Source organism: Phascolarctos cinereus, unplaced genomic scaffold (genome assembly GCF_003287225.1).
Source record: "Phascolarctos cinereus isolate Bilbo 61053 unplaced genomic scaffold, phaCin_HiC Scaffold_1;HRSCAF=81, whole genome shotgun sequence".
NCBI lineage: Eukaryota > Metazoa > Chordata > Mammalia > Diprotodontia > Phascolarctidae > Phascolarctos > Phascolarctos cinereus.
Genome location: NW_027555514.1, coordinates 23,580,674 through 23,652,762, shown reverse-complemented (window position 1 = coordinate 23,652,762; position 72,089 = coordinate 23,580,674). Strand labels below are relative to the sequence as shown.

At 41.7% G+C, this 72,089-nt stretch overlaps 1 long non-coding RNA gene across 1 annotated transcript; it reads right to left on the bottom strand.

Moving 5' to 3' along the window:
* Positions 1–13,092: 13,092 nt before the first annotated feature.
* LOC144457486 (uncharacterized) lies at positions 13,093–68,135 on the bottom strand. The gene is made up of 2 exons (XR_013486826.1): positions 67,796–68,135; positions 13,093–13,678 (listed from the first exon to the last, which is right to left on the bottom strand). It is a non-coding gene; the product is annotated as an uncharacterized LOC144457486 (long non-coding RNA).
* Between the last annotated feature and the right edge of the window lie 3,954 nt (positions 68,136–72,089).

Here is a 72,089-nt window from a genome sequence, read left to right as displayed (position 1 = left end):
GGAGTCAAAGTCTGTTGTTAACATCTTCTGGACACATCAGCTATCACTCTACCCAGCACCCAGTGATTGCATGTTGATCTCTGGCTTCTCAGAGACCCTTCCAGATCTCCCTGAGATAGTGCCCCACATGCCCAAAGCACCACTCTCTTCTCCACACCCCCTTATGACTCTTATCCCTCACCCACTATTTAAAATGAAAATGATCAATCTCATTCACACTAAAAATGTATAGGACTTATGGTAGGCACAATGCATTTGTTCCTGGGATGTATTGCCTTTTTTTTTTTTTTAGCAGACCTTATTAATCCAAAGGAATAAATCTCTAATGGCAGGCTCTCAAGCAACACAGACAGGCTGGTGAAAAATAGGATGGTGGCGGTGGTGGCGGGTAGTGATAAAAATCATTAATTATATTTATATACTCTTTGAAGTTGGAAAAGCAAACCCTCCCAGCATTCCTATGAGGTGGATGCTATAAATACCACGAATGAGTAAACTGAGGCTCGGAGAGGGAAGTGAGTGGCATAAGATGACATAACTAGTCAGTGTCAGAGATGACTGCTCCTTCTAGTGGAAAGGACGCTGGGCTGGAGCCGTGGGACTGTGAGCTCCTGGAGAGGAGAGACTGTGTTTTGGCCTTTCTTTGTCTTCCTAGTGCATAGCGCAGTGCCTGGCACATAGTAGGCACTTAATTAATGATTGTTATTATTGTTGATGATGATAATGGAGATGATGGAGTCAGAACATTTAGGTTTAGACCTTGATACTCCCTCTTTAAGTCATTTGAAATCTCTGACCTTCAGTTTCCTAATCTATAAAATACAGAAGGTCCTTTCCAGCTCTAAATCTACTGACTCTCCTTTGCTCTTTCCCAGAATCCTTTCAATAAAGCCACTTACGTGTCTGCCTGATCCATGAGCTGTCCCACAGAGCCAAGAATTCACATATATGGGTCCCCCACTGGTGTACACAAAGCACCCCCCCCTCCCCTGGCCTCACCAGGCAGCCCTCCATGGGAGGCAGAGGGGGAGGAACTAAAGGAAATTAGTTAATGTTGCCAAAATGCTTTTAAAGAGTCGATTTACTGCACAATGGTAATAGTAACCATCATCATAATGATACTCTGTACTTAATAACATGCTGGAGTCAATGACAATAACAATTATGCTCTGCTGTACTTAGCAAGCAAAGGGATTAGCTGGGATCCTGGTACAGAGACTCATTTTCATTAGTCCTTGGTTTTCTTTGTCTCTCTGAAGGAATCTCCACAAGGATTTGCCCAAGGACTGTTTTCCATGAGATAGTCAGGAGGGCCACAAACGTATTTCTGTTAAAATTGGCATGTCATTTGCATGTTCCTTCCTAAGGTAGCAACTTCTCTGCCAGATTTCAAGTTAAAATGTCATTGGCTGGGGATGGGGGGGGGGGGGGAGGGAAGGGAGTTGGGCACCATCAGATTCTCACCAATTATACCTCATATTTAGATAGCTTAACACCTGGCACTTTCCAAAGCACGTTCATAAATATCAGTGATTAGGATTATGGAGACAGAATCTGTATCAAATCTGAAAACTTGAAAGCACAGTGAACACAGAGAGACAGTAGGACATAGTGGCCAGGAAGCCAAGAAGATCCGTGTTTCAGTCTGATTTCTGACACATACTGGTTATGTGACCCTGGGCAAATCTTCTAGCTTCTCAGGGAATCTTCCAGAAAACTCTTAAGTTGCAGAGATGATGCCACACAGTGATTTTCCTCAGATGGGAGCTCCCTAAACTAATAATAGTAGGCAGTAGCAGAAGCAGCAATAGAAGCAGTAGCAGTAGTAGCAGTAGCAGCAGCAGCAATAATAGTAGTAGTAGTAGTAGTGGTAGTAGTAGTGGTAGCAGTAGGAGTAATGTAGTGTAGTAGTGGTGGTATTAGTAGTACTATTAATAGTAGTAGTAGCAGCAGTAGCAGTAGCAGTAATAATAATACTAGTAGTAGCTAGTGCTTTAACATTTGCAAAATACTACAAATGTTCTCTAATTTTATTCTTACAGCAACCATTCGAGGTAGAGGCTATTATTATCCCCATTTTACAAATGGAGAAAGTGAGGCAGGCAGGGAAGTGACTTGCCCAGGGTCACACAGCTAGTAAGTGTCTGAGGCAAGATCAGAACCCTGGTCTCCATGACTCCAGGCACAGCACTCTATTCACTGGACCACCTAACTGCCAATGAAACAACAGTTCCAGTACCTGTGTCTGCCTTTTTCTTACCACGGGAGGCAAACCTGATCAAATTGAGTGATGAAGGCTTTCTGATGGCTCACCTCCTCTAGCCACTTAGTGCTTCCCTCCCCAGATCACTGCTGCTGAGCTGTGCTTTGATTTTTACGTAGACAATTCACTTGGCCAACACTTTCTCTACCCACTGAATATTCACTTAAAGTGACTCTTTATCCTTTGGAGTAGGTTGGCGATGGCAGGCATTCTGCAGTTAGTACAGGCCAGCCTAGGATCAATGGAGTAAGAGCTGGAGGGGACCTTAAGTAACTCCCCTTATCTTACAGATGAGGGAGCTGAGGCCCAGAGAGGGAAAGAAGCTTGATCTAAGAGGCAGATTCAGTATTCAAACCCATCTCCATCTCCAAATCCTGTGACCTCATAGCTTCATCTGTCAGGATGTACAGCCAGCTCACAAGCCAGGACTGTGGGGACAGAGCTGCATTTGTGTATATAGCCTGCCTTGATATTGTCAGGCATCCAAACCCCCAGTTATATGAACTGCTCGGAGCTTTAGCCGCAATGGATTGTTCCCCTAGAAAGTTCCTGGTTTTGCTTCCGCCAATGGGCTTGACTAGGCTCCATTACCTGGTTTCCCTTGTGCATGGGACTGGCCACCCATCCCTGGGAGAGCTCGAGTTTCCACACGTGACACTTCTCAGGAGCCACTACCCTTGTCTTCCTGCTTGTGAGAGACACTGCCACCACCAACAAAGGGAAGAGCAGTGGTCAGCAGCTTGATCTGGCATGTCTGAGAAAGGCCATTGGCTGAAGAGGAAAGACCCTTGATCTGAGATGCTGGAGACCTGCTCTGAGTCCTGGTTTGGCCACAAATGAGCCTGAGCAAATCTCTTTCCATCCCTGTGCCTCAGTTTCCTCTTCTGTAAAATACAGGACCTGACTAGATGACTTTATCATAGGAGGATTGAGCTAGAACTGGGAGGTCATCTAGTCAACCCCCTCATTTTACAGCTAAAGCCTGGAGGGGATCAGTGACTTGCCGAAGGTCACAAGTAGTAAGTGGAAGAGCTGAGATTTGAACTCAGACCCTGTGATTACTCTTTCCCCTACACCATACTTCCATCTCTAACATTCCATGATCTTCTGAAGTGTAGCTGACTGTTAGACTAAACTCATGTATAAGTGTTCCCCTCCTAAAAGATCATAGTGTTATTTCATCATAGATTTAGAGCTGGAAAGGACATTAAAGGTCATCTAGTCCTATCTCATTCCCATTTTACAGATGAGGAAACTAAGGGATTTGTCTAACATCCTAAAGCAGGTAAAGGTTTCTTCTCACTTCCCTCTCATCCACCTGATCTTCCTCAAGGACCCCACCATGGACCCCGACCCAAGCCTTACTGTCTTAGTCAGTACCCCATTCTCCAGTTTAGACCTTTTTTGTGCCCTGGTCCCCTCCATCAATATGTATCTACCCAGGGACCTGTTTCCTCAAGGTCTTGCTAGGAGAACATCTGGGCCGATAAAAAAAAAATAGCACATAAAAAAGTAATGGGTTACCTCTCCCAGATTTGCATATTACTCCCCAGGAAAGATGGAACCATAGGCACATTGTTGATAGTTGGGCTCCATAGCAAACCTGTTTGGGGACAGAGGTACCTTTTGGAACTGTTCTTAGAGATCAAACCATTTCTTTCTTTTTTAAAAAAACTTAATTATTTTTTCCAGTTAATAGTATTTTTTCAATTACATGTAAAGATAGTTTTCAACATTCACTCCTATAAGATTTTGAGATCCAAATTATTCTCTCTCCCTCCTTTCCCTTCTTCCCAAGAGAGTAAACAATCTGATATAGGCTACACATATATAATCATATTAAACATATTTCTCCATTAGTCATGTTGTGAAAGAGGAATCAGAACAAAACGGAAACACCATGAAAAAGGGAAAAAAAGTGAAAATAATATGCTTTGATCTGCATTCAGACTCCATAGTTCTTTATCTGGAGGTGAATAGCATTTTCCATCACGAGTCCCTTGGAACTGTCAAATCATTGCATGCTGAGAAGTGCTAAGTCTATCAAAGTTGACCATTGCACAGTGTGGTTGTTACTGTGTACAATGTTCTCCTGATTCTGTTCACTTCATTCAGCATCAGACCATACAAGTCTTTCCAGGATTTTCTGAAGTCTGCCTGCTCATCATTTCTTATAGCACAGTAGTATTCCATTACATTCATATACCACAGCTTGTTCAGCCATTCCCCAATTGATGGGCATCCTCTCAATTTCCAATTCTTGGCCACCACAAAAAGAGCTGCTATGAATATTTTTGTGCGTGTAGGTCCTTTTACCTTTTTTATGGAGATTAAACCATTTCAAGGAATGTGCGACCCCCCTGATTTGGTTATTCTTTCCAATGAGACAGGTAGATCCCAATTCACCCACTTCCACCTACCCTGCACTGCTCTTGTCCATGCCTTCCCATAAGAGTTCCTCCCCTTCTCTGGACACTTGTAAAGTGCCAGTGTAACACTGGCTGTAACCTTGCCATTCCTCTCCCTAGCCAGGTAACCATCCCTTCTTTTACTGGCATACAATTCCTTGATGGCATCTTTTGCTCCTGTTTTTCTTTGAAGTTCCTCATTAGCAATGTGTTTCCAGCTACTCTCACCCACCCTGCATCTCTCCATCACCCTCTGTGTGATATTCATTTCCAATTTTTCAGACTTCATTTTCCATGGCTCCTTAATGACTCTCTGACAACTAGGTGTCTCCCATCCATCTGTTAGTCATTAGATGGGGCCTCCCAGGGTCCATAATGCTTCTTGGGCTGACTTACTACAGCCTGTGACCCAACATTCCTGGAAAGAGAGAACAAGAGAAATGAACCTGTGCAGTGACCCTCCAATCACAGATACCAGGTAAGGCAGCAAATAAGATGACATATGTTCACCAGAAAGGTTTGCTCCTATAACAGAGGACATTTGGTGTCGAGTCCAAGCTAAAGAGGGATTCCAGTACAGAGTGAGGTCCTAGGCTAGAGCCATGTTTTTGTGAATGGCATTGCATTGGTTTCATCAAGACTCAGGACAAAACAGGACAGGACAGGACAGGACAGAGCCTCCTGGAACACATTTGTTGTCGCTCAAAAGAGTTTGGGCTGAACAGCCACCCAGGGAAGAGAATGTGAGTGAATCCTGTCTATGGCCCACATTATGACATAAAACTGGATGGACAACCATAGAGCTGGTGCCAGAAACTGAACAATGTTTGCTCCCACAAGATTCCTCCAGCCCCAATCACTTCATCAGATGCAAATTTCTCTCTCATTAGGTTAAGAAGGAAGCTTGATTGGCTAAAAGGATCTGTCATACCCCTTGGGTCAATGTATTTGTTCTTCAATCTATTCAGTCATGTCTGACTCTTCATGACCCCTTTTGAGGTTTTTCTTGGCAAAGATACTGGAATGATTGGCCATTTCCTTCTCAAAACCATTTTACAGATAAGGAACTGAGGTAAACAGGGTTAAATGACTTGTCTAGGGTCCCACCGCTAGTAGGTATCTGAGGCCCAATTTAAACTCAGGAAGATGAGCCTTTCTGACTTCAGGCCCAGCACTCTATCCACTGTGCCACCTTGTTGCCCCAAGGTCAATATATAAAAAACAACCATTCATATTTAGGACAGATGTGAATAATAAATTGGGATCAGAGTCGAACAGAGATGGAGAGCAAGCCGGATTGCCTTCATTAAATTGCATTCATTAAATGCCTTTAGTGACCCCAAGCAATCCTCAGAAACAAAGATACATCTTTAATACCAACATTCTGCTGGTATTGCTGGAGGAGAGCAAGGCGTGGAGTACAATAGTGTCCTTAGAGATTATTCGGCAATAATAACTAGACATCTAAGTAGCATCCTTCATGTGTTGTCCTATCCTGTCCCCATAATAGCCCAGCCATGTAGCTACAACAGGTTTTATTATCCCCATTATAAAGAAAGATAAGGAAACTGAGGCCCAGAGCCATCAAGCAGCCTGCCTGTAGTAAGGGCAGGGGAATTCAAAGCCAAGTCTCTCCTGGTTCTAAGACCAGCCCTCTCTCCCTTTTTTGCACTCTATCACATTGACTCTTTAGCATAATATTCTTCTAGAGAGGAGGAAAGTGAGACACGGGGTAGAGAAGGGCCATGTTTGAGGTTCCATAGCTGGTTAGGGGCCAATCTAAGATTGGAGCCCAAGTCTTCTGCCTCCCAGGCTAACGCACCTGCTTTTCTGATGGGTCGCTCTCTCACAGAATACAATTTGAATTCTGGCTCTTCTATTTTACTTTGCATATAAACTTGGGCAAATCACATCTAGGCCTCGGTCTTCTCATCTGTGAAATGACAGAGTTGGACCATATGACTGTTCCAGCTCTAAATTAAAGGTAGTGTAAGGGAAGGTGTCTCACTCCCCACTACTGCCAGTTAATGTAATCACAGGAGGCTCAGAATGGAATCACAAAGCATAAAAGAGGTGTTGAAGAATTTTCCTACAATCCCACAATAGTTCAGTCACACATGATTAAGCTGTAATGTGTAAATACGATTTCTCTAGCCCTGATCGCTTTATCAGATGCAAACTCTTCTCTAATTAGGGTAAGAAGGTAACTTTATTGGTTAAAAAGATTGGTCATACCCTTTGGGCCAATATATAAAAGACAGTAATTCATTCAGCAGTTCAGGAACCCCCTAATTCTACAGTTGGCACAGGAGATGAAGGAAGAGCCAGCCCCAGAAGAAATAAATCTTGGAGGGATGGAAAAGCAGGGACCTTCTCTCTCCTCCACACCCCCTCCATTTATCATGTTATTGGAGACATTTGACCAGTAGAATATAATATATCTAGCTGAGAGAGTAGAGACACACACCCAGAATAGACAAGGATTTAGAAAGCTAGTCACTTGAGGGAGGATACAGCTTCACAGACTGTAAACAATCTTCTCCCACTTTCTATTGGACAAGAGTGCCCCACTCAAGAAAGAAAGAAACCTTGTGGGGTGTCTGGCATAGAACTTGATCCGCAGAGATCTCTGTGAGGTCTTTCAGTACCCAGAGTTAGGAGTTATTTTCTTTTACTATAAATATGCACATATGTGCGTATGTATGTGTGTGTGTGTGTGTATATAAGCACATTCATATGTATACATATGTGTGTCTATATATGCATTTTTTTTTCTATATGCGTGCCCCACTGTCATGGTCATCTAAGATTGCACCCAATCTTCTCATGGTTGCTGAGTATGTTTATAAGCAACTATGCCCTAGGATTTTGGAGGAAAATGTTTATACCAATTGCTCTTACTATACCATCATAGTAATGCCTTTGCTATTAAGTCCAGTCTAATGGCAGTTTTTTAGAATTGGAAGCATGCCACTTGAGGTTCATGAGTTGTTGTAGTAGTAAGAATGAAGTTCTACAGGATTGCCCTTAGAACCCGGGAGAAGCAGTCACCTGCCCGGGGACTCAACCTGGGACAGGAATTGCAGGTCGTGGATGTAGCCCAGAGGAAATCCTGGAATTTTGTGATCTTATATGAGGTTTTCTGCTTGGGAGAATTTCCTGAAACCTCAGCTGTTCAGAGCCTGTGGGCTTAGGTACTTACATTGCCTTCTCCTTGCAGACATGTTAGGCTTGCTAGCCTAACTTACGGCTGCCTCTGACTCAACGTTCCCTGGAGACATCTAGGCTCCTAAGTTGTGGCAGGAAGCTTGTCCTCAAAGTCCTCCCAGATGCTCGTGGTAAAGTGCCTACAATTTTTTCACCATCATCATCCCATACTCTGGTTTCCTTCTTGGCCTCTGGTTGTACTCAGGACTTAGAGCAGGAGGAGGGGTGGCAGGAGGAAGGAAGGAAATCCAGTGGTATGTGGATTCGAACCAGTGCCAGGGACCAGCCAACTGCCAAGGGAGGATGATGCTAACTGGAGATGAATGGAATAGTGAGCAGTTGGACCCTTGCCTGGCTTACTGACCTCATTAGGGAATGACCCTCCTGGACAGACCACGGTGCTACGGGGAATTTATCCTCTCTTCTGCTTCCTGCTCATCCTCTCCCTCCCCACTGCCCAACACATTGGCATCACTCTTACATCACGCTTTACTTGCTCTTTGCGCTTTTATGAAGGATTTTGTCTCCATATAAAGATAAACTGATGTTTATTGTATTCTAAGCAAATATTTACTATAAATGAGTGGACCGCATTAGAAAGAAAAACAATGTGGAGCCTCTACACAAATTGCCTTGGACTTAGTTAGCCCTGAGCCTAGTCTAAGGCATATTTTCTCTCCTTCCCCCCTTCTCTCTTCCCCTATCTTTCTCTTTTTCCCTCTCCCTATCCCTTTATCTCTCCCTCCCCCACGTCTTTCTTTTTCTTTCCCTTTCTTTTCCTCCCTCCTTCCTTTTCTCTCCCTCCTGACTCCTCCCTCTCTTCCTCCCTCCCTTTCCCTCCTTCCCTCTCCTCTTTCTTTTCTCCTCACTTTCCCTTTCTCAACATACCCATATTCCTCTGGGTCCTTCTGCATATTAATCAATCAATCAGTGAACATTTATTAAGTTCCCATTATGTTCCAAGTACTGAGCCAGGCCCTAGGGATACAAAGTTGAAATGAGTCCCTGACCACAAGGAGATTACATTCTATCCAAGAAAACAACATGGATATACAAAAGTAGATAAAAAAAAATACAAAGTGGGGGGCAGCTAGATGGTGCAGTGGATAGAGCACCAGCCCTGGAGTCAGGAGGACCTAAGTTCAAATTCAGCTTCAGACAGACACATGATACTTACTAGCTATGTGACCCGGGGCAAATCACTTAACCCCACTGCCTAGCCAAAAAAAAAAAAAATACAAAGTAAATGTGGAGTGTCCCAAAAGCCCCAAAAGCCAAAGGGCGGTTTCAAGGTCTATTCACTTTAATTTTAGTTTTAAATTTTAATAGCTTAAAACTGCCCTAAGTCTTTTGGGACACTAAGGTGGGGGATGCACTAACAGGTCAGATAAGATCTTTTGACTTAAACCTTGAAAGAAGGGAAGAATTTGTACAAATGCAGTCAGAGAATCATAGAACATTAAAGTTGGCAGGGACTTCAGAGATGCTTCCACCCTGTGGCCCTCCTTTCACATTGGTGGGTCCTGGCCCAGACCCCCATTTTATGAGGCCCCCAGGCTTTGTTCATTTCATTCTTCACTGTCCAGCCTTCTCCACCTTCTGGCCGGCAGCTTTGTCCTTCACAGGTATCCTGAGATCCTCTCTTGAACTGAACTGCCAAACATTCAAATTCTACTGCAGAGAGCACAGCTCTGATGGGCTGGCCACGGTGTTCAAATGCCAAAGGTACATTTGCCTAGAAGACTATTTTAGAGAACTCACACGAGGCAAGTGTTCATAGGGAGGTCAGAAGAAAGGATACAAGGACGTTCTCAAGGTTTCTTTGAAGAACTTTGGTATTGATTTGTGACTTGGGAGAAGCTGACACAGGACCACCCAGCATGGCATGGCATGCCTGCATCAAAGAAGGTTCTGTGATCTATGAGCAAAGCAGAATAGCAGTAATTCACAAGAAATGTGAGATGCACAAATTTACGAACATCTCCATCCCAAATGTTCATATGAATTATTTGGGCCAGACCTGTGGTAGAGCCTTCAAGCTCATATTGGCCTGACCAGCTACAATCAGACACACTGTACCTTGACCCCAACACAGTGATGTCATTTTGGTCCTCTTCAAGTATGAAGGACAATGACTACTACCCACCCCCAGCTTTCCAGCTCTGCTTTATGGGTTTTCTTCCCCCATTAGAATATAACTTCCTTGTGGGGAAGGACTGTCTTTCACATGTGTATCTCTATTACTTGTAATATAGTAAGTACTCAATACATTAGCTAGCTAGCTAGCTAGCTCATCTATATCTACAAACCTATCATCTATCTATCCACCTACCTATCATCTATCTCTATTTTTTTATTTATCTTATCTGACTTTCTATGTGTCATCTATCTACTTACTTTTTGTGTGTGTTTAATCATTTCCAGGAGTGTCTGACTCTTCACGACCCCTTTTGTGGTTTTCTTGGCAAAGATACTGGAGTGCTTTGCCATTTCCTTCTCTAGCTCATTTTACAGATGAGGAAACTGAGGCAAATAAGGTGAAGTGAATTGCCCAGAGTCACATAGCTAGTAAGGCTCTGAGGCCAGATTTAAACTCATGTCTTTCTGACTCCAGGCCTATCACCCTATCCACTGCACCACCTAGCTGTCCCACCTACTTACCTGTCATCTATCTATATGTCTGTCTATCTTTCTTTCTATCATCTATCTACTTACCTATCATCTATCTCTATTTTCTATCATCTATCTACCTAACATTCTATCATCTATCCATCTCTCCACCTCTCCATCTATCTATCTATCTATCTATCTATCTATCTATCTATCTATCTATCTATCCCCATCTGTAGACTGGAGGATCCCCATCTCCATCACATCCAGCAAGTGGTCATTCAGCCCTTACTTGAAGACCTCCAATAAGTCAAAAACCCACTGTCTACAGAGGTTATTCTTTTTGCCTAAAAAAAACCCCCTTACATATATTACTTTTTGCCCTCTGTTTTATGTATTAGTTTAGGAAATAAAATTCTGACTTACCTTAGAGGTAACTACATAGGAGCCTAAGGAGCATAGATATAGAAATGGAAAGGACCTCAGAAATCATTGAGTCAAATCTCTTCATTTTACAGATGAGGAAGTGGAGGCCCAAAGCAATGAAATGACTCACCAAGGGTCACACAGCTTGTAAGTATTTGAAAGGGGGACACAAACCAGGTCTTCCTGACTCAGTGTCCAATGTTTTATCTTCTCCATTAACTGTTCAAGTTGATGAAAAGGATCTCATTAATAACAGTCTTTTAGTCACCCAACAGATGGCTACTGGAGAACCCTGGCTCTTCTGTATATACTGTATTATACCTCTCTTCTCACAGAGGTGATTATGGTTAATTCTTATTATAATTAATATTGATCATAATGATGATAAATTATTGCCTCCTTTGTAGGTACATTTAAAAAAGATTCCCTGGAACATAAATAGAAGATGGATTTGGCCCAAGGGTAATTAGTATTTAAATAGCTCTTCATCCTCAGAACTTGTCCTGAGTTAGTTCTCTCAGTCTTACACTGGAACTCAAACATAACTTGGGGGAAATGAGGTAAATATCATCCATCCCATACTCTTCTTTCCTATTCCAGGATCTATTGGTCCAGAATGAGGGACATGGGACTGAGCCAGAATGGATTCTAAAGAGGAATCTGAGATTTTCTAAGAGCAAAACTGAAATTTGTTCCAAGGGCACAGAGGAGGGTGACAAAGGCAGAGAGGCCAATTACACATTGGGACCATTCTAGGATTTTGCTAGAGGACCAACTTTGTGCATTATGTGTGCCCCTAGAGGACAGGAATTGTTTCACTTTTGTCTCTGAATCCCCACTAGTGGGCACATAGTAGGTGCTTAATGAATGCTTTCATGCCTGATCTTCTCGAAAAGGCCCTGGAGAGGCCAGGTCAGTTTCATGGCTCACCTTGGGGCAAATCTAGACTGGCTTCAAGGATGAACAGACAAAATTCAGTTTTGAGTCTGTCACAATGCAGATATGGGCATAGGTTTAATCTAGAATAAAACTAGTGTCTTGCTGGGTCAGAGCATGAGGACAAAAGGCAATTCCTCTTTATCTTCTTGCTCCTCTTTTCCTCCATCGTCTAGCCTCCCTGGTGGCATTGCCACTACCATCTTGTTGAATCAATTCAACCAATTGAAATTTACAAATCATCTTCTAATGTATGAGTAGGATACAAAGATACCTGCTCTCAAGGAGCTTCTATTCTATGGGAAAACAAGGTTCAGAGGTTTCATCTATAACAGTTACTAACTCTTCACAGCCTAGACACTGAGGATGTAGACCTAAAGATTTTTTTTTCAAAGTGCCTTATGACTAACAGATATGAGTTGTAGTAAGTAGTGTGAGTTAAGGGTACATCAATACAGTCAATGAGTGCCCCAACACCAAGAGACCGATATTCATCCTAGTCATTAAACCAGTGTAACAAGGGTAATGAGGCTAATGAGGCTGAGTGTGTTCCCTAACCAAAGGAGAGAAATCTCACCCCTCTCCTTGTTGGAAATACAATGAAGAGCTGGCCTGGATGAGTCCCCAAAAAGCATCAGCCCACCAAAAGGGCAAGAAATGTCTCTCTTCCCTCCTTAGAGCCCACAAAGTGAGAGGCTATTTCCAGTTCACAACTCACCAATTCACTTTGGCATGTCCCCTAGTCACAAGGGCATGGGAAGGGCAACCAGTAGTCAATGGAAGTACGTGTCTTTCATCAAGGGACCAGAACAAGAGGCCAACCAGAAAGGGCCCAAATGTGGGATAAGTCTCATTACCCCTGTCCCATCAGCTACCAATATAAATTGGGGAAATTTTTTGAAAGGGGGAGGGAAAAGAAGGGATAGAAGAAGAAAGTGAATAGAAAGAATACTAAATTGGGAATCAAAGACCTCGGCATAATAGATCTAGTCTCTGCAACTTGCTACCTCTGTGACTTCAAGCAAATTATTTAACCTCTTTGGGCCTCATTAAGAAGGTTGAACTAGGCAGCTTTGGTATCCCTTACAGATTTCAGTGTTGCAGCAAGGTCTAGAGCCCAGGCTTTGTGGGCACTACCTTAGAGATTCTAGGGCACCCAAAAGACAGCGGGTAGAGGCAGAAGGGGAAAAGAAAGGGAGAGACAGCCCTTAGGGCACAAATAAGAGAGGAGAATCTGGGGACTCAGAGAAATAACTCACATTTATTTAGCTTTTTAGAATTGGTAAAGTACTTTACACAAATTATCTCTTCTGATCTTCACAAGTCAGCAGAATCAGTACTAGCAGCATGATTATTCCCATTTTACAGATGAGAAAATAAAGGCTCAGAAAGGATCATAGATTTACAACTGGAAAGGGTCTCAGAGCCCATCTCATTTGAAGATGAGGAAACTGAATGTCAGGAAGGTTAAGTGACTTGCTTCTGGACTAACAATTAGTAAGTATGAGAGACAAGATTTGAAACCGGGTCTTCCATCACTCCACCCAACAAAGACTCTTTTGGACAACTCAGTAATTTTGCCCGGGGCTGATCCTGCTGAGGTCTTGGAAGCAACACGGCGAATGTTGATGATGAAACTGGAGTTCACAACCCTTCTCTCAGAGAGGCTTAAATTCTAAAACAAAACATGATGAACAAGCATCAGGGACCTCGTCCAGTGGCAGGAGTCGAGGAGGCAAATGGTTCAACCAACAACCGCCTTTCGATCCATTTTTTGCATCTTTGGACATGAGCAGATGGGAAGCGGTCGTCGGAATCCATCATCCTGCTAGAATTTAGGGGCAGAAGGAGAAAGAAGGATGATGAGAGCAGGTGCATGGTTGAGACATAACTAGTCATTCCAGCACTTGGCCCAAAGGACACAAAACGTGTCTGCCTGGGGCGAGACCTTGAATGAATTCTGTTTTAGGGAGGACAGGAGGAGGCCTCAGAGATCTTGCTTCCCAAAATGTCAGCCCAATGGAAAGAGACCCTGAGACACTCCAAAGATGCTACTGGGGAGGCTTAGGATGGGGAAGAGCTTATCCACAGTGTCACAAGGGGAAAGGGAGATGAGGAAACTTGTCATCTGTTAGCTTCCTGTTTTAACTAATTGTCCTTGCTAACTAGGGGCCAAATTTAGTTGTTTCCTACTGCTAGAAGAATACAAGGGCTGTCAGTGCCCTCTTAATGCCAACACTCTGGGGCAGAGCCCAGATTGCCTTGCCCTAGTTCCAATTTCATATCCATCTGTTTAATTGATAGCACTTCCCTGGGATAGAGAAGTTGCTGCCCAGCAATGGCACTGGGTCACGTAGGGCAGACCCTCACCAAGAGGGAAACAGCCATAATTTGAAGTCAGAGGGCTGGGGTCAGGAGGGGGAGGGAAGAGAAGACAAGTCATTTTCTCACTGTTGACATTGTTTCCTCATCAGTAAAATGAGGGCATTGGCCTCTGAAGCCTCTTCCAGCTCTAGACCCATAAAAGTCTTTGTGACCTTATCCATATGTTTTAAATCCTCTGGGCCTCAGTTTCCTTATCTGTCAAAATGAGGTAGTGGGGCCAGCTGACCCTGAGGCCCCTTCCAACTCTGAATCCTGTGGGCCTGCCCAGCCAAAACTTTCTTCTGAGGTCACTTCTATGTCTTGTTTTAATAGTCAGCATCTGTCATCATCTGACTTCTCCGGAGGGACCCACCTTGCCGTTACTGCCCTGATCTTCTGCCCCCGGATTCTTCTTGGCAGTTTAGAAAGCAGAGGCAGAGAGCCAGCAAATGGGCAAGGAGGCTGGAGGACGCAGACCCAGTAGTGTGGTTTCCTGGGTCTTTACTGGGGCAGACCAGCCCCAGCACCGGTTCACCTGCTGAAGAAACTGAGAGCTTTCAATCAGACACCATCCTTAGCGCCTTCATGGCCTTCCTTTCGCCAGCTACCTCTTCAGGAAGCCAGAACTGAAATCCACTTGTGCTTGATGAAGGAGGGGCTGCTACCCACATCCTGCTTGCCTGCCGCCTTAGCCTCAGCTTGCCCACGTTTGCATTTCCATAGCGACCTGAGTTGGCCTCGGGATTTGCACATTCCTGCTTGCTCTAAGCAAGCTTTCCAAGGCCTTGGAAGGATTCCCAGGGCATCGCTTTCCCTTTCCCTCTGGTGACTTTCTTTGCTCTGTATTAATGGAGAGCCTCAAAAAACCCCACATTTTTGGCAGCTTTCTGGCAAAGGCTTCAGCCTTGCCCCTCCCCCACCTCACTGTCTTTTATTTACTATGTACCCATACGGTGCTTTCTTCTGGTAGAATATAAGCCCCTCGAGAGCAGAGGTTTCTTCATTTTATCTTTGTAGTCACGTCTTGCATGTAATAGATAGTGGAGGCCACTAGGTGGCACAGACGATAGAGTCTGACCTGGAGTCAGGAAGACCTAAGAACAAATCCGGCCTCAGACGCTGGCTGTGTGCCCTGGACAAATCAATTAAACTCTGACTGTTTGAGTTCCCTCATCTGTAAAATGGGAATAATAATAGTCCTTATTCTTGGGGGCAGCGAGGTGGCACAGTGGATAGATCACCAGCCTTGAAGTCAGGAGGACCTGAGTCCAAATCCGGCCTCAGATCAAACACTTGACACGTACTAGCTGTATGACCCTGGGCAAGTCACTTAACCCCAGTTGCCTGAAAAAAAGAATAGTTGCTATCCTCTAGGATTTTTGTAAGGATAAAATGAGAAAATGCTGGTGAAGCACTTTGCAAACCTTAAAGCACTATGTGAGTGCTAGCGTATTGTTATAGTAGACATTTCATAGATATTTGTTAAACTGAACTGAATGGAATGAAACAGGCATCATCCAAACTGGTGGCAGTAGAGGGGACACCGTCAGGCCCTCTCATTTGACCAGCACATAATGGGATTTTATCACCCCATTAATAATAAGTAATATGATGAAATTCAGAAGAATAGAGAGATTTGTATGAACCGATGGTGCCGAGTGAAGTCAGCAGAACCAGGGGAAACATTGGTGAGAAAAACAATTCTGAAAGACCTTAGCTTTCTGTTCTAAGCAGTGACCAATTATGATCAAAAAAGCTCACGATATAAACAGCTCTCTATTCCCCATCTTGGCAGAGAGGTGATGGGAAAAGGAAGAAGGGAACAGGTGTTTATTAAGCACCTACTGTGTTCGAGGCACCAAGCTAAGCACTTTGCAAATATTATCTCATTTGATCCCGGCTGATGGAGTAGGGCAGGGGCTCTGGGCCTTGTTTGTGTCATGGACCCTTTTGGCAGTCAGGTGATCCCTTGGACCCCTTCTCAGAAAAAAAAAATGTTTTTATATGAATAAAATGATAATGCATAAGATTTCAAAGGAAACCAATTATATTGAAATGTAGATATCAGGTTTTTTCTTTGTGAATTAAAAAAAATCAGAGATGCCAAAGTAAGAACCCTGCGGGCCAGAGGCACAGAACCATTGTTTTGCTTGACGATATATCCTAGGTATCTACCTATCAAACCCATGGACCATTTGAACAAGATGGAGACTAATTCAGGCTCTCTCCCTGAAACTTGTAAGAATGAAAGCCATAATAGCCTCATTTCCTTTTTTGACAGGAATTCTACAGTAGCAGATCAAGAAATTACCTGAATTTCAATAAAGTGTTTGATAACGCCTCTCGTGACCTCCTCGTGCCCAAGATGGAGAGATACAGACTGGATGATAACCATTAAGTGGATTCCAAATTGTCTCAATGGCCAAACTTAGAGAGATGGCATCCTGGGAATTACAGATACTGGGAGGAATTGATAAAGAGAAACATTGAGGTCAAAGGATCATAGATTTAGAAGTGGAAAGGACCTTTGGGATCATCTAGTCTACCTCCTCATCAAAAAGATGAGGAACCTAAGGTACAGAGAGGTCAAGTCAGCTAAGTGATTTGTTCAGGGTCAAACAGCCAGCAAGCATAAGGGGCAAAGTCTGAGCCTAGGTCTTCCTGGCTCTAAGTCTAGCACCCTCTCCAGCATTAATTAAATGATCGGATTTCTGATTGTGGAATAAGCTCAATTTGCTTCTGCTTATGTCAGGGCATGGCAGGAATGTGTTAAAAGGCAATTAAAGAAGCTGAGTACATAGGATAACCATTAAACCTCCTGTCAGGAGCACCCGATGACATGGCAGAAATACAATAGTCAAACACCAGGGAGCCTCAAAGGGAAAAGACAAAGGACGGACGATATCCCTCCAAACAAGGATGGAGGACAAAAGGAAGCCTACTGGGAGTAGAAGAGTCAGAAGAGTAGAAGCCGGCAGCTCCTGCAGCCCTCCGGACTCAGAGTAGCTGGAGGAACACATCTGTGTTCTCCAGGTCATCAAGAATGAAACATTCCTGGAAAGAAAGGAAGTTGGAAATCAAGAAGACAAGGGATTTGAAGAGACAGTGAGGGAATCTGAGCAGTGTGAAGAGACAAGAGGATGCCAGAATAAGCCAACTTCTGAAGAAGTCTCCCAGCATCTGGCCCTCCCTTGACTCAACTCTACCACTGTCATAGTAATGAACAGGAATTTAGGGTTCAATCTTCAGATAATGAAAGCCAAGAGAAGAAGCTCTGTGACCTTGGATATTAGTATAAGTAACAGGTACAAAGCACTGACAATGTGAGGTAATGATGATGGAGCTGAACTCGGAAAAAAGTGACTTCTAGTACTCCAATGGATGACTGTGAGATCCACAGGTTCCACTTGGCAAAATTCTTGGTCAGGAAAAAACCCAACAAACAAGAGGATAGAAGTGATGGTTGGTGATGCCTTGCTGAGAGAAACTGAGGCAGCTGTCAACACCAGACAATAATAGAAAAGCATGCTCGATAACTAGAACTTTGTGTCAGGGTGCCCACATTGGAAGGGGCATACTTCCATTGTAGGAAGGTGCATCTGCACACTTGCAAACCTCGGCAACCACCATCCCTATATCATCTACCAACCACGAAGAGCTTTAAAGGTTGGTGCTAGCACATAGCAAGTATTCAATAAGAATCTGTTGAATTGAATTGAGTTGTTGAGTGCCATATGTGGAGAAAACAAATCCTCACTGACCAGGTGCCATTTCCTAGAAGTTCAACTGGATTCAATTAAATCCAATCCAAGGAGGATTCATTATGTACCTCCTGTGCCCCAGATACTGGTGGGTACAAAGACAAAAACAAACCAGTCCCTGGGTGCTGGGAATATAAAGACAGAATGAAACTAACCCTGCCCCCAAGGAGCTTCCGTTCTATGAAGGGGAAACCTCATGTACACAGACAAGCATGTACAAAATAAAAAGTAATTTCTGGAGTGGGAACATTGGCAAACAGCCTGAGATCCTATGGCATCCTGTGGCTAACCAGGTTAAGCCATTTTCTTCTGATTTTTAATAGATAACCTATTCAGGATATAAAATAACATTTATAAAGTGCTTAGGACAGGGCCAGGTTCATAGAACGCACTTAAATTCTTGTTGCCTCCTTTCCTATTGCCATATTTTTTATTTTTTAAGTAATTTTTTATTATGAACTTTATGGTCAATAGCAAACATAAGAATTTCCATATATGAAGGACAGAAGACGATGCTGACATTTGAAAACGTGAATCAGCCATGTCTCCAGCTTGTTTATTTTTAAGTGTACAAAAATCTGAAGCAGTTGTACCCAAACTGTTGTTCACTGTACTTTTATAAGAAGAATAGGCTGGAAAAAGATATCCAGAGTATGACACCATTTGGAGACCAACAGTGTGAAATATTTGCCTCTTCTTCCCTCCAATGAGCTTCTGAAGCCAGAGCTGACACCCACATTGCCATTTACTGAGATAGCACCAAAAGCATCGTGAGTCCAAGGCTGGCTTATGGGATGCCAAGGACATCTGCTCCCATTCTACTGAATGTATTGTCTATTCCCAGTCTGCGTTAGCATGCAGTCTCTCACCTTCCAATGACTCGTAGCTAATTTGGGCAGTAAACAGGATGGCTTCAGTAATTGGGTTCCATAATGCTTCACCAAGGGGTCATTACCAATAAGCCAAATGATTCAGAAACACATTCTTTTGTGTATCATCTGCTGGGCCAACCAGCTCCACTCTGTGATGTCATTAATCCAAAGCTAGAACCCAGAGCGTTAATTACTCTTTCCAGTACACACCAGCTCCATGCTTAGTTTTCAATTTGAGCCTGCCATGCTTCACCAGAGGGACTGCAATGGATTTCAGTGCCGTAAACACAACAGGCCAAAGAAAGAAGCCATAGTTTCTAGTCGGCAGTCAATCAGAGGATGGCTCAGCTCTCTCTTGCTGGAATGGGAATGGAGTTTTACGAGATGAATCCAGACCACTTCCAAGGGACCAAACACCTGGGAACTCTTGGTGGGCTTGAACATGGAATTGACATGTGCGGGCAGGTTTTTCCGCTACCAGATGGTTGCTTCTGGGGCTACAACGCTGTGGGAAAGGACTGACATCTTGTAGACAACTGGGAGAGGAACATATTACTTATGCCCCTAGGAGTGGGTGTGAATAATGTCAAAATTAGTTGTGTCTAGTAATAGGGCTCTCATCATGTAAAATTGCTTCCAGCATTCCATATAACAAACACCCATGATTTTGTCCCATGGAACGTAGCAGACAGGCTACGGCTGAAAATTTGATCTTTCTGCAGCCAACCTGAAGAGGGCCTCTCTGAACTTGGATAAACCATTCTTCAAACACCAGCATCTATTGACTCTATCACTAGGCCTGGTAGCCAAGGCTTTCCAGATCAGTAGCACTGGCCCAAACTTGTCCTCAAGCCTACCACCAACGAAACATTAGAAGAAGATATTTGTGAAAGATTTTAATGTAAAATTTAAAGTATAAAGACAGCTTTACATAACTGAAACATAACATTTAATTTGTATTGAAGTAAATTAGTATTATGGTTTGGTCTTCTATTTGACTCTCCTTCTACCTCTTCTCACATATCCAGTGGGTTGCCTAGCCCTAGCAAGCACCGGATTTGGAGTTAGATGGCCTGGGCCCAACCCCATCTCTAATATTTACTCTTACTTTGAGTACTTTGAACTTCTCTGGACCCAGGATTTCTCATTTGTAAAATATGAGAATTAGGCTAGATGGCCTGTGAGGGCACACTCAGTTCCTATGCATATGATTCTAGCTCTAAGATACACTTGCATTCATCCTCTTCTCTCTATCCCCATTCCTGCCCCCCTTTTTGCCACATTTCTAGACTATTGATCTTCCTACCTCTATTCTCTCCCCCTTCCAATCCATCCTTCACACTGCTACCAAATATCATCTTCTTTAGGGTTATAGATCTAATTATATCACTGCTCTACTCCAAAGTGGGTGGGTAGATAGATGATAGGAATGATAGATAGATGGATGGATGGATGGGTGGATAGATGGATGGATGGATGGATGGATGGATGGATGGATGGATGGATGGACAGATGGATGGATAGAAGATTTAGTAAGCACTTAATATTTGCCAGATACTGTTCTAAGTGCTGAGTATACAAATAAAAGCAAAAAAAAAGACACTCTCTTGCCCCTCAAAGGGCTTACAGATTAACAGGAAGAGACAAGATGTAAGAGGGAGTGGGAAAGCAAGGGAGGAAGGGAATTGGGGGGAGGTATCTTCATGTATCCAAAGAGTCAGGAAGGACTAGAAGCTAGAAGGGAAGAGAAGTGACTATGGGTGGCCTGAGCTCTTCTTGAAACGGCAGCACCAAGAAGTAACTCAAGAATCAGAGGAGGGACCACAGGGAAGAAGGCATCTTCAGGGTTTTTCAGGTAGTTGTCACAAAGGTAGAAAGGTCCTATGAGTCAGGAGTAGAGCTAAATGAAATTCAGGTTTATTCGAGCCTTCTACAGTCTAGTACCACCCTCCCTTTCCAACCTTATCTCATTCATGTGAATTCTTCTCCTGCCCTGAAAGGTGGTCCGTGTTCTGGTCAAACTGGACTATTCTTTGCCTCCTACACATGACTTGTTGCTCTCTTACTTCTCGTCCTTTGATACTGTTCCCTGTGCTTAGATTGCCATCTTTCCTTGTCTTTGTCCATTGAATTCCTATCCACTCTTCAATGTTTGACTCAAATACCACCTTCTCAGTGAAAAGTACCCCGATCCATCCCATCAGTAACAACCTTTTTTCCTTACTGACTTCATTTAGAGGTCAATAGGCTCTCTAATAGACTTATATAATATTTTGTGCTCTAGTTATTATTGTATATTCACATCCTCTAGGGAGACTATGAGCTCTGTGATGGCGGAGACCATATATTTTCCAAGATTTGTATCTCTCATAGCTTCTGCTGAATTTAACTGTGTTTCTTGACACGGTACCTAGTACCGTGTTTTGAACCATGTAGTCATATAATACATGTTGGTTGAATTGAATCAACATTTTGCCTTGTTTCTCTAAAGAGAGTATAAAGCAACAATTTCCTCCAATATATTGACAAATCCTAGTTCATAGTTAGAAAATGGTGAAGTCAACCAGAGAATTGGTGTTGCATGATAATAAAAGCATATATTGCATAGTACTTGGGGCAGAGGGGAAACCCAGACCTATGTTTTCTCTGGTATTTTCTTTTATCCCATACTCCAATGAGGAAACTCCTTTACCAATGTAGATCTGTACGTGCTCTTCAATTTACATCCTTATTTCCTGGGGCACTGAGGAGTTAAATGAGTTGTCCAAGGTGACACAGCCAATGTGTGTCAGAGGTTGGATTTGAATCCAGGCCTTCCTGACCAGGCCAGCTCCTTATCTGCCCTACCCTGCCTGTCAATAGTCCTTCAAGATTCACAAAACATTTCCTCATAGAAATTCCATGAAGGGAATAGAAGAAAAGCATCTGTATAGAGAAAGTAATGCAATAAGTGAAAAAATACTTGGGTTTCATATCCCAAAAGAAATACCCTCTTTTTTTCCTTTACTATGATGTCTTCCAACATTTTCTTCTATCAAGGCCCCTTTTCAAAGTCAAAAAACTGTTGGCACCCCCACATGATAAGAGTGTTTGTTGATTAGTAAAATGCACAATGACAAAGGGCTCCTATGAATTTAGCACCATTTTCACTTAGACTTGTATTTTATTCATTACAGTCTATATACATTTAAGGAATGGTCAATATGCTACATACATTTTCTCGGTAGGCTGTGCACTTATTTAGGTTCTTTATATTGGATCAGTTTAGGAGATTCCCTGGGGCTATTCTGCAGGCTTCCTGGAGAGGAGGTCCAGTGGAAGTGCTGGAAGTCTCCTTTCTAGATCTGTCTCCATATCAGTTGTTTGAATTTCCATGCAACAAATGCAGAGAATCCACTTTCACAAACTGCTGTTGTGGGGCACTCTCATGGGTGTTTGACTCACATGGGTTCCAAAACACTGATTTCCAGCATTTACCTCTCTCAGGGTTTTCCTTTTAAGCAAAGTTTCAATGCGGCTTGAATCCTCAATGGGTCCACCTTTGCTCCAATTCCTGGCCAGTCCCATTATGGAACGCTACTCCATCCAGTAACAAAGTCAGACTTAATGGACAAGAGTCTTCACTGAGTATGTCAAGTTTCCCTTTCTTCCAATGGGGAGGGCTCTGTAACCACTATCTCTCATAGAACAGCAGGAGAAATATGCTTTGCAAATCTTCAAATGCTACAGAAATGTGAGTTAATAATAACACCAATAATAATAATAATAATAATATCATCATCATCTTCTTACAAAGCTAATTCTCTGGTAGGCATCTCAGCATTATTCTGAGAACTAATGTTTTGTGACATAATGGAAGAAATTGTTGCTATGAACTCTTCTTAGTAGAAAATGGGAAAATGTCAGTTCAATTCAACAACACGCATTGAATACCTATAGGGTGCACATTACAGATGAAGAATTGCACAGGAGAAGCTGAATAAAAGATGTCATTAGAGAAACAGATGACAGGAGAGATAAAGAGATAGATGCATAGATAAGATAGATAGATAAACTGATAGACTAGCTAGCTTAGCTAGCCAGACAACAAACAGAGCATTTGTCAAGTGCCTACCATGCACTAGTAATACGCAAAGTTCTGGAGATACAAAACAAGCAAGCAATAAAGTTCCTGTTCTCAAAGATCTTTAATTCTAATAGGGGAAGAGAACTCACTAGGAGGAACTGGGAGAAGGGGAATTGGTACATGCACAGTGGGCATGGTATAAATATGGCCAAGAAATGGTGTGGAGACCTGGTTCTGGGCAAGATAAGGTGAAAGCTCATCTGTCATCTGGGGGCTTCAGTGGTGGAGTCCAAGGAGGGGAGGAGAAGGAGGAAAAATGATGATCTGAGTATAATCAATATGGTAAAGAGATGTCAGGGGAGGGACAAGGCCAAAGAAAAATAGCCTGGTCATAGACCAAAAACAAGAAATGATGGACGGATAGCCCACATGAGCCCATGTGAGCCATTGGAAGCCATACAACAGCAAGAGATCTGAAGGGAGACTCCAAGGATATTGTTGTATTCCTAAGAAAGAAGTGGGACAAGACATGGAAAAATCACAGAGGCTGGGCAGGCATGGACAAGTTGAAATTTGCATCACTGGAATGAGGACCTACTTCAATGTGGTCACAAGCCACTGGAGCATTAAAATAATCATGACAGCTGGGTATTGTCAAGAAAACAAAAGGAGATCCCCAGAATATTGGAGGGACTCCCCCCGCCCAGAGGATTTATGAGAGGAAAAGAGTCACATAGAATAGGAAGGCATGGATGGATTACAATCCATCGTGTTGGAGAGGAGTACCCACTTCAAGGGATGGACAATTCACCATATCACTGTAAAACTTGAATTGGAATATTTCCATATTTTATATTCATAAAGACAATCTATTTAAGTATGTTAATATATATATATATATAATGGTATGTATGTATGTATGCGTGTATGTATAGACTGGACTTATGATTTCTTTGGTATAAAGAACTCCTGGATGAAAAACCTCTCTCTACCAATACCACTTTCTCTGCAAATTTTCATCTTAGAGGGTTTCCTGGGGTATCAAGAGCTTCAGTAACCTGCCCAGAGTCACTCAGTATATATCGGAGGCAATGTTTAACCCAGGTCTTTCTAAATAGCATATTGTGAACTGCACTCTGCTGCCTCTCTGTTAGATGTATACATAGGATATAGTATAATCCAAGTGAGTATACACATATGTATAATTCAAAGTTCAATCCAATGGACTTGAATCACAAAAACAATCCAACGTGACATTTAACTAGATTGTTTTTATGACTAAACCTGACAAAAACTTCAGATTTCACTTATATGCATAATTCATAAGCCAAATCTGAAGTTTTATTACTTGATGTCACAGATAATCATGACTTAGTAGATAAGTCTTAGAGAGTACCTCGAGGTCAAGTGACTTACTCAAGGTCACACACATCACCTTGGAGATGGAATTCAAACCCCTGTTTTCCTGACTCAAAGAAGTTCAACATGCTATCTTCTTGAGGTGTCAGACTCATGCAAGGGCTTGCAGTACTCCTAAGTGGGCCAGAACCAGATTAAAATGTACTTGGTAAATGTTTAACAAAAGAAATAAAAATTGCAATATAGATAATGTTGATTTGTGGTTCACTAAGTCAATAAACAGCCCATAGGGATGCATTTCTACTTGAGTTTGAAATCATTGCTCTATACCAGTGCAGGATGAGATACATATTTCCTATATATGAGAGATGCTGATTAAGCATGGTGTCATGGACTGTGTTGTTGGCTAGGAGTCAGGCAATTCCCTAGGAAATAGCTATGGATATGATTTCAACATATGTTTTAAATTATGTATGTATACCATGTAAAATATTTTTTCATATCTATATACTTGTAGATGGATACATATGTGTATTTATAATGTCACAAGTAACAACTTAAAATTTAGCATATTTTTCCAAAGGTTCTTAGTATTACGACATTGTTTATTTTTATAGAATCTCTATGATTTGGGGCATGTCGGTAAAGGTGGGAGAAATACGTCGTTGCTCTCATTCTATACATTGGGCAATGAGGCATGGGGAAGCTAAGAGACCCATCCAAGAAACAGACAATGAAATTGATGATAAAGAATTCAGAACCACACGATTGTTTCAAAAGATGCAGAAAAAGCCTTTGACAAAACATAACATATAGTTATGCTCAAAATTGAAAGTCTGTAAGATGTAGGCATAAACACCATGCCATAGAGGAATCTCTTTTTAAAAAATATGACTGATAAGAATCTACCTAAAATCCAAATCAAACATTATATGCAATGAGAGGAAACTAGCTGTTTTGCTAATAAATATAGGAGTAAAATAAGAATGCCTCCTTTCTCATGCGTTATTTGCTCAATTTCTAGAACTGCTAGTGATAGCAATTTTTATAAAAAGAGAAAAAATAAAAGCATAAATATAAAGAAACAAAATTATCCCTATTTTCTGATGACGTGATGGTTTACTTTGACAATGCAGTGAAATCAGCAAAGAAACTAATTAGAACAATGAATAGCTTCAGCAAAGTTGCAGGCTAAAACATAAACTGATAAAAACAGCATTTCTATGTATAAAAACCAAATCCAAGAGACCATGGTACAAAGGCACATCCCATTTGAGGTAAATATAAAATGTATAAAATTGTTGGGAGTCCACCCAACAAAGCCCTTTTGTTACCTGTGCAGATTTAATTACAAAACACTCCTTAGAGATATAAAGAACAGCTTAAATAGCTAAAATAGGATTCAGTGCTCATGGTTAGACTGTGCCAGTGTAATAAAAATGCCAATGCTACCAAAGTTAGTTTATAGGTTTAGTGCAATCCCAACCAAACTACCAAAGGGATATTTTATGGAACCTGACAAAATGATAATATTTCATTTGGAAGACCAAAAGATCTACAATTTTCTGAGAAATATTGGGGCAAAAGGAGGTAGGAATGAAGGGGAAATAGCACTTCTGTAACTTCAACTATGTTATAAAGTAGATATCATCAAAACCATTTAGTACTGATAAAAAATTAGAAAAATGTAGCATAATAACAATAGCTAACATTATGCTGCACTTATGATGTGTCAGGCACTGTGCTAAATGCTTTATAATTATTATTTCACTTGATCCTCACAACAACCCTGGGAAGTAGGTGCAATTATTTTCCCCCATTTTATAGATGAGGAAACCAAAGCAGATAGAGGTTAGGTGACTTCCCCAGGGTCACAGGGCTAGTAAGTATCTGAGTCCAGATTTGAGCTCAGGTCTTCCTGACTCCAAGTCTGGTGCTCTATCCAGCGAACCACCCATCTGCCTAAACCAACGGAGCAGACTAGGAAAGGAAGAATCAAAAAATGATAGAACTCAATAACCCAGGGTTTGATCAACTGGAAAATATAAATTACTGAGGAAATTTTAGAAGATCTGCTGGATAAAGCAGTTGGACATAAACTAGGCTTAGATCAACATCTTCCACCATATTCTGCAATAAAATCAAAGGGATATAGAATGTGGATATTACAGATAATACTATAAAAATTTAGAAAAGACAGAGATCATGTACCTTTCACAGCTATAAGTAAGGAGTAATTTCTTAAGCACACAAGGGATAGAGGTAAATACATAAGTTAAAACAGATAATTTGATTACATGAAATTGAAAAGTCTTTATACAAACAAAATAAATGGATAAGAAAGAAAGTGGTTGACTGGGGAAAAACTCTTTGTATCAAATAACTGATAAGGGTTTGATATTGAAGATAAATAGACAACTAACAAATGTATGTGACTAAAAGCCATTCTCCAGTAGATAAAAGGTTAAGGGAGAGGAGCAAACATTTCTCAAAAGAATTGCAAACCGTTAACAACCATAAGAAAAAGGGCTTCAAATTGCCAGTAATAATAGAAATACAAAGCAAAACAACCTTGAAATTTTATCTCACACCCAAAAAATTGACAAAGATGATAAAAGATGGTGACGGTCAATGTTGGAGGACTTGTGGGAAAACAGGCATATTCATGAATTTTTGGTGGAGCTGTGAACTGTGAACTGGTACAAGCATTCTGGAAAGCTTCTTTGGATTTACACAAAGTAGCTAAAATACCCATACTCTTTAATCCAGAAATTCCACTGTGAGGTATTTACACCAAGGAAGTCACTGACAAAAAGAGAGGTACCCAAACAGGTAGCAGCACTTTTCATGGCCGCAAAGAAGTGGAAACAAAGTAGATGTCCTTCCATCAGGGAGTGGCTACACACATTGTGGCACATAAATATAAATGGAATATTATTGTGCTGGAAAAATGATGAACGTGATCAATGAGGAGAAGTAGGACAAGATTTATATGAATTCATGCAAAGTAATGTCAGCAGAGCCAAGAAAACAATACATACAATGACTTCAATGATATGGTTTTAGATAGATTCTTATTAAGCATATATGCATTTTTAAAAGATTGCTCTGTGGCATAGCAGAAAAGAGATGCAAAAAAATCGAAGTGAAAGTTACAAAATTAGAATGCCCAAGTTTGCCCCCCCAGAAGAGCCATGAGAATTCTGACACCTTCCCCTCCACCTGCCCCTTTACAGAGTTAGGTGTGGAATATTGCAAAAACTTCAGACTTTTTTGATGTGTTGATTGGTTTTGCTATTTTTTCTCTCCAAAAAGAAAAAAGAAAGAAAGAAAGAAAATCTGAAACCCTCTAGCACATGCCTTGCACTCTAGGGGTGATCAATAAATGTCTGGTGGTGATGATAAGAGTCCTATTTCCTCTGGCACATAGCTTCTTCTATTATTATCCTGTCTTCCTAGAAGAAGATACAATTTGTCTCACTCTTTCATTAGCTCCCTCCCTGAATGATGAAATGTAGATGTATAGAGATATACAAAATGATCTCATTTCAGTTCTTTGGCTGGCTTTATGGAGAAAATCTTTACAAGTCTTTTCTTTTTATTTTGGAATAAATGTTAAATACATTACTAATCTTGAAATGCATATAGTCATGCTTTGTTAATTTTGTTCTGGAACACTACTGCTTTACAAAATTATGCTCATATGCCACTCGAAGCGATGAATGTAGCCAGTTTAATGGAATAGAGTAAACACTTCCATTGTAGCATTGCAGTGCATATAGAATTCATCATTGATAAGAACAGCCTATACACACACATGTACACATACATATGTATACACACACATATATACAGAGAGAGAGAGAGAGAGAGAGAGAGAGAGAGAGAGAGAGAGAGAGAGAGAGAGAGAGGGAGAAGACAGGGAGGGAGGGAGAGAAAGAAGGAGGGAGGGAGAGGGAGAGAGAGAGGGAGGAGGGGAGAGAGAGAGAGAGAGAGAGAGAGAGAGAGAGAGAGAGAGAGAGAGTGAGTTGTTTTTTCAGTCATATCTAATTCCTCATGATGCCATCTGGGGTTTTCTTGGTAAAGATACTGGAGCGGTTTGCCATTTCCTTCTCCAGCTTATTTTACAGATGAGGAAACTGAGACCAACAGGGTGAAGTAACTTGCCTAGCATCACAAAGCTGATAAGTGTCTGAGGCTAAATTTGAATTCAGGTCTTCCTGACGCTCTATATGGAAGGCGCATTGGACACAGGGTCCACATACACACTGGCTATGTGACTCCTACTGAGTCATTTAACCTCTGTGTCCCCAAGCAGCTCTCTTGGTCAGCAAGTATTCATTAAGTACTTGGCACTATGCATAGGGATGCAAAGATTCCTTGCCCTCAAGGAGCTTTCATGCTATTGGTACATGTTTGTGCATGAATATGTATGTGTACACATGTGTATGTCTATACACATCTATATATACGCACGTATGTGTATATTGAATAAATATAAAGATAACAAATATAAAGAAGTGTCATTAAGACAACAGGGCACTAGCTATTGGGAGAAACAGGAAAGGCTTGAGCTGGGGCTTAAAGGAAGTGGGGGATTCCATGAAGCAGAGGTGAGGAAGTAGCATGTTCCAGCCAAGGGGGTGGCCATAGGAAAGACACCGAGACTGGAGATGGGGTACAGTGTGTGAGGAATAGAGAGAAAGCCAATTTGGTATGAGGGAAGGGGAAATAACATAATGGAATTGGAAACACAGGCAAAGGCTACACTGTGAAGGTCTTTAAAACACCAACAGAGAGGTTTATATTTATACTAGAGACAATTGGAGGTTGTTAAGTATCTGAAGACCAAATGGACCATCTTTGGGTTAGAGAGAGTTTCCTGTACCATAGAATTCCTATCTGGATGAAATCAGTTTCAGACAAAAAATAAAACACCCAAAGAGAAACACCTTTTTCTCCCACTGTTTCACCTTCCTCCTCTTTCTCCTCCAACCACATGATCTGACCCCCTTCAAGACCCTTCACAGTTCTCTAACTCTGGGCTGTGGAAAGGGATGGACACTTAGAAGAAAAGAAAATAAATCTTGCAGTTCCAGACCCTGGACTGTTGGTCCTCTCCATAAATCATGGCGCTCTGCAAAGCATTTTAAGTCTCATAGAGGACAGACTTCATGCAAATTCCAGGCACTTCCCTGGTGACACTGGGCATGCAAAGCATATTCACTGTTTCTTTGTCTGAAGCCCTGAATACTCTACAAGGAAAATTGGTGCTTGAAACTATGAACACTCCTCCTGAAGCAAAAGCAGAAAGAGAAGTCACATATTATCATATAGGCTAAATGGGACAATTGGGGACAAGTAATTTCATCTCCCTAAGCCTCAGTTTCCTCATTTGTGAAATGGGGATAATAATACCAGCACTATTTGCCCTTCTAGACTTATGTCAAAGGAAGTGTTATGTAAATGATAAAGCATTAAATAAATGTGAGTGTCATGTTTATAATTATGTTCAACTCTGTTATCTTCTTTTTAGTACAGTGGGCTCTGACTTGTCCTCCTGGGCACATGGGAGACACAACTGTCCACTCCAACCCTCCCACTTGGGAATCTTCTTTTACACCCAGGACTCCTTCAATACCAAGATGGAGTGGAATCAGTTAAAGGTAACAGGATTTACCTCACAGAAATAACCAAAGAATGGTCCAGAGTATTATTGAGGATCTCAGTAGAAAAAAGGAAGTATCAGGGTTAAGCTCTGCTTCTAGAATGAATGAATGAATTTGTGAATGAATAGATGGATGGATGATAAAAACGTGCTTATTAAGTGCTTACTATATGCCAAGTGCTGGAATTCAGGAGACATGAAGTCACATCTTAGATGTCTCATTTATGCATGACATATAATTGTGCTATTCCCACAAACTTAAACTCAGAAGGTCTTCACTCTGATCACAGATAGATAGATAATAGACAGATAGATAGATGAGTAGATAGATGATATTGATAGGTAGATAGATGGATGATAGATTGGTAGATATATGGATAAATGATAGATAGATGGATGGATGATAGGTGATAGATTGATAGGTAGATAGATGGATAAATGATAGACATATAGATGGATGGATGATAGATGATAGGTAAATGGGTAGATAGATTGCTAGATGATAGACAGATTGATAGGTAAATAGAGAGATGAATGGATGGATGGACGATAGATCGATAGGTGGTTGGATAGGTTGGTGGAACATTTCTTTTTTTTCAAGTATAAAGTTGATCTTTAATGACTTATCCATTCCAAACACACTGTTCATTTGGCAGTAGGAGTAGGGAACTTATGAGATGAATTTGGTTATTTCTGAAATTTCACATAACATTCCCAGAAAGCTGGGAATAACATGGATATTCCTTGACTTAACAAACACATACACTGCTCTGTACTCCTGAGACTCCTTTCTGGCACAATGAAAAATCTCCACACTTTCCAGAAAAACATCGGATTGAGAAACTGAAGGGAAGATCCTTGGGAAAGCAGTATTAAATAAATTTATTTTGGGAGCAGCATCCAAAGCAAGGTGGCCCACTTAAATGTCAATAACAATGTTCCTAGTGAAATAGGTTTCTCTGACTCTTCCACAAGAAATTAGATACATTTGGAAGACAAGATTCCATGTAATAGTAAAAAACACTTTGGGGAAGGTTGACTCAGTTGGCCACCTGTACACTACTCACAATAGTTAGACTTTTCCTTATGACATATAGCTAATAGATCACCTTCATTGGTCTAACAAGGTGTTTCAACTGTAGATATAGGAATTGTATTTACTTTGGAGAAGAGATCTAGGCTTTGTTGGCATCCTACTGTATAGACAGAGTAATGGAAGAGGGTTACTAGGAATTAAAAGAAGAATGTAGAAATAAGGGGAGAGTATCAAACAAACAGTATTTCAAGATTTTACCTGGGCTAGTCTTCTGCCAAGAAAAGGAGATCAAAACTTTCTTCCTATTCCACATCTCTCCTGCATCCTATGTCCCACTGTACCAGGAGTTAAAAAATAAATACACTTTTGTGGGATAGCCAGAGAACCTCATCACAATTTATAATATTGTTTTCATAGGCAAATGTTTCAAGTGTTAAATAATCAATTTACAAAATTAATTCCAATACTATGTAATCAAAATGTAAACGACTTCCTAAACATGTTTGGAATGTGCAAAAGGAGTAGTAGTCCAGTATAGACTGATCTGGTCATTATTTACTGCAGGTGACTAAACCACTTGCATCAGGGTTAATAGGCTTTAATTTGGCTCACCTTAAAAAAAATTAGTAGTTTGACCTAGTTTTCCAATCAGCGTAAGTTCCATCAAGTACAAACGCCAACCGGACAAAAATTTCAATTATGAAATCTGTCAAGTTCCCCCAACAACAACAAAAATCTACTTTAGGACAGTCAGCTGTCATTTTAAACTTTTGTTGTGTTAACAGAGAGACTGAGTGAAGCCACTGAAGACATGGTCTTAACAGGTAGAAAATAACATCATACTTTTCCCAAATTTTTAATCTTTCATGTAAAAATCCACAACATTCAATGAGTTCTGTAACAAGTAGGAAATGGACTACCTGGTTTTTCTTGGTCAAACCCGTCCTAATACTCAAGTCCCTGATTTTAACACAGTAGATTCTAGGACATTGGCAGAACATTTCTTAAGAGCTTACTATGTTCCAAGCACTGTGCTAAGCACAGGGAATTACAAATACAAGCAAAAAATGATAGTGTCTATTCTCAAGTAGCTTTGTGACTCTCACCATTCTGAATTTCTCTTGCATCATGGTGCCTGTGTCTATATTATACTCCTAACCCTACTCCTGCCAATAGAATGAAATCACTTTGAGGGAAGAAACTTTAGCTTTTGTCTTTGTATCACCAGCACGTCCCTCGATGGCTGACACATAGTAGACACTTAATGCTTATTGAATTCAACTAAATAGGACTAAATTTCTAGACTCCCGGACCATTCTGGTCACCCTCCTCTGAAAGCATGGTAAGTTGTCAACATTCCATGTTAAATGTGGTATCCATAATTGGACATAGTAATTTAGATGTCACTTGGCCTGCTTAGAATACAAGGAAGCTATCACTTTTGTGATCTACACACTCTCCCATATGAATATAGTTTGACGTAATTTGCTCTCTTGGAACCCATGGTGGCTCTTGGTGATCACTGGATACTTTTCTAAAGGTTTGCCCACCATTCATGAAAGAGTTTATTCTAGAATTTTGCCGGAGGCTGATATCAAGATGATTAGTCCATAGTTCCCACCCCTTTTCTCCTTTTTGAAAACTAGCAAAGAATTTGCCCATATATGGTCTTGTAGCACTTCTTCCAATCTCATAAAAAATTTTTTTAATATAAATTTATTTGTAGTTTTCAACATTCATTTCCGCAAGTTCATGAGTTTCAAATTTTCACCCCGTCTCACCCTCGCCCCACCCCAAGATGGCATGCATTCTGAATAACCCTTCCCCTAGTCTATCCTCTTTTCTTTCTCTCCCCCCTTCTCTTATCCCCTTCTATTTTCCTGTAGGGCAGGATAGACTTCTGTACCCCATTTCCCGTATTTCTTATTTCCTGATAGCAAGTGAATTTTTTTTTAAATATAGGTTTTTAAAACTTTACGTTTCAAATTTTCTCTCTTCCTCTCTCCCCACCCACCCTCACTGAAAAGGCAAGCAACTCAATATAGGTTGTACATATGCAGTTATGCAAAACACTTCCATAGTAGACATGTTGCGAAAAACTAACTCTATTTCCCTTAATCCTATTCTGCCCTCCCATTTATTCTATTCTTTCTTATGACCCTGTTCCTCTTCGGAAGTATTTACTTCTGATTACCCCCTTTCCCAATCTGTTCTCCTCTCTGTCATCCCCCTGCTCTCTTGTCCCTTTCTCCCCCTATTTTCCTGTAGGGTAAGACAAACTTCCATACCCAATTGAGTGTGTATGTTATTCCCTCCTTAAGCAAATCCTATGAGAATAAGATTCACTCATTCCCTCTCACCTTCCCCTGCTTCCTCTCCACTGTAAGAGACTTTTCTTTTCTGTTTTTTTTTGTGAGATAATTTACCCCATTCTACCTCTCCCTTTCTTCTTCTCTGAGTATAATCCTCCCTGATCCCTTAATTTTATTCTCCAGATATGACCCCTTAATCTTCAACTCACCCTGGGCCCTCTATCTATCTATATACATACATATAATTTTTTTCCTCCAACTACCCTAGTACTGACAAAAGTCTCATGAGTTATAAATATCATCTTTCCATGAAGGAATGTAAATAGTTCAATCTTAATAAGTCTCTTATGATTTCTCTTTCCTACCTCTTCATGTTTACTTCCATGTGTCCTGTATTTGAAAGTCAAATTTTCTATTCAGCTCTGGTCTTTTCATTAGAATGCTTGAAAGTCCTCTATTTCACTGAATGACCTTTTTTTCCCCTGAAGGATTATACTCAGTTTTGCTGGGTAGGTGATTCTTGGTTGTAATCCTATCTCCTTTGCCCTCAAGAATTTTATATTCCATGCCCTGCGGTCCTTTAATGTAGAAGCTGCTAAATCTTGTGTTATCCTGATTGTGTTTCCACAGTACTTGAATTGTTTCTTTCTGGCAGCTTGTAATATTTTCTCCTTGACCTGGGAACTCTGGAATTTGGCTATATTCCTAGGAGTTTTCCTTTGGGGATCTCTTTCAGGAGGAGATCTGTGATTCTTTCAATTTCTATTTTGCCCTCTGGTTTACTATATCAGGGCAGTTTTCCTTGATAATTTCTAGGCTTTTTTTGATCATGGCTTTCAGATGTCCAATAATTTTTAAAGTTCTCTCTCCTGAATCTATTTTCCAGGTCAGTTGTTTTTCCAATGAGATATTTCACATTGTTTTCTAATTTTTCATTCTTTTGGACTTGTTTTACAGTGTCTTGATTTCTCATAAAGTCACTATTTTCCAATTGCTCTATTCTACTTTTTAAGGAAGTATTTTCTTCAGAGTCTTTTGGACTTCTTTTCCATTTGGCCAATTTTTTTTTTAGGGCATTTTTCCCTCATTGGCTTTTTGGACCTCTTTTGCCATTTGGGTTAGGCTATTTTTTAAGGTGTATTTTTTCAGTATTTTTTGGTCTCCTTTAGCAAGCTGTTGACTTGTTTTTCATGTTTTCTTGAATCACTCTCATTTCTCTTTCCAGTTTTTCCTCTACTTCCCTTATTGCTTCTCAAAATCCCTTTTGAGCTCTTCCAAGGCCTGGGACTGATCATTTTTTCTTGGAGGCTTTGGATGTAGGAGCTTTGACTTTGTTGTCTTCTTCTGGTTGTATATTTGATCTTCTTTTTCACCAAAGTAAGATAATATAGTCTGACTCTTTTTGCGCTGCTTGCTCATGATCCGGCCAATTACTTGAGTTTTAAACTCTTTGTTAAGGTAGATCTGCTTCCAATGTGGAGAATGTACTGTCCCAAGCTTCAGGGGTTTGTACAGCTTTTTTCAGAGATACTTGTAGGGACCTGTAAATTTTCAGTTCTTGCAAGGTGGTATGATAAGGGGTGAGGTGTTTACTCCTTTCCTAGCCTGTGACCACAAGTACTCCTTTCTGTCCTGTAACTGTGAGGAGGGTTCCTCTCCACAGCCACTACAAGCTCCACCACCAGTTCCTCCTCACCCCAGCACGCCACCCAGAACTGTGACCCAGATCCAACACAGGCAAAGCAAGAGATTCCTGCCTCAGCACTGGCAAAGAGATCCCTGCAATCCCTCTCTGATCAGCCACTGGATTCCCCCTCAGTCTGTGGGCCGGAAGCTCGAGAAGCAGCTGCCCCCCCCCCCACCACCACGCTCTTGGGGAATGAAGCTGAAACCCCTCCTTCCTTTCTCAGCACCAACAGAAACAGACTTTTCCCACTGACCTTCTAAGTTGTCTTTGGCATTAATGGGTTGAGGAATCTGGGAACCTCCACAGGTGCCTGTGATTCAGTCCTCTGAGGCCTGCTCCAGGTTCCTTGCGGCCTGCACTCCCATGCCCCGCTGTGCTGCGCTCCCAGCCCGGCATGATACACCTTTCTGATCAATCATCCAGGTTGTCTTGGGCTGGAAATTTGTTTCACTCTGTCTTTTTGTGGGTTCTGCTGCTTCAGAATTTGTTTAGAGCCATTTTTTATGAGTATTTGGAGGGGTTTGGGGGGGAGCTTAAGCAAGTCATTACTTTCACTCTGCCATCTTGGCTCTGCCCCAGTCTCATAAAATTTTTAAAGATTATCAGCAAGAGCTCTAAGGTTACCCCTACAAATTTTTCTTTGGCCTCAGAGAGGTAATTCATCTGGACCTAGATATAGGTACTTCATTTAAAATAGCCAGATAATTTCTTACTATCTCTTTAATGTCTGGTATATTTGAAACAGAACTCTTGGATATTCACTTTGGGACCCAACCTTTATAAAACACTTCACCAATTTGGAACAATGGAAAATAATATGAGAACAATTGATAGTTATGATAACAGAAGAATGTGGAGTTGATAAAGCCAATATTTAGTGAAATTTATTTAAAAGGGACTTCTGGTATAGAAAAAAGAAGATAACTAGCTTGGAAATCTTAAGACCAATGTTCTGGGCCCAGTTCTGTTACTAGTTGTGTGACCTTGAGTAAGTCACTTCATTGGGGGAGGACAGTAAATGAGCAGGGCCATGCTTAAAAGGTGGCTTCTACAGCTGTCTCCCAGAAGAGATATTAAGAACCAGGAATTGGATACTTGAAGGCACAGTTGCCTGCACTGAGCTCATCATTCCTGGTTATTGGCAGGGGAGCGGGGGAAGAGTTCTGTAATTGTTGATTAATGACTCCTGCTCTCAATCTCACCACTGTGAGAACATGACAAAGCACCTGGGAGTGTGTAAGATGACCAAGATCCCATGCGTTAACAGGCCAAGCAAAACCATTAGTGGCTGGCAGTTGTCCCAAAGTAGGCTGGAAGATATAGAGAGATTTTAATGGAATGTAAAGCATCAATCAAAAGAAACACAATAGATTTCTCAGTGCTTCTGTCCAATGCCTTCTCTTCACGTAAGTGAAGCGACAGTGTTCTAGACTTTCCAGGACTGTCTTAGTTTAAAGAACATGAACTTAAAGAGGTTTTCCAAAATGAATATTTATGGTCAGATCATTCAATTCAATTCAACAAATACTTGCAACATGAAAGGCAGAGCCTTCTAAATGAGATCCAGAATCACTCAAAAGGCTTCAGGCTACCTCTCCTCATGGAGAAAACCAGGCGGATGAGGAATATGAAAAATGCCTGTTGTCTAGACTACAAAATGCAGTTGGATGGACAATACATACACCTCAGACAGACACAGTTAATGGATGATGAACTGGGCCAGAAGAGATTAGAAGAGGGGATGGGTGCAGTTGGGGAAATTGCACGGTGCTGTTTTTCTGATCCCAAGCTTCTCCCTGAAACAATGGCTTATCTTTTTAAATAGCAATATTCATCTGGTAGTGCTATATGTCTGTGAAAGCACGGAATAGCATGAGTGAAGTTGAGAGTCACCCAAAAGGGAATGGAGAGACTCATGGTGGATACTGGGAGGCTGCAGCATGCTACCAATAAAGAATTTTGCAGCAGAAGTGAACTACGTGACCATTAGGGGGCACAGAGGACAAAGGGCTGAACTTGGAATCAGGAGCCTAAGTCCAAATCCTGTTCAAAGCCACAGGTCTAACCATGTCACTCCCTGGCTCCAAAACTTGTCAATGACTGATCATTGCTTCATCTTAGTCTGGCATTTAAGACCAGACAAAACTTATTTTCAACCAACCCTTCTTGATAGCCCTCAATTACTACCCTTTATTCACTCTGCCAACTAAATCAGCCCTGAACTTGGAGAAATGACCTCTCACCTCCATTCATTTGCATAAAACTTAGACTCTAACTATCTTCGTGACCTTGGACAAGTCACTTAACCCTCCACCTGCCTCAATTTCCCCAACTGTAAAATGGGGATAATAATAGCACCTATCTCCCAGTGTTGTTGCAAGGATCTAATAAGATAACATTTAACATAGTACCCAATACATAGTATTTCACAAATAGTTCTTCCTTCTTTCTTTCCTTCCTTCCTTTCCTCCTTCTTTCCTGACTCTATCCCTCCCTCCCTCCGTTCCTTCCTTCTCCTTTCCTCCCTCTCTTTTTTCTTTCCTTCCTTCCTTCCACAAGCCACTGCCCATGCCTGGAATGCACTCCTTCCTCATCTCCACCCTTTTCATTCTTTGCTTTCCTTCTGTCAATGTTCAGCTCAGCTTCTACTTCTTCTGTAATGCCTTCCCAGAAGCCCCCAAGCAGCAAGGATTCTCTCCCACCCCAAGCTTCCCTAGAGCATACTGTTGAGATCTTTTCCTTGCTGTGAATATTGTATATGTCTCAAATCTGCCCAACAGAATGCAAAGATGAGTCCCCTGAGTGTGGGGTCTGAGTTGTGTCATTGATTGAACCCCAGGTGCCTAGCCCAGTGAAGTGAAATGAGCACTTAATCAGTATTTATTGTCCTTCTGGTTCTTTCCTATAGTTCAATTGAGATGAATTTAAAATGTTTAAATCTCAGTGCATACTGTTGTGGCTCTAATTTAACCCACGAACACGCATCCAAGATTTAGGTGAGGAAGTGAGATGAACCTGGGCTGCTCACTTGCCAGTCAATTACTAAGTACTTATTAAATGCCCACTATGTGCCAGGCACTGTGTTAGGGGCTGAGGATACAAAGAAAAGGCAGTCCCTACCCTTGAGAAGTTCACAGCTTAATGTAGCAGAGAAGATTCTTGTTAGAGGTGTCAGACACATGGCCAAAGGTGGCCCACAACACTGAGTGCAGCTGAACCAGATTTAAAATACAACTGGGAAACGTTTAACAAAATAAATAAAAATACAATAAAACATAATATGTGGTTTTCTCAGTTGGTGCGTAAGCAGCAAGGATCCTTACGTACAGATTAGACACCGTTGGTTGTTCGTGGAACAACTCCCAGCTCTGAGATTCTGGGATCTTGGGATTCAGTGACTGAGCTGATCTAAGACCAGTCAGACCTAAAGAACCTGCACCAGAACGTGTGGGCCAGGAGCATCAACTGCACTTCCTAATGCATCAGTCACAGTTTCCATGTGGAGGGAGTCCCACGAGTCTATGAATTAATTTGCAAATCACTGAGTAAATTGAAATCGGGTGGAGGAGGGGTTTCCCTACTAATTCCAGATTTAGCAACAGAGAGGCAAAGAAAAACAGATTTTGAATATTCTCATTGTATTGTTTGTAAAAGAAGCTGAAAGGATATGGCCCCCAGGAAAGGAAACTAGGACAGTGACCAAGGAGTGGGTTAGACTCCTCCAAAGACGGGGGCAGCCCAAGATAGGACATTGTGTTCAAGGGAAGTACTGGGTTCTAAAGAAAACAATGACTCTGAAGGTCTGGGAGACCCAGTGCAGAGAGAGAGAGAAGAAGAAGAAGAAGAAGAAGAAGAAGAAGAAGAAGAAGAAGAAGAAGAAGAAGAAGAGAAGAAGAAGAAGAAGAAGAAGAAGAAGAAGAAGAAGAGGAAGAAGAAGGAGAAGAAGAAGGAGAGGAAGAAGAAGGAGAAAGGAAGGAAGGAAGGAAGGAAGGAAGGAAGGAAGGAAGGAAGGAAGGAAGGAAGGAAGGAAGGAAGGAAGGGAGGGAGGGCGTAGCTAGGTGGTGCAGAGGATAGAACACCGGCCCTGAAGTCAGGAGGACCTGAGTTCAAATCTGGCCTCAGACCAAACACTTGACACTTACTAGCTGTGTGACCCTGGGCAAGTCACTTAACCCCAACTGCCAAAAAAAAAAAGAAAGAAAGAAAAAAGAAAAGGAAGGAAGGAATCTTCAAAAAGCAAGCTGTCCTGAATACCCACAGACTGTGATAAGGAATCAAAGTGGCCCAAGCAACCTCAGAAAAGTTTTCCACTCCTTCCTCCCCTAACCCACTCCTGAATGATAACAGCCAACATTTACCTAATAGTTTATATATACATATATTTATATGTATATGTACAAGTATATTCACATATACATATATGTATACATGAGTATATCTTTAAGGTTTTCAAACCGCTTTGTATGTGCTCTCATCTGGTCCTCAAAACAACCCTGGAAGGTAGGTGCTATTATTATCCCCATTTTACAAATGGGAAAGCGACTTGCCCAGAGTCACATGGCTTGCAAGTGTCCAAAGCAGGATTTGAACACAGGTCTTGTTGATACCAAACCCTGTGCTCTCTCCCCAACTTTATCTGGTTGCCAATGAACAAATCCAAGTCCCTACCCCAGAGGTGCCCAAACCTTTGGGTACCTTGAACATTGAACATTCAGCCAACAGAAAACTCAGAGACGGCTACAGAGTGATTGTGCTCAGCCTTGCATGCGATATTTTAGGAAGGACATTGAGGTGCTGAGAACATCCAGAGAAGGGCGGCCAGGATGGTGAAGGGATTCAAGAGCGTGTGGTAGGAGGACCAATTGAAAGAACCGAGAATGGTTATCGGGGAGAAGAGAAGACTCCGGGGGGGACATGACGCTGTCTCCAAATATTCAAAGGGCTCTTACATAGAGGAAGGGCTGGACTGCACCTGGTTGGCTCCAAAGGACAGAAGGAAGAGGAGTGGAGAAAAGTTGCAAAGAATCAGATTTAGACTCAGGGTCCACACACACTTCCTACAATGAAAGCTGTCCATAACTGGGATAGACCATTGAGCGTTCCCTCTTGGAGGCCTCCAAGTAAAAGCTTTATGGCCACCCCCTTGTAGGCTATGCTACAACATGTATTGTTGGCTAGCAAGAGTTAAAACAGATGGATCATAGCTTTAGAACTGGAAGAGACCTTGGAGTTGGTAGATGGCCTAGTGGATAGAACATTGGGCTTGGAGTCAGGAAGGCCTGAGTTCAAATCCTGCCTTAGACTGTGACATGCTCTGTGACCCTGGGCGAGTCACTTAACCTTCCTCATGTGTAAAAACGTTGGGGTTGGACTTAGAGCTCTTCTGAGGTGCCTCTGAAATCCTGTCATCCTGAGTGATTTAATGCCCACCCAGATAAATGGACATTGCCAGAACGCCCAGTGGAGGGCCAGATTGTCAGGTGTCTTCCAAAACCAAGAGGCAGCTGTGCTTGCCCCTTGTGGAGAGAACAGGCAAGCCTCCCTTTATGCCTGGTCACTTCCTAGGCTGCTTACTTTCCATTTGTTCCAAATGAACCATGCCCACTTATAACCTCAGCACATTTACAGCCCAAAGGGCCTCATTTCTGCCTCATCATCTCTATCACACTCAATGATCTGTAAACATAAGCCCAAGCTATGGGATCTCCCAGTCACCAAGGCTATCACTTGGAAGTGCCCAGGATCTCAGTCAAAGAGCATTTCTGTATGTGTGTGTGTGTGCACCCATGTATGTGTGCTGTGTTGTTTTGTGTGTGTGTGTGTGTGTGTTTAACTTTTTAAATTTTGTTTATTTATTTTTGGTTTTCAACATTCACTTTTTTTTGAGATTTTTTTTTAGGCAAATGGGGATAAGTGATTTGCCTAGGGTCACACAGCTAGTAAGTGTCAAGTGATTGGTCTGAGGCCAGATTTGAACTCAGGTCCTCCTGACTTCAGGGCTGGTACTCTATCCACTGTGCCACCTAGCTGCCCCTTCAACATTCACTTTTATAAGATTTTGAGTTCTAAATATTTTCTCACCCCCCTCCCCAAGACAGCATGTAATCTGATATAGGTTATACATGTACAATCATATTAAACATATTTTCATATTAGTAGTGTTGTAAAGAAGAATCAGAACCTAAGGGGAAAACCACAAGAAAGAAAAAACAAAATAAAAAGGAGAGAGAGAGAGAAAAAATAGCGTGCTTCAATTTGCAGTCAGCCTCCACAGGTCTTTCTGTGGATGTGGATAGCATTTTCCATCATGAGTCTTTTGGAATTGTCTTAGATCCTTGCATTGCTGAGAAGAGCTAAATTTATCAAAGTTAGTCATTGCACAATGTGGCTGTTACTGTGTACACTATTCTCCTGGTTCTACTCACTTCACTCAGCATCAGTTCATGTAAGTCAAAGAGCATTTCTTAAGCATTTGCTATGTGCCAAGCACTGTGAACATAGCAGAATTCAAAGAAAGGCAAAAATCACTTTACTTGCCTTCAAGGTGCTCACATGCTCTAATAGGGCAGACAACGTGTAAAAACTAGGTATATATGTATACAGAGTAAATACAAGGTAATCTCCGAGGGAGGGCACTAGCAGCTGGGGGTGGGGGTGGGGCAAGGGGAGAGCCAAAGAGGTCTCCTATGGGCAGCAGAATTTGAGGTGACAATAGAAGGAAGCCATGAGGCAAGTGGAGAAGGAAGAACATTCTAGACATGGGGGGAGCCAGACAAAGGTGCCATGTCTGGAGATGTAGTGCTTTGTATGACAAGGAACAAGTTGGCCAATGTGGCTAGATCATAGAGAGTGTGAGGGGGAAGTAAAGAATAAGAAAGCTCCTCTAAGTGAATTGCTGTACCTGGGCTTCTGTCCTGATTGTGATACAAAGTGGGATGGACAGCCCATAACACTGGTCCGTATGTGCATTACACATGAACAAACCCTGATCTTAGGCAATTAGCTCAGTCCCCAATCAAATAAGATGAAAATGAGCAACTAGATTAGGTTGGGAAATTGTGCCACGCTTTTAATAGCCCCCAAGCTTCTCTGAGAAGAAGATCCAATAGCCTTCCGGTGATGCTGTGTGACTTCGAATCATGGAATGCCCCAGTCTCCAAATCATTAAAACTGTGGGTCACCCAAAGAGTGATGCTGTACTCACACCCTTACCCATAGAGCAGGTGCCTTGGGCTTCTTAGACTATCCGAGAGGAGAGACTCCATCTCTCTCTTAGATCCCTCAAAGTTTCACTACCTCATCCTGTCTCCTTCCTCTCTGTCTCTAAGAAGGAGATTTATTTATTCAGCCAATCAACAAACACTTCTTAAGCCCCTACTAAGTGCCACGCAGTATGCTTAGTTGTCAGGATACAGTGATAAATCTAAAATAATCCTGTCCTAGAGGAGCCTTTGTTCTTTTGGGAGGGACCAAGACGTACAAAGAAAAGTACATCTGAAATAGAAAGTAATGGGGGAGGGGCAGGCACTGGTCATCGAGGGTATCAGGAGAGGCTCCCTGCAGGAAAGAAAACTGGAGCTCAGTTGCAAAAATGTTTGGGATTTTGTGAAGCCAGGGTAAGGATTGAGGGCAGTCCAGGCATACAGGACATGGCTATGCAACAGTCAAAGACAGGAGAGATGGAAGGCAATGCAAGGGAACCAACGAATGTGGCCGAAATGACCTTCCCCAACCCCTCTTGATTCCAGGGCTTTCCCTCTGTTAATTATTTCCTATTTCCCCCATATAAAGCTTGCTTTGCATATATGTGATTGAACATTGTCTCTCCCCATTAGATTGTAAGCACCTTGAGGGCAGAAACTGCTTTTTGCCTCTTTTTGTGTCTCCAGCACTTAGCACAGTGCCTGGCACATAGTAGGCGCTTAATAAAGTTTATTGATAATTGAAATGAAGAATGAGTAGAGTAGGCAATAAAGGGTATCTTGGAGTATTTTATAAAAGATCTTAAAAGTTCAACAAAGAAATTTATATTTTAGCCTAAAGCCAGGATTCTGAATGTGGGCTTCATGGACCTCTGAAGGGTCTGTGGCTAGATTTCAGGGTGTCTGTGAAATTGGATGGTGAAAAAAAATAAATCCTTACTTTTGCTTATCTCTAACTGAAATTAAGCATTTCCTTCAATTACTTTGAAATGTTTTTTTTTTTTCTGAAGAGTCTATAGGCTTCAGCAGATTGCCAGAGGTCTAAAAAAAGTGTTGAGAAACCCTGGCTTCAAGACCAGAAGGAGCCACTATAGCTTCATGAAGAGGAGAAGGACATCTTCAGATATTTCGACTCCTTGCTTGACCGACCCACTCTCCAAGTGCCTTTGCTTCTGTCTCCTCCTGCTTCCCCCAGCCTCTAGGACCATGCTCCACCTCATTGTCTCCTCTCTTCTCCAGTGGCTTCTTCTTGTCTCCTTACAGACACAATCCTAGAAGAAACAAAGAGTCTCCTCTTGGCTCTAGCATCCCGTCTTGCCCTACTGAGTTATTATCCCATCTCTCCCATCCTCTTCACAGTCAAACTTCACCCAATGTCTCCTCCTGCCACCCTCTCTCCTCATAGGATCAGAGTTGGAAGGCCCTTAGAAATCATCAGTTCTAGCTTCCTCATTTCCCAGATGAAGAAACTGAGGCCCTAAGAGTTTAAGTGATTTGGCAAAGGCCACACAGATAAGTAAGTGTCAGCATGTGGGTACAAATTCACATCCCATGAAATTGGATTCAGAGCTTTGCCCAATTTGCCATGCCCTGCAACCCCTTGCAATCTGATTCTGCTCCCACCACTCTACAGAAAGGAATCCTCATTGTTTTTTTCTTTCAATTTTTTAATGTTTTTATTTAAGGTTTCGCACTCCAAATTCTATCCTTCCCTTCCTCCCTCCTTCACTTCCCTTCTGTCTGAGATGGTAAGTAATCAGATATAGGTTATACATGTGCAATTATGTAAAACACTTCCATATTAGTCATTTTGTACAAAAAGACTCAAATAAAAAATGAAAGAAAGTGAAAAATAGCATGTTTTGGTCTGTTTTCAGTCCAAATCAGTTCTTTCTATGGAGGCAGATAGTATGCTTCATCATTAGTCCTTTGAGATTGTCTTGGATCATTATATTGCTGAGAAAAGCTAAGTCATTCACAATTCGTCATCGAACAATATCGTTGTTCCTGTGCACAGTGTTCTCCTGGTTCTGTTCACTTCACTTTGCATCAGTTCATGTGAGTCTTCCCAGGCTTTTCTGAAATCATCCTGTTTGTCATTTCTTAGACCATAATATTCCATTACACTTGTCTGGCCATTCCCCAATTGATGGGTATCCCTTTGATTTCCAATTCTTCACCACTACACAAAAAAAAGCTGCTATAAATATTTTTATACAAATAGGTCTTTTTCCCTTTTGGGGGGGATGACTTTGGGACACAGACCTAGCAGTGGAATTGCTGGATCAAAGAGTACACACAGTTTTATAGCCCTTTGGGCGTAGTTAAGGAATCCTTATTTTTCCTAGACCTCTCCCTAGCATTTGATACTGCTGATTAATCCTTCCATTGGCTTACTTTGTCTTCCGCAGGCTCTATAGATGCCACAGCTTCCTTCTACTCAGCTGCTCCCTCTATGTCTCATTCACTGGCACTTCCCCCTCTACCAGTTTCTAAAGGTTAAGCCCTCAGCCATCATCCTCTCCACCTCCACTTTGTCCTGAGGCAAACTCATTCGTGGCTTCAGATATTGCCTCTACGTTGACGACTTTCAAGTCTCTATCACCAATCCTGACCCCTTTTCTGAGTTTCTGGTTTGTATCTCCATCTTCCTTTAAGACATCTCCACCTGGGTGCCCCCTTGGCACCTCAGACTTAACATAAAACAGCGTGGTACAGTTGAAAAGAGTATTAACTCCAGAGTCTCCTGGGGTCAGAGGACCTGGGTTCAAATCTCACCTTTGGAAATTACCTATTGGACTTAGACAAGTCACTTACCCTACTGGGGTCTCGGTTTCTTCATCTATAAAAAGGGGGAGGTGTTGAACTCGATGGTTTCTAAGGTCCCTTGGTGCCCCAGATTAATAATCCAAATGGAGCCGATTATCTTTCCTCCAAAACCCACTCCCCTTTCTGACCACTATTCCTGTCTTTAGTGCCACCCTCTACCTTGTCTCCCACATTTGAAAACCCACTGTTGTTTGATTCTTTCTTTCCCTTAATTCTCACAGTTAATAAACTACCAAGCCCTGTTGATTTGCCTTCTTGCATCCGTAAAATAAGCTGGAGAAGGAAATGGCAAAACCACTCCAATATTTCTGCCCAAAAAGCCCCAGATGGGGTTGTAGAGAGTTGGACGAGACTGAAAAACGACTGAGCCACAACAGCAAACCTGTCTCCCATTCATCCCTCTGCCCTGTTCCCGCTGCTGCCACTTACCCTGCTGCAGGCTCTCACTACTGCCCAACTACACGAGTATAATAATTTCCTACCAGTTCTTCCCTCCTCCATTCTCTCCCCAGCTCCATTCTCCACTTGGCTGCCCAACTAATCTCTTTTCTGCATTTATCTGCTTATGTCTCCCCTGTGAAAAAAATGTAAATTAAAACTAAAAAAAAGAAAACCCTTTACTGATATCCTATTGCCTTCTGAGTATTGAATGGAATCCAAAGTAACCGGTCCTTTGGGATTTGCCCATCTGGGGCTCTCAGAGGCCTTTGGCTAATAGGCATGTTCAGCAGAGATGGCTTTCTCCTGCTCACTGGAAAGCTGCCCAAATTGAGAGCAGGTTAATTGGGGGAACCTCCACCAGGCCTTAGCACTGGCACTTAGGATTTTGAACAATACCCTGTGATTTGAGCTGTCTCCCTCCCAAGGAAGGGGCTTGCTCCCCACTGTGGAGCTATGTCCCATTTGTCACAATTTGATTCAACATATTCCTAGAGAGAGGTCATTATTTAAAGGCAGAGTGTCCAGACCATTGTTGCTTTTTAAAAAATCTGCCTAATAGCTGTGAGTCTCTGCAGGGCAGGCATTGGGAGAATAATGCCACACTCATGTTGATAAGAACAGACGCTCCTTCTGAGGGGCGGCGTGAGTTAGTGAGAAGGCCACTAGATTTGGAATCAGAAAGAGCTGGGTTCAAAACCTACCTCAGATATAATCACTGAGTGATCATGGGCAAGTAATTTAACTTGTCTCTCCCTCAGTTTCCTCATCTATAAAGTGCTGTTTAAAAAAATCCCATAGCATTTTGGCTGACAGGGCTGTTGGGATAAACAAATGAGATGATGTATATAAAGAGCTCTGTGAGGCACTAAGGTACATGGGAAAGAGGGCTGGACTTAGAGTCAGAGGTCTCGCGTTCGAATCTCAGCTCTGCCACTTTCTGGGTGACCTGGGCCATTTCATGTCTTTTTCTGGGCCTTGGTGTCCTTATCTATAAAAGACAAAGTTTGGAGCAGGTGACCTCTGAGGGCCCTTCCAGCTTTGGACCTCTGATCCTACAATGCTTTCAAGCCACTTCTGAATACCAGTTATAATCACTATGATGACCACTTTGTTGTGGGGTTATTCCAGATTAGAATCCTCTTTTTTCTCCCCAGAACTGAAGCACTAAAGAGATTATCACCTTAAGTCACAGCCATAGAGAAACCTGTGAGGGGGCAGCAGGACCTTGTGTCATGGGCTATAATTGTGTGGATTTAGAAATGCAAGGGACCTTACAGGTCACTTGGCCCAGAGAAGGGACATCACTTGCCCACCGTGACACAGCCACAGAGCCAGCATTCGAACGTGAGTCCTGGGCCAGTGCGAATGCAGCCCCACAAGAAAGAGGAGCGGCAGCTTAGTCTCTGTAGGTGCTTGGGAGCTCTGATAGAACCGCTGTGGATGTCAGGACCGCAAAGGAACGGTAGATAAGACATCAAAAAGAAGACACAAGATCAGAATCTGGTCATGGAACAAGAGCTTGCTAAGAAGGGTAATAGCTGAAATTAGAGGAGCTTCTGCCTTTTCCCTGAATCCCAGATTTATTGGACACCTACTCTCCATCCAGCACAAGGCTAGGCACTGTGGAGGACATAAAATCAGTTGAAAACACATGTATGAAGTGCCTACAATGTTCCAGGCACTGCGCTAGGCTCTGGGAATACAAAGACAAAAAAAAAAAAGATCCAGTCCCTGCCCTCATGGGACTTACCTTCTAATGGGGAAAAGAATGCAGAGTGCAGCATGCACACAGGCAAAGTAGACAAGCCACCAAATGCATTGTAGACTGGGATGGCAACACAAGAGAGTTCCAGATAACATGCACTAAGAAATTTGGAGGATGGGGAGACTATTTTCAGAACCCCAGAGAAGCAGGAAACACGGTCCCTGTTCAAAGAAACGGAACCAAATGGCAGATAACTCAGGGCCATGTGAATGGGTACAATTCTATGAGTTCATAAGAGAATGAGATCACTGTGGGTTGGAAAGACCAGGAAAGACTTCTTGAGTGGGGGTGGAGGGAGGGAATTAAGGTAGGTCCTGAAAGGTACGTATAAAGATGGATAAGGGGAGAGGAGGGGAGAGAGTATACCAGGAGAAAGAGCACGAGCAGAGAATTGGGGATTGGCTGTAATGGGGAATGTTGTTGAATCATTGAGTAGACTAGCCCAGCCAGAACAGAGTTAATGAAGAGGAACGAGGGCTTGATGGGAAGAGCATTGGCTTTGGAGTCGGGGGATCTGGGTTTGAGTACGTTTTCTTCTACCTACTTTAGAGAAGTCACTTAACCTCCTCTTTAGACCTCAGTTCGGTTCAATCATGGGACATTTCCACCGTGGCAAAAGATAGGGGTTTCCTCAAATCCTCAGATGGTCTTTCTCAGCCCAGTGAGAGTTCCCCAAGCATACAGAAGTGTCATGGGCCCTTCTCCTTTGCCCCATTCACATTTTCATGACTCTCATTAATGTTCTCAGTCTGACTGCTTATGGAAGGAGGAGCCAGAAAATAAGTCCAATCATGAGCCTATTATGCTAACAGTTGGAGACAAAGCCAGAAAAGCAGGTAGGTGACATAGTGGATAGAGCATTCAATCTGGAACCAGGACTGAGTTCAAACCTTGCCTTAGACACTTATCAGCTGTGAGCAAATCACTTGGCCTCTCCAAACCTCAGTTTCCCCACTTCTAAAATGGGGATGATAATAATAGCGCCTACATAGATGGCTGTTGCGCAGTTTAAATGAGGTAACATAGGTATAGGATTTGTAAGCTTCAAAGGACCATACAAATGCTAACTATCGATGTTATTGATGCAACGAGATGGCTCAGTGGATAGAGTGTGGGCTTGAAGTCAGGAAGACTCATCTTCCTGAGTTCAAATCTGGCCTCAGACACTTACTAGCTGTATGACCCTGGGAAAGTCACTTAACCCTATTTGCCTCAGTTTCCTCATTTCTAAAATGAACTGGAGAAGGAAATGGCAAACCAGTCCAGTGTCTCCACCAAGAAAATCCCAGATGACATCATGAAGAGTCAGACACAACTGAACTAACTGAATAACAGCGTTATTGAAGGTTGAGTTGGGTGACATTGTAGAGTGCCTTGAATAGGAGACCAGGATTTTGGGATTTTAAACTACAGGTAGCAGGGAACTATTGAAGCCTTTTGAGCAGGGAAGTGATATGACAGAACCTCTTTATAAAGATTACCCTGGCAGTGGTGGGCAGGATGGATTGAGAATGGAAAAGACCAGCCAGAGAGGGATAACCAGCTAATAAACCACTACAATAATCCAAGCATAACGTGATGTGAGCCTGGACCAGGGTAGTGACAGAAGAAATCACCAGTGGGGAAGCTTCAGTCAAAGCCCCCTGGTATGTGTTTGAGATTTTCCTCTCCCTCTAGAGCAAATTCTAAGGATTAAGCATTCAGCTCTGGGATTAGCCTCCCATGAATCTGATCTGCATATTGCTGACAGGAAATAGGTTTAATATACTCTTAATCGCACCCACCATGAATAATATTTTTGTAATTATTTGGAATGCACATAGTTCCTTCTCTCCATTTATTTAAATGTTCACACATACATTGGAAATGTGTCGTGGTAGATTTGCCATAGAGCAAGCCCTTTGATTACTCTGCCAAGCCATGCCTATTTCTCCACACCTCCTCATTAAGATGCCTAACATATGCAAAAGATACTTGGCTGGCAGATCAGTCATTAATATTTAGTCCTTCTGAGCATCCAGCCAGATAATACTTGGCAGCTTAGCTCCCAGAGAGAGGTCCATAGAGAAGGTACTTGCAGGGCATTGTCATTTCTTTGGCACAGCTCACACAAGACTCAAGTTTTCCCCACTGACCACTAGCCATCTCCCTCTCGACAGACAGGGACAGACTTCAGAAGTCTGTTGACCCAGGTGCCATGTAACTCATGAAACTGAGAAACCCCATCCCAGACAACCAGCTGAGTTCTCCGTGATCATCTCCACTGGGGGAGGCCACAGGAAGCAGGTCAGAAAGAAAGTCCCTTGGACCCAATTTTGTCACACATTTCAATACCAAGTATAAGGCAGAAGAAAGAGAAAATGTCTACGGAATGGGGAACTGTCAGCCAGCGGCTGGGGCTCAGCATTTCAGACACAATGCACTTCAACCTGGATGCCACATGACAGGTTCTGGGTGACAGAGTTGACTTGTGTGAGAGATCTTTCATCTCTTGTTTTGTTCCCTAGCAATAAGAAGGTTTCATTGCTGTTTTTTCCCTCTCTCTCTCCTTTCAAAAATCCCCCTTCATTCCTGACAAGGCAATGAAGACTTTTTCCTCTCTTTATCCATATCCAAGCCCACACATCCTTTCCTCCTGGGCTAGATGGTGTCATAGTCCCACTACATCATAGGACCATAGATTCTGGGCTAGAGGAGACTCTGAAGGCCATATAATTCAACTCCTTTATTTTCCAGTTAAGGAAACTGAAGCTCAGGGATGTTGAATGATTAGTCCAAGGTCAAATAAGGGTGGAATTTGACCCCAAGTCATATGACTCCTGAGCTATTGTTCTTTCCACTGAGCAGCACTGCCTCATCCAGTGACTCTACCTCTTTTCCAAAAGGTACCGAGCCAAAACTCCAGAGGAATCCCGAGGTAGTTAGTCGAAGAAACCCATGCCATTAAGGGTTATACCACGTTTTTAAAAACCTCAATTAAAACTAACAAAAAATTATTAAACACTGATCTCATGCAAGTTATTATTCTAGGTATTGGGAATACAGAGACAAAAACGAAAAGGTCCCTGCTTTCAAATAGCTTACATTCAACTGGGAAGAAACAACACACACACACACACACACACACACACACAGATAAAGAAACACAAATTGAGATCAGTGATGGAGAGCTAGAATGTTCAATGCCATCTAATGTTTTTTATAAATAGGGAAAGTGAGGCCCACAGAAGGCAAGTGGTTTCCCCAGGTTCCACAGGTAGTATCAGAGTCAAGATTTCCTATGTCCCCTGACTCCAGTATAGACCAAATCATTTCAGGAGTAGGAGAATAACAGCTAGGGTAGCTCAATAAAGACTAGATTAAGATGATGTGTGGAAGAGAGGTTAAGTAATCTCCCACAGACTGGCTGCAGCTCCAGTCCTGAAGCCTTTGGCAATGCTCGACTGAGCTTTGGGCTTCTCTGAATAAAGCTGAAGTTGGCCTCAGCAAAGCAATGAGGTAGAATCAGATACCTTGGGCTCTGAGCCCAATGGCCAGACAAAGACACATTATTGTATTTGGTCTTGTTTTATAAAATTGATAATCACCTCATCCTGCTTCCAGCTTTGGACTAACTTCTTTGGGGAAGGTGGAAGGTATGATGAGAGAAGGGAGAGAGGAGAGACAGAGGCACAGAGGTAGAGAGAAAGGAGGTGGAGAGAGAGACAGAGAGACAGAGACAGAGAGACAGAGAGACAGAGAGAGACAGAGACAGAGAGAGACAGAGACAGAGACAGAGAGAGAGAGACATAGACAGAGAGACAGAGAGAGAGAGAGAGAGAGAGAGAGAGAGCGCAGCAGCAGAGGGAGGGAGAGAGAAGCTGACAGGTAAATGCTTTTCCCTTCCACATCTAGATGAGATTTTGGTTCATTTTAGCACAGTCTTTGTCATGGAGATATGCAGTTTTCTTCTTTTTTGACCCTGATGGAACCTTGACAAGATATTTTTAAAAATTTTTTCCATGAGATGGTGCTGACTGCTTGGCTTCTTTCATCTCAGGCATTAAACCTATAACTCATTTCATTGCTCATCACCATGAGGCAGCTTGAAAAATCCAGAAATGAAACTTTGTTCTAATAACTGAATTTTTCCTGCTTTTCTTTATCCTTAGTGCACCACTGAGTTGGTTATTAGCACTTGCACAACATTTGGTGAATCCTAATAGATGAGCTGGTCTTGCTTTCCAAAAAAAATATTCTTCTATGTAGTTGGAGGAAAGAAGGAAGGAAGGAAGGAAGGAAGGAAGGAAGGAAGGAAGGAAGGAAGGAAGGAAGGAAGGAAGGAAGGAAGGGAAAAAGGAAAGAAGGAAAGGAAGGAAAGCAGGAAGGGAAGAAAAAAGAGTGAGAACTGCACATAATTTTCAAAACAGACCCCCAAAAGCAAAGACTCTGTATCGAGACTCATGGACCTCCAGAGTGTGTTAAACCATGATGACTTCAGTGCTTCAACAATCAATGGCTCATGGATAGATGTAGAGCTCAAAGGAACCCCACTGGTCACTAAGTCCGACACCCTCATCTGACAGAACTGGGATTCAGCATCTGTGCAGTGAAAGAAGAACCAGTGTCCCTTCTGTCACCTGTATGAAGCACAGCTATTTAACTTCCTTGGGCCTCACCTTCTCCATCTGCAAAATGAAAGTGTTGGACTCTCTAACTCAAAAGTCCCTTCCAATGCAAAATCTCTGAGTCTATAATCTATGATGCTATTCCATTCAATAAATGTTATTAAGTCCCTACTCTGCGCCCTGCACCAGGCTATGTCCTGGGGATACAAAAACAAAAATAAATAATCCTTGACTTCAAGAACCCTCTGTTTCCTACTGGTCCTCATAAGTGTGGGAATTCCCTTCACAGATACAGATCACAACCCCTCTCAAACTGCATACATGACCTTTAACATTTGCTATGGCCACAAAAACTTCTCCTCCTGCAGCCAAGCTAGTGATGAGTCCCTCTGACCTCAGCTAGACTGATTCTTAGACAATAGACCCAGTCTGTCCCCTACCTCCCAGCTAGGTAGGACCTGCTGGGACTCTGACGGGCTTGAGAACTTAAAGCTACTTCCACACCACAAGGAATCCACAGAGGAAGACTTCCTTGAATGACTCTAATGGACTTGCATAAATTATTTTATTGGCTATATCTATAGCAATTTAGCAAAAAAAAAAAAGTCTTTTAGAAAATGTCTCTTTTGACCCTGTCCCTCCTCAGAAGTATTTACTTCTGATTATGCCCTTTCCCAATTTGCCCTCCTCTCTATCATCCCCCTGCTCTCTTGTCCCCTTCTCCCCCTATTTTCCTGTAGGGTAAGACAGATTTCCATACCCAATTGAATGTGTATGTTATGCCCTCCTTAAGCCAAATCCTATGAGAATAAGATTCACTCGTTCCCTCTCACCTTCCCCTGTTTCCCCTGCGCTGTAAGAGACTTTTCTTTTCTGCTTTTTTTTTGTGAGATAATTTACCCCATTCTACCTCTCCCTTTCTTCTTCTCCAAGTATAACCCTCTCTCATCCCTTAATTTTATTCTCCAGATATGACCCCTTAATCTTCAGCTCACCCTGTGCCCTCTATCTATCTACATATACATACATACATACAATTTTTTTCCTCAAACTACCCTAATACTGACAAAGGTCTCATGAGTTATAAATATCATCTTTCCATGCAGGAACGTAAACAGTTCAATCTTAATGAGTCTTTTATGATTTCTCTTTCCTGTTTACCTCTTCATGTTCCACTTGAGTCCTGTACTGCACATGTACAACCTATATGGAGTTCCTTGCCTTTTCAATGAGGGTGTGGGTGGGGAGGGAGGAGGAGAGAAAATTTAAAACCTAAAGTTTTAAAAACATATGTTTAAAAAAAATGTTTTCACACTCTACTGGGAAATAAGAAATACAGGAAATGGGGTACAGAAGTCTATCCTGCCCTACAGGAAAATAGAAGGGGAAGGGGATAAGAGAAGGGGAGAGAGATAGAAGAGAGGACAGACTAGGGGAAGGGATATTCAGAATGCATGCCATCTTGGGGTGGGGGGATGGGGGAGATGGGGTGAAGATTTGGAACTCAAAAACTTGTGGAAGTGAATGTTACAAATTAAAAATAAATAAATAAATAAATAAGTAAGTAAGTAAATAAATAAATAAATATATAAAGAAAACATTTCCACAACATACCAAAATTTATGAGATGTAGCCAAAGCAGTACTTAGGGGGAAATTTTACATGTCTAAATGCCTACATGAGCAAAATAGAGAAAGAGCATGCAACTTAAAAAGCTAGAAAAGGGACAAGTTAAAAATCCCTGATTAAATGCTGAATTAGAAATTCTGAAAATCAAAGGAGAGACTAATAAAATTGAAAGTAAGAAAACTATTGAACTAATAAGCAAAACTAAGATCTGGTTTATGAAAAAACCAATAAAATATACAAACCTTTGGTTAATTTTATTTTTAAAAAATAAAAGAAAGAAGAAAACTGAACTACTAGTATGAAAAATGAAAAGGGTGAATTCACCGCCAAATGAAGAGAAAATTAAAGCAATCATTAGGAACTATTTCACACAATTGTATGCTGATAAATCTGACAATCTAAGCAAAATTGGTGAATATTTACAAAAATATGAATTGCCTATATTAACAGAAAAGGAAATAAAATATTTAACCCAATTTTAGGAAATGAAATTGAACAAGCCATCAATGAATTCCCTAAAAAAAAGTCTCCAGGGCCAGATGGATTTACAAGTGAATTCTACCAAATGTTTAAAAAACAATTAATTCCAATCCTATATAAACTATTTGAAAAATAGGCAAAGAAAGAGTCCTACCAAAGTCTTTTTATGACACAAATATGGTGCTGATACCAAAGCCAGTAAGAACCAAAACAGAGAAAGAAAATTATAGACCAATTTCCCTAATGAATATTGATGCGAAATTTTTAAAATAAAATATTAGCAAAGACATTACAGCAGCTTATCACAAGGATAACACACTATGACCAGGTGGGAATTACACCAGGAATGTAGGGCTGGTTCAGTATTAGAAAAACTATCAATGTAACTGACCATATCAATAACAAAAATTAACAGAAATCATAGGATTATCTCAATAGATGCAGAAAAAGCTTTTGACAAAAGACAGCACTAATTCCTATTTTAAAAATACACTAGAAAGCATAGGAATAAATGGAGTTTTCCTCAAAATGATAAGTAGTATCTATCTAAAACCATTGGCAAGCATTATATATAATGGGAATAAGCTAGAAGCTTTCCCAAGATCAGGGGTGAAACCAGAATTATCACCACTATTATTCAAAATCGTTCTAGAAATGTTAGCTTTAGCAATAAGAGAAGAAAAAGAAATTGAAGGAATTAGAATAGGCAACAAGGCAGAATCTTGGCAGATGATATGATAGTATACTTAGAGAATCTTAGAGAATCAACTAAAAAACTATTTGACATAATTAACAACTTTAGCAAAGTTACAGGATGTAAAATAAACCCACATAAATCATCAGTATTTCCATATATTACCAACAAAGCCAAGCAGCAAGAGATTGAAAGAGAAATTCCATTTAAAATAACTGTAGACAATATAAAATATTTAGGAGTCTGCCTGTCAAGACAAACCCAGGAACTATATGAACACAATTATAAAACACTTTTCACACAAATAAGGTTAAATCTAAATAATTAGAAAAATATCAATTGCTCATGGGTAGGTTTACCTAATATAATAAAAATGATAATTCTACCTAAATTAATTTACTTTTTCAGTGTCATACCAATCAAACGACCAAAAATTATTTTATATAGCTAGAAAAAATAACAAAATTTATCTGAAAGAACAAAATGTTAAGAATATCAAGGGAATTAATGGGGGGGGGGAGAAATGCAAAGGAAGGTAGTCCAGCCATACCAGATCTAAAATTATATTATAAAGTTGTAATCATTAAAACTATTTAGTGCTGGCTAAGAAATAGAATAGTAGATCAGTGGAATAGGTTAAGTACACAAGACACAGTAGTAAATGACTGTAGTAGTCTGTTTGATAGACCCAATGACTCCAGCTCCTGGGATAAAACCTCACTATTTGACAAAAACTACTGGGAAAACTGGAAGATAGTATGGCAGAAATCAGGCATAGACCAACATCTCAAACAGTATAACGAAATAAGGTCAAAATGGGTACATGATTTAGACATAAAGGGTGATACCATAAACAAATTAGGAGAGAAAGAAATAGTTTACCTGTCAGATCTATGGAGAAGGGAAGAATTTATGAATAAATGAGATATAGAGAACATTATGAAATGCAAAATGGATAATTTTGATTACATTAAATTAAAAAGGTTTTGTACAAGCAAAGCCAATGCAACCAAGATTAAAAAGATAGCAGAAAGCTTGGAAACAATTTTTGCAGCAAATGTTTCTGACAAAGACCTCATTTCTCAAATATATAGAGAGCTGAGGCAAATTTATAAGAATACAAATCATTCCCCAATTGAGAAATGGTTAAAGGATCTGAACAGGCAGTTTTTAGAGGAAGAAATTAAAGCTATCTTTAGTCACATGAAAAAATGCTCTAAATCATTATTGATTAGAGAAATGCAAATCAAAACAACTCTGAGGTACCGTATCACACCTATCAGATTGGCTAACATGACCAAAGAGGAAAATTATAAATGTTGGTGAAGATATAGGAAAATTGGAACACCGATGCATTGTTGATGGAATTGTGAACTGATCCAACCATTCTGGAGAGAAATTTGAAACCATGCCCAAAGGCCAAAAAACTGTGCATTCCCTTTGATCTAGTAATATCACTACTAGGTCTGTATCCCAAAAAGATCATAAAAAAGGGAAAAGGACCCACAAGCTCTTCCTGTGGTAGTAAGGAATTGGAAATTGCAGGGATGCCCATCAGTTGGGGGATGACTGAACAAGTTGTGGTATATGAATGTAATGAAATATTATTGTGATATAAAAAATGATGAGCAGGTGGATTTCAGAAAAATCTGGAAAGACCTATATGAACTGATGCTGAGTGAAGTGAGCAGAAACAGAAGAACATTGTACACAGTAACAGCAACATTGTGTGATGATCAACTATGATTGACTTAGCTCTTCTCAGCAATACAATGATCCAAGTTAATTCCAAAAGACTCATAATGGAAAATGCTATCCACATCTAGAGAAATAACTATGGAGTCTGAATGTGGATCAAAACATACTATTTTCACTTTTTTTGTTTTTTCCTTCTCATAGTTTTTCCCTTTTGTTCTGATTCTTCTTTCACAACATGGCTAATACGGAAATATGATTAATTTGATTGCACAGGTATAACCTATATCAGATCGCTTGCTTTCTTGGGAAGGGGGAGGGAAGAGAAGGAGGGAGAAAAATTTGGAACTCAAATCTTATGAAAGTGAATGTTGAAAACTATCTTTACATGTAATTAGAAAAAAGTAAAATACTATTAAGTGGGAAAAGAAACAAAGTGTCTCCAATGATGATTCCGTGATCAATCAGGGATTCTTTCTCACGTGTGTTCCCAAGATGGCTTTTATTTCACTGAAAAAAAAATTGTTAAAAAAAAACCAGCAGCACTACAAAGTAATGGCTACAAACACACCAGTCAAAACATTTCATTTAAATGCCTGGGATGCCCCTGACAAGGCATCAGGAAATGGAAGCCCTGTGGAAAGCTCATAGTTATTTAGTCAATAAAAGCTGCCATGTGGCCACCATTGCATGGGGATAATTTTCTTTTCTTCCTTTTTTGTTTCTTTTACATTCTCAAAGGGCAAAAATGACCATTTCAAGAAGTGAAATCATCCTGTGAGTACAGAGTTGCCCAATTTATCCTGAGCCCTTCTTCTTCAACTGGATAGAAATGCCATTGGGTTTCCATCAGAGGGACTGTCTCTTGAACCTTGAAATTCTCCTTTCTCAGCTCCCAGGGAACAGACGTAGGCAGCCAAGTCCTTCAACAGTGGCCAAAGACAGAAGCTGCCCCAATGTTGGGTGTGGCGCTCCTCAGCCTGGTAAGAATTAGTCAAGCAGGCTAATTTCTCCCCACATACACCTTTGTGGCATGCCTCTCATTACCATCCCCACCCTGACTTCTCATGGAATGAGGGATCAGAAAGAAATTTCATTTGTTCATGTCTCTTCTCCCTCCCCCATCTCTCCATCTTAAGGGGTTTTGATTCATTTGTTTTACTTTTCTGTGTCCCTCTGGGCAGAGGGAGGAGTGATAGGCAGGAGATGCTAAGAGGCAGATGCTAGAGGCGAAGAAAATGTTGTTGTTCAATTGTATCTGACTCTTCATGACCCTCTGGACCTCTGTCCATGGAGTTTTCTTGGAAAAGCCACTGAAGTGGTTTGCCATTTCCTTCTCCAGCAGCAGAGGTTAAACGACTTTTCCAAGGTCACACAGCTAGGAAATTTCTGAGGCTGGATTTGAACTCGGGTCTTCCTGATTCCAAGCCCAAAGCTCTATCCACTGTGCCACCTACCTACCCCTTTTATGAAGAAAAACCTCCTAACAATTAGAGCCTTCAGAAAATGGAAAGGGTGACTTGGGGAGGTAGTGAACTCCCTTCTTGCTAGGACTGAGATCAAGAACAGACCTTACAAAGAAGGAACCTTGCAAATTTCTCCCTCATCATCTGGGACTCTTGGCTTGCCTGGCTTCCTTCAGGTCCCGAGCTAAAATCCCAACTCCGATGGGAAACCTTTCCCAATGACCCTTGATTCGAGTGCCTTTGTTCCATTGATTGTTTCTTAGTTGTCCTGTCTAGAGATTATTGGCGTGCTGTCTCCCCCACTAGACAGGGAACTCCTTGAGAGCAGGGTCCATGCTTTTGCATCTCTTTGTATCCCTAGTGCTTAGCACAATACCTGGCATGTAACAGACAGAATAAAAGTTTACTGACAGACTGAAATAATCCAGCTGAACCCCTTCATTTTCAAATTAATAACAGATAGATTGCATTTTAATAATACTTCCATGGCTTTCAAAGCACTTTACATATATCTCATTTTGATCATCACAACCCTGTGAAGTACTATTATTGTCCCTATATTACAACTGAAGAAACTGAGGTAAAAAAAAGGTTAAGTGATTTACCCAGAGTCATACAGCTAGTAAACATCTAAGGTAGAATTTAAACTCAGGTCTTTGTGACTCTTTCCACTAGAGCAACTAGAAAACTATATGAGGAACCTGAAGTCCAGAATGGTACTTGCCCAGATGGTAAGTGGCAGTGTGGGAATACTCCACTGGCCAGCTCCATTGGCCCTAAACCCAGGGCTCTTGCGATGATCCCATGGCTGCCTCCCAGCTCCCTTGTGACATGTTTTAGAGGGGATTCCTATTCAGTTACAGACTGGATGTGTATCATTCTAGATGACTCAAGATCGTACTGTCATAGATTCAGAACTGGGAGGGGACCTTAGAGGTAATCTACTACAAATGCCTCATTTCGTAGATAAAAATACTGAAGCACAGATTGATTAGTGACTCTCCCAAGGTCACACATGGATACATGGCACAGCTGGATTTCCAACCTGCGTGTGTGTGTGTGTGTGTGTGTGTGTGTGTGTGTGTGTGTGTGTGTTTGCGTTCAGTCAATTTCGGTTGTGTCCAACTCTCTGTGACTCTGCTTGGGGTTTTCTTGGCAAACATACTGGAGTGCTTTGCAATTTTCTTCTCCAGCTCATTTTACAGCTGAGGAAACTGAGGCAAACAAGGTTAAGTGACTTCCCCAGGGTCACAAAGCTAATAAGTGCCAGATTTGAATTCAGGAAGACGAATCTTCCTGACTCCAGGGCATAGTGCTTTATGCACTATGGTGCCACCTAGCTGTCCCTCCAAGCCAGGTAATCTGATTCAACATCCCATACACTTTACCCCTCATCATGTTGCCTTCTATCACTACATAGAAGGAGGTCCCTACAACTCTGAGATTCTACGAGATTCTTCCTAGTGCTACCAACACAATGTTGAGCAAGTGACATGAGCCTCAGTTTCCTCATCTTTAAAATAAGCAGTTTGCACTAAATGATCTCCAAGTTCCCTCTAAGCTCTAAATCAATTCTTCTGTCTCCGTCCTACGGCTTTTCATTGGTTAACCGATTGTGTTTTCTTAAGAAAAACTTTCCGTTGTTCTCCCGCCACCCTAAAATGATAGAATTAGACAGACAGACATCTTGTCAACAGACATCCCAAATAAGAGAATCAAGTAGACTATACTGACCTCAATGCATCTGTGTATTTTATTCAGCTCTGAAGTCATTCAACTGAGCATGCCAGAAAGCAGATCAGCACAATGGTTTGGTCATTTCTTTAGGCCTGAATTGTTCCTAGTAATCTGTAAGGGTCAATGCAGTTCCTGGCCTAAATGGGGGGTGGGGGACAAATTGACAGGGAGACTGTGAAGACTAGAACCTTGGGTTAATAGACTAGTGGGATGTATATTTAGGGGAAGTGAGCAAGGCAGAGTTTGCTGCACCCTGAAGCTAGGGACTGGATTCAATCCGGCACCTTTAACCTTGTGCCCAATCAACTCATTCTGCTTTGCGGGGGGTGCTATTTTCAGGCCGCTTCCTGTCTTTCTCTACCAGATGGAGCGTACCATGGAGATCATTCTCAGCATCCAAGAGACAGTACAAATGACACTTGCGAACACACCTAGGCAGTGGCAGTGCCAAGGCTGGTTCTGCAGAGGATGCCAAGTGGGAGGGGATTGGTATCCCTGTGCAAAGCAGAGCTGAGAGCCCACACAATTGGGAAGAAATGGAGGAAAGGGCTTAAATTAACAGGGATGGAATTCAAGAAGGACAAATACAAGATAGGGCACTGGGAGTCATAGTAAGTCCTGCTGGCACCAAGTAGAAAAGTGGCAAGGAGGAGGACAGACTCCCAAAGGTCATTGTGGAAACCTAGCTACGTACATGCCTTGGTTGTGGTGTGAAAAGTCAGTGCAGTCAATTGTTGCTTGGGCTGTGACCAAAAGAATCATAGGATCGTGGGCTTCGAACTGGATGGCACCTTAGAAGCCACCCACTTTACAGATGAGGAAACTGAGGCCTGAAGAGGTTAAGTGAACTGCCCAGGGTCACACAGCTAGTAAATGTCTTGGGCAGCCTCAGAACTCATTTCTTCCTGACTCTAGCCCCAGTGCTCTATCCATTGTACCACCCTGCCTCTCATGCAAGGGTTACAAAATCAGACACCATCTTCTCTTTTTTTGTTTTTTGTTTTTGGTGGGTTTTTTTTTTTGGCTAGGCAACAGGGTTAAGTGACTTGCCCAGGGTCACACAGCTAGTAAGTGTTATGTGTCTGAGGCTGGATTTGAACTCAGGTCCTCCTGAATCCAGGGCTGGTGCTCTATCCACTGTGCCACCTAGCTGCCCCCAGACACCATCTTCTATAGGAAACCTTTCCTAATTCCTCCCTCCTACTTCCCACAGCTAGTGCCCCCCTCCTAACCATCCCACCTTGGACTTATTGTTTATATTCTGTATTTACTTCTATAAATACATGTTGTCTCCCCCAGTAAAATGGAAGTTTCTTAGGAGTAGCAATCATCTCTTTCCTTGTAACTTGTAGCCCAGTGTCTGGCATAGAGTAAGCCCCTAATGACTGTTTGTTGGTTGATTCTCTTTTCACTGAACAGCACCACATCTGGAGTCTTGTGCCCATTATTGGGTCCATAGTGTACGAAGGATGAGAAAATGGCTCAGATTCTGAAGACCTGGGGTCAGGAGCTCAGGATGCTGGAGGAGTGAGGGAGGAGATGGTGTGTGCCAGGACTGCAAGGGCACAAGTCAGCCAAGCTGCGGAAAGTATAGCCTGGGCTGATGTGGGTGAAATTGGGGGCTAAGAAGCTGGCCTGGCAACAGTCAGTTTTTAAGCATGAGAGTTTGAACAAATCATTGGCACAAATGGGAAGGGAGGAGGACAAGCTGTTTAGCCATTGTAGTATAGAAGCTTGATCCCAATTCTGCATGGGCAGGGCATATGGTGGGTGAGGACGGGTAGAGGATTCTGATGAGTTCAAAGAGTTTTCTCAACTCTAACTCTTATGATCAAATGATCCTGTTGGCAGCTAGCTGGCACAGTGGATTTGTTGTTAGAATTAGAAAGTCCTGAGTTCAAATCCAGCCTCACTTACTAGCTGTGTGGCCTTCGACAAGTCACAGACTTGGCCTGGTATACCTCAGCTTCCTCAACTGTAAAATGAGCAGGCTGTGATTGTTTGAAATCTCTTATCCTTTCCTCCACACCAGATATGCAAATACAGTCCCAGATCTTTCATACTCATAGTGATTTTTCCAGGGTCACGCAGTCAAGGCAGCATAACAGATAGTATTTGCACCCAGGTCGTCTGACTTCCTCTGATAGATGCTTTCATGCATACATGCACACACACACACACACACACACACACACACACACACACACACACGCACGCACCATGGCACACGCAGCTCTGATGAGTACTGATGGAGATTTGTAATGGTTGGCACATCATGAACCACACAAGGGACAGCCACGCAGATCTGTGGCATTGCCAGAAGGCTGGAAAGACTACAGCTACTATGGATGGAGCCTTATATTTCTTCAACTTAAAGAAAATCCTTCCTGATTTCCTTCTGGAATGAAAACATGAACAGGCTTGAGACCTCACCTTTACGTGGAAAGAGATCTGAATTTGGAGTCCAAAATGCTAAGTTCCAATCCTGGCTCTTCAATTTTTCCTTGTATGTGTTCCTCCACTAGAATATAAGCTCCTTGAAGGCAGGGACTGTCTTTCTTTACCTGACACACAGTAAGTAAGCATTTAATAAATGCTTGCTGACTTGACTTGTCTAAGCCTTAGTTCTCTCATCTGCAAAATGGGAATAAAAATGCACAGATACCACCATCCCAAGGTGGTATTATGAACAGCAAATGAGTGTTTCAAGCTGTTCCCTACCATCAAGTACTCCAGAAACATCACCTATCACAGATCATGGTAGAGGCTCATGGTGGGTGGAGTTGATTGCAGCAGACTGCCAACAATGACTCCTTTTAGCAAATTGTGGAGACTCAGTCTGTGTGTCAAAGAGATCAAAGAAAGAAGAAAAGGACCCATGTGTCTAGTGGTCTATGTGTCAAAGAGGTCAAAGAAAGAGGAAAAAGACAAAGATATTTATAGCAGCTCTTTTTAGGGTGGGAAAGAATTGGAAGCTGAGCAGAGTGTCCTTTAATGGAGGAATGCCTGAACAAGTTCTAAAATGTGTTTGTGACAGAAAAGTATCATGCTGTAAGAAACGATGATGGCAATGGTTTCAGGAAACCTGGGAAGACTTGTATGAATTGATGCAAAGGGAAGTGAGCAGAACCAGGAAAACAATTCATGCAGTAATAACAATGTCATAAAATCAAACAATTCTGAAAGGCTTAGGAACTCAGATCAACACAATGACCAATCACAATTCCAGAGGCCGCACGACGAAACGTACGACCTACCTTCTGATAGACAGGTGAGAGGCTCAGAGTACAGATTGAGGCTTTTTAAAAAAAAAAACCAAACCCGTTTTGTTTGGCCATACACATCTGGAACAGAGTTTTGTTTTTCTTGCTTTCTCAATGGGGTAAGGAGTGAGGTAGTGGGAAGTAGAGAATGCAGATTTGAAAATAAAGCAAAATTGATTTAAAAGAATAAGCATTTGTGGAGGCAATATGGTAAAATGATTCCAGCACTGGGCTTGGAGTCAGGAAGAGTTCCAATCCTGCTTAGATACTGTGTGACTCCAAGCGAAGACGTCATTTAACCTCTCTAGACCTCCCATTTTCCCATCTGCAAAGTAAGGGGGATGCACTAAATGTCCTCTGATGTCCCTTCCAGCTCTAAATCTATGACAACGTGATACCATCATAAATGATGTCATCCAAGAGCCGTGTGACTGGAAAAGGAGAGGAACCACCAGAGATCCAGAGACTGGCATCTGTGACAGGATTGGACAGTAGCTAAAGTAGCTGATAACTCGGAGAAACCAGCTGCTGGGCCCCACCCAACACCCAAGAAACCACGTCCTGTAAGCAAGGGAGTACCTCATTCCTTAGCTACTCCACAACCAGAAGTGACCTGGGTAGGGGAAATGCTTCATAGCAACCCGTTCAAAGTTGAGCCCACTTTCCCAGGATGTATAGAGGAAAGAATGGGGTGGATGCATTTGGTATACTTTCTCAGTAAATATTCCTGTTATTAATAGTTATTTAACATTAATTTATTTTTATTGATCACTTGATATTTAGGAGAGACCGATAGGTCTAAGTGAGTTGGGGTAGTAACCATCGGCAATGGATAGGGTGGGACACACCAGAAGAGGGTTTTTGAGTGATAGAACTAGAAAGAAAATCTCCCAGCCCATCATTGTTACTCTTAGAGCTGAACTCTTGAGGAGCAGAGCTGCCCCTGAGAATGAGAGTTGTGAGAATGACCCTGGAGCATGTGCTTTATAAATGTTAGCTATTATTATTACTACCATAAGCAAGCCCTACAAAAATGTGAACTGTTACTGTTCCTTTCTTGCCAAGAAGGGACAGCAAATAAAGGGTCCTTCTACTGCAGTTCTCAGATGGAAAGGAAAACTCAGTCAGGCACCAAGCCAAGCTGGACAGGAAAATAAATCAGCCCGATGCTAATGTTGTCCAGACCCCAGTGATTTGGCGAATTAACGGACTCCATCTACACCAAAGCTCTCTTTCTTTCCTTGGTATTAGTCAACTTGGACACCCCATGTTTCTTTGTAGTCACCACCCACCTGCCCAGTAGTGGTGGAGGAAGAGGAAATTAATAAATGTCTACACACTCCATAAGAACAGGACTTTAGAAAAGTAAAAGCATAATAATGACGACAACAACAATAATACTAATAATAGACACTTCCTAGCTCACTCTTTCTTCTGGAATATTTTTCTATTATTGTTATTGTCCAAAAGGCAAGAGGGGAAAAGGAATAAGAACGTGCTGCTCATTTGCCCCGAGGCTGCCAGTCTTTTTCTCTGCAAGCAATGCCTGGACATGATTCAACCCTCGGTCACATCCAATGGCCTTCGTTCCAGATCAGAAATCTTACTGAAGTCCTGCCCAGGATTATCTCCTTCAGGGCCAATGTTTGTCTCCCATGCCGAGTGCTGGAGGAAGGTTAGGTTCTAGGGGCCCAGGAGAAGCTTTGCAAAGCCTCCCCTCAAACCTGCCATTCCCAGAAATGCCTCAATATACAACCTGAGATACTCATCTTTTAGATACCAAATACTATAGAGCTGTGGGAATGAAGTTTGGGTAGCAATGCGCTATAATTGAAAGTGTATTAGGGGACCTGATTTCAAATCCCACTTCTGATATTTATTGCCATTGTGACCTTGGGAAGGTCATATAACCTCCTTGGATGTCATTTTCCTCATCTGTAAAATTAAGGGGTTGGATTGGACCTCTAAAGTCCTTCCATGCTCCAGTTCTGTGGTCCTGTGTAAAAACAGCCCAATATTTGCCTTCAGGAAGCTTATATTCTATTGGGGAATGTAGTGTGTATACAGGTAAGTATTATTCAAAAGGGGATGTGACTAGCAAAAAGAAAAAAGTGATGTGCAAAAAAGATTCCCACAAATGGACTAGGAGTAGTTAAAGAGGGAGAGAACACTTTCAGCTGGGGGAGTCAGGGAAAGACTACCTGGAGGAGGAGACACTGAGTCATGAATGAATAAATGAGGAGGGAGAGCGTTTCCAATGGAGGATAGCTTGGGCAAATATCTGGAAACAGGAGATCATAGATATAGAACTGAAAGGACCTCGGTCACCATATAGTCCAAATCCCTCATTTTACAGATGAGGATATGGAGGCCCAAGAAAAATAAGTGACTTAGTCAACATCTCAAACGTAAAATCATCTGAGGTGGGATTTGAATCCAGGTCCTCTGACTCTACCGATCAGAGAGTCAGAGCCAGAAGGAAATTTAAAAGTCATTTAGTACAATAAACACTCATACATTCACTCCATTTAATACAGAGCATGAGGAACTCAGGAAACAGGTTAGTCACCACGGTTGGTTGGAAAATACTGTGTGAAAGGTGGAATCAGTTTGGAAGGACAGATTGGCAACAGATTATGGATAGCCTCGAAGGGTGGCACCAGTTGGTACCTAATGTTCACAAAGGATTTATTTAATTGATTTACCTAGTGGTAGAAGACCAATCCCTGAGAATCTCCTAAAAAATTCAATTCAATCTAATGCAGCAAGTGTTTATTAAACTACTAGTCTTGCGCTAGGTAGGAACTGTCTGGAGTACTAAGAATGTAGAGACCAAAATGTAAAATGTCAGACTCTGCTTTCATGGAGCTTACATTCTAATGATTTTTTAAAATAAATCCTTAACATCAGCTTGTTTATTTAACATTTCACCCTTTCTCATAAGAGGGAGGGAGGGAGAAGTGCCAGGCAATAAAAATTTCCAGAATAACAAGAGATCACAGATTTACAGCTAGAGGGCATCTTACAGCAAATCCAACTCTTTAATTTTATAGATGAGGAAACAGGCACAGAGAAAATAAGTAACTTGTTCAAGTGTGAGGAAGTATTTGAATTCAAGTCTTCCAGACTCCAATCCAGGACTCTATCCACTACACCACCTAGGTTAATGAAATAGCTGCATAATTTAGGTTACTTTCCTTCTCCTGCAACTAAAAGTCTCAAAAAATACAAAGGGTTCATGGTCTCTCTGGGGTGCCAGGATTTTGTGTATGTGTGTGTTGAAATGCTTTCCAGGGCTGACTGATATTCTTGATCTGGATTTCCGTGGAATAGCAATCCCTCTGGGTCCTAGGTAGGTCATGGTGTAACTTTGTCACTCACAGCGGTGATTGACAACATCAGAAGCCATCCTCAAAGTGTGAAAGGCAAGCACATCTATCTGTATCAACATCTGAGCAGAATTTCAGGCCACACTCACTCACTTTGCAGTGTGTGTGTGTGTGTGTGTGTGTGTGTGTGTGCATGTTTGGCTTTCCTTCTTTGGAATCACAACCTTTCTGCTACTCTTTCTTGATTCCTTTATCCAATTCCCAGGTGGCATTCCACACATCACTTTCTTGATGGGAAGGTCGGGGACAATTTCAAATCAGTGAAGACAACTTAGTTTCAGATTCAGATGTCACTGAAATGGGTTCTGAAGTAGAACCAGATGGCTCTGAGGATTGGGGCACAGGGCTACTATTCCTTGGGGACTTTTTTTTTTCTCCCTGGAGAACTGAGAAGGTTTGCTTACTTAGTTAGAAAATTATTGGTGGTTTCAATCCCCGTGCCTAAGACATGAGGTACCATGTGACCAAGGCATAACTTGCTTTTAAATCATATGTTCCTTAACAAAGTTAGGAGACTTAAAATGAGGGGGAAAGGAAAAGGGGCATAAGAAATTGGAAATTTAATTGTCTTTGATTCTTTACAGGACTGTGGGATAGTATCATAGATTCTGAATGAAAAGAAACCTTAGAGGTCATTGAATCCAACCACCACATATTACAGATGAGAAAATTGAGGCCCAGAGAAGATAAGATTCAGGGCCATGAAACTAGTAAGTATCTGAGCCTGGATTCAAACCCTGGTCTTGACCCCAACTCCAGCATTCTCTCCATCACACAATGCTGCCTCTCAAGACTAAGGTAATCAGAACACAGATTTAGAAGGGACCTCAAGGGTCACCTAATCCAATTTACTTCATCTAAAAGCTGAGGAAACCAAGCCCTGAGAGGTCAAAGAGCTGACCTCAGCTCATCCAGGTCATAAGTAGCACAGCTTCATCTTGCCTAAGGTCACACAGAGAACAAATACCAAGTTCTCTGACTGCAAATCCTACATGCTTTCCAAATATAATAATAAATCAACAGCAGCTGACATTTATGTTGCAACATGAACTCTTAACCTGGAGTCAGTAACCTTTTTAAAAAAATAGATTGATAATATTTCAGTATAATTGGTTTCCTTGGAATCCAACGTATTTCATTTTTTGCATTTATAAGCATTTTTCTGGTGGTACAGTGGATAGAATGATGGGCCTCGAGTCAGGAAGACTCATCTTCCTGAGTTCAAATCTGGCCTCAGACACTCACTAGTTATGCGACTTTGGGCAAGTCACTTAACCCTGCTTGCCTCAGTTTCTTCATCTGTACAATGAGCTGGAAAAGGTAATGGGAAACCACTCACTCCAGTATCTTTGCTGAGAAAACCCCAAATGTGGCCACAAAGAGTCATACACAACTGAAAACAACTCAACAAAAACATAAGCATTTTTTTCTGAGTGGGTGTCCATAGGCTTCCCCAGACTGACTGCCCAAAGGGGAAGGAGCCTGCTCTAAGGACTTAAGGTTTGCAAAGTGCTTTGTGTACAACAACTCATTTGTCCTCACAACAATCTGGTGAAATAGTGGTCTTGTTATCCCCACTTTATAGCTGAGAAAATTGAGGCCCAAAGAGGCTAAGGTACTTACCCAGTGTCACACAGGTAGTCTGCAGCAAAGTAAAGATACCATCCTTCTTCCTCTCTCCTCCCACTTCTTCTTTACCTTTGGAAAAATCCAGTTATTCTCGGCCCAGGGCAGTGCATTGAGAAACTCCAGAGGCAGCCAGAGACAGAATACTGCATGCCTAGCCATCTTCCACTTTACCCAGGGGGGTGAGGGGAGGGACAGGGGAGGTATGTCTAACAATGATGGAATGTTTGCCAAGGTAAATAGTGAGCCAGCTCAATCGACCCGTGCCTTAATTGGTAACTCCTGAATGGGAGAACATTCAAGGTTATTAAGATTATCAAAGCCGGGATTGAGTTGTTTAAAGCAACCATTCTGTCCCTTGGGCTTAGAATCTTAAATAGGAGGATGTATATTCCTGCCAGATCTGTCTGTGTGCTTAATAGGAAGCTGGTGTCAGGTTCAGAATAGCAAAGCATGTTTGATAAATGGGGCCATGGGATTTCTCTGTCACCAAGGAAGCACGGTTTTCCAATCCCTTGGGAGCACGGCAACGTGCTTGCATACCCAAGACCTTTGGCAACTAAGGAAAGAAAATAATCCCTGACTCATTTCTTTCCTAATTTTCTAAACACAAAGAAATCAATGGGAAAATATTTTGCAGCTTCTTCCCCATGGAGCCTCCCTCTAAGCTGGAAAATGAAATGACTCTGGGTTCTCTTCTCAATAGCTACCCTGGGCTAGGTAAACAGAAGCCTATTACCTTTGCCTGTGACATTTTCTCCCTTGTGATTAAAAAAAAAAAATAGTTCTTGGAAACCTGAAGATTTGAAAAGAGCCTAGCCATTAAACAAAGGGATTATATCTTATCACAGAATTTCAGGCCCTGTGTGCCCAACTATTATTTCAACAGTCAAGGAATCTGTTTTCTAGAGAGGAATGTCAAGTCTCTGGCCATAATCAGTAAACCTGGTCTTCTCGACTACATGGTGGCCCCAGATGGCTTGTACTCTGACGTCTGTTCATTGGGCCAATTCTCTGGGCCAGGCAGAACTGCCCCTTCATTCATGGGGAGCCAAGATGGCAGAGTGAAAGCAGTGACTTGCTTGAGCTCTCCCCCAAACCCCTCCAAATACTCATAAAAAATGGCTCTAAACAAATTCTGAAGCAGCAGAACCCACAAAAAGACAGAGTGAAACAAATTTCCAGCCCAAGACAACCTGGATGATTGAACAGAAAAGTATATCACGCCGGGCTGGGAGTGCAGCGCAGTGGGGCGTGGAAGCGCAGGCCACAACGAACCTGGAGCAGGCCTCAGAGGACTGAATCAAGGGGCAGCTGTGGAGGTTTCCAGACTCCTCAATCCAAGAATGCCAAAGACAACTTAGAAGGCCAGTGGGAAAAGTCTGTTTCTGTTGGTGCTGAGACAGGAAGGCAGGGTCTCAGCTCCATTCCCCGAAAGCATGACCCTGGAGGGGGCAGCTGCTTCCCAAGCTTCCAGCCCATAGACTGAGGGGGAATCCTGTGGCTGATCAGAGAGGGATGGCAGGGATCTCTTTGCCAGTGCTGAGGCAGGAATCTCTTGCTTTGCCCATGTTTGGATCTGGGCCACAGTTCTGAGAGGAGGTGATGGGGTGAGGAGGAACACTGGTGTGGTAGAGCTTGTAGTGGCTGTGGAGAGAAAACCCTCCTCACAGTTACAGGACAGAAAGGAGTACTTGTGGTCACAGGCTAGGAAAGGAGTAAACACCTCGCCCCTTATCATACCACCTTGCAAGAACTGAAAATTTACAGGTCCCTACAAGTATCTCTGAAAAAAGCTGTACAAACCCCTGAAGCTTGGGAGAGTACATTCTCCACATTGGAAGGAGATTCATACCTTAACAAAGAGTTTAAAACTCAAGTAATTGGCCGGGATCATGAGCAAGCAGCGCAAAAAGTCAGAGTACATTATCTTACTTTGGTGAAAAAGAAGATCAAAATATACAACCAGAAGAAGACAACAAAGTCAAAGCTCCTACATCCAAAGCCTCCAAGAAAAATATGAATCAGTCCCAGGCCTTGGAAGAGCTCAAAAGGGATTTTGAGAAGCAAGTAAGGGAAGTAGAGGAAAAACTGGGAAGAGAAATGAGAGTGATGCAAGAAAATCACGAAAGACAAGTTAACAGCTTGCTAAAGGGGACCCAAAAAAATACTGAAGAAAATAACACCTTAAAAAATAGCTTAACCCAAATGGCAAAAGAGGTCCAAAAAGCCAATGAGGAGAAAAATGCCCTAAAAAAAAAATTGGCCAAATGGAAAAGGAAGTCCAAAAGATTACTGAAGAAAATACTTCCTTAAAAATTAGAATAGAGCAATTGGAAATAGTGACTTTATGAGAAATCAAGACACTGTAAAACAAATCTAAAAGAATGAAAAATTAGAAAACAATGTGAAATATCTCATTGGAAAAACAACTGACCTGGAAAATAGATCCAGGAGAGAGAATTTAAAAATTATTGGACTATCTGAAAGCCATGATCAAAAAAAGAGCGTAGACATCATCTTTCAAGAAATTATCAAGGAAAACTGCCCTGATATATAGAACCAGAGGGCAAAATAGAAATTGAAAGAATCCACAGATCTCCTCCTGAAAGAGATCCCCAAAGGAAAACTCCTAGGAATATTAGCCAAATTCCAGAGTTCCCAGGTCAAGGAGAAAATATTACAAGCTGCCAGAAAGAAACAATTCAAGTACTGTGGAAACACAATCAGGATAACACAAGATTTAGCAGCTTCTACATTAAAGGACCGCAGGGCATGGAATATAAATTCTGAGGGCAAAGGAGATAGGATTACAACCAAGAATCACCTACCCAGCAAAACTGAGTATAATCCTTCAGGGGAAAAAATGGTCATTCAGTGAAATAGAGGACTTTCAAGCATTCTTGATGAAAAGACCAGAGCTGAATAGAAAATTTGACTTTCAAATACAGGACTCAGTGGAACATGAAGAGGTAAACAGGAAAGAGAAATCATAAGAGACTTATTAAGATTGAACTGTTTACATTCCTGCATGGAAAGATGATATTTATAACTCATGAGACCTTTGTCAGTATTAGGGTAGTTGGAGGAAAAAAATTATATGTGTAGATAGATAGATAGATAGATAGATAGATAGATAGATAGATAGATAGATAGAGGGCACAGAGGTGAGTTGAAGGTTAAGGGGTCATATTTGGAGAATAAAGTTAAGGGATGAAAGAGGATTATACTTGGAGAAGAAGAAAGGGAGAGGTAGAATGGGGTAAATTATCTCACAAAAAAAAACAGAAAAGTCTCTTACAGTGGATGGGGAAACAGGGGAAGGTAAGAGGGAATGAGTGAATCTTATTCTCATAGGATTTGGCTTAAGGAGGGAATAACATACACATTCAATTGGGTATGGAAATCTGTCTTACCCTACAGGAAAATAGGGGGAGAAGGGGACAAGAGAGCAGGGGGATGATAGAGAGGAGGGCAGATTGGGAAAGGGGGTAATCAGAAGTAAATACTTCTGAGGAGGACAGGGTCAAAAGAAAGAATAGAATAAATGGGAGGGCAGGATAGGATTAAGGGAAATAGAGTTAGTTTTTCACACCATGTCTACTATGGAAGTGTTTTGCATAACTGCACATATACAACCTATATTGAGTTGCTTGCCTTTTCAGTGAGGGTGGGTGGGGATGGAGGAAGAGAGAAAATTTGAAACCTAAAGTTTTAAAAACATGTATTTTTAAAAAAATGTTTTCACATGCTACTGGGAAATAAGAAATACAGGAAATCGGGTACAGAAGTCTGTCCTGCCCTACAGGAAAATGAAAGGGGAAGGGGATAAGAGAAGAGGGGAGAGATAGAAGAGAGGACAGACTAGGGGAAGGGATATTCAGAATGCATGCCATCTTGGGGTGGGGGGAGGGGGGAGATGGGGCAAAAATTTGGAACTCAAAAACTTGTGGAAGTAAATGTTGAAAACTAAAAATAAATAAATTTATATTAAAAAAAAAAAAATTTAAAAATAAAAAAATAGTTTAAAAATAATTTTAAAAAAAGAACTGCCCCTTCATTTGGCTGCAGATCAATGAGCATTTATGGAGCAAGTCTGATTAGACTTGATCTCTTCCTCAGTTCCACAGACAACCAGAGGGACCAATAAATCTGGGGGTCTAAACACTGAGCACCAAGGGAACTATCCTAACTCCTGAATGCATCTTTATTTAGCTTATTCATGCCTAGAGTGTGCATAAAATTATAGATGTAAAGTTAGAAGGGACCTTAGAAGCCCTTAAGGTCAAGT